The sequence below is a fragment of the Dipodomys merriami genome, unplaced genomic scaffold (genome assembly GCF_024711535.1).
Source record: "Dipodomys merriami isolate MVZ:Mamm:240054 unplaced genomic scaffold, mDipMer1.0.p SCAF_7, whole genome shotgun sequence".
NCBI classification, from domain to species: domain Eukaryota; kingdom Metazoa; phylum Chordata; class Mammalia; order Rodentia; family Heteromyidae; genus Dipodomys; species Dipodomys merriami.
This window is the reverse complement of record NW_027206290.1, coordinates 38,390,310-38,443,357: the sequence shown is the minus strand read 5'-3', so window position 1 is coordinate 38,443,357 and position 53,048 is coordinate 38,390,310. Positions and strand designations below refer to the sequence as shown.

Here is a 53,048-nt window from a genome sequence, read left to right as displayed (position 1 = left end):
GTTGGAAGTCAGTGAACTCTTTCCACCAGTTAGTCATAAAAATAGCCAGAAGATGATGGAGGGTGAGAGGAGGACACAATCAGAGAAAAAAGGGTGAAAAATTGCAGCGGTGGGGCTGGGAAGGTAGCTCAGTGGTAGAGTGCTTGCCTAGCATGCATGAAGCCCAGGGTTCAATTCCTTGGTACCACATACACAAAAGGCCAGAAGTGGCGCTGTGGTTCAAGTGGTAAAGTGCTATCCTTGAACAAAAGCAGCTCAGGGACAGAGTCTAGGCCCTGAGTTCAAGCCCCTGGACTGGCAAAAACACAAAACTGCAGCACTGGCCGTATGGGACATGGATGAATGTGAACTGTGCAACTCGTGGGTGGAGGCAGGAGGGCAGGAGTGGGAGAGCCAGGGAACAGATGACACTGTCAAAGGAGATGTACGTGTCACCTGACTTGTGTAACGGTGCTCCACTGTGTACAGAGGTACAGTTCAGGTGGATCCCAGAGTACAAAGCTGGGGGAGAGTGCCTGGGTCATGAGGACCAGTGCACAGGAGAACCAAGTTCCTGCTAGAGGGGAAAGGACTTGTTTCCTTGGGCCCCTCCAGCTTTTCTGGGCCCCTCTGTGGCTCAGAGTCTTGGAGACCTCATTCCTTCCATAGCAGTGGTCCTGCCAGCTTCCCGGCATGGGGAAGGGGGGCGGGAGGATGTCTACTGAACACAGTGGCACTCTTCAAAGTCCAGAAGCAATGTGTGCCAGGCAAGGGACCTTAGAGTAATGGGTATAGTGAATAGTCAAGGCAATAGGTTTTACACCAGAACCTAACTATGTAATATGCCTGTTTTAGGTGCTGTGATGTTTTTTTGTTTGTATGTTTGTTTTGGGTTTTTTGTTTTGTTTTTTGTATGTAGCAGTACTAGGGCTTGAACTCAGGATCAAAGTACTTTCCCTTAGCTTTTTTGCCCAAGGGTGGTATTCGACCACTTGAGTAATACCTCACTTGTGTTTTTGCTAGTTAATTGGAAACAAGAGTCTTTGAACTGAGATCCTCCACTCTTAGCCTCCTGAGGAGCTAGGATTTACCGGCATAAGCCACTGGCACATGGTTCTTTTAGGTATGTTTAAGACCATTTCAAGCATTGGGGTTTATATAAATGTCATAGAAGACAGTATCATTGATAAACTTACTGCGAAGCTGACCCTGAGGTTATAAGTTCTTGTAGGGTGTGTATACACATGTTCTTGCACGCACGCACACACACACATGCAAAACAGTCTGCAGGGAGTATTTTGCATGTCTTTACAATAAATTCTAAGGAACAAGGAACATGTGAAGAAACTCAGCAAATGTCTGTAGCTGTATATAAATAATACTTCAAGGACCGAGGGTAATTGAAAATAAGAGTTAGATGGAGTTAGGGAGAGGTGCTGGCTTAGTGGCTTTATTTTTAGCTTGATCAAAGGTAAGAAAATAGAAGAGGTGCTAGAATGAACAAAGTCTACACCACGTGGGTAGATGGTTGGGTGAGGATGGGTTTAGTAAGCTGAGGAATCTGAATTGTTCCTGTAGCCCACCAGGATGGGTTTGGTTCCTTTACATGGAAGGAAAGTTATAAGGAATTCCATCCAGCTTCCATAGCCAGGAAATTCTAGAATGGAAGAGGTCTTGGCAGGAATATCACCTGAGAGTTCACTGCTGCAGGAAAGTAGACACACAAATGGGAAAGATGCTTAACAGGAATGGTAAAGACGTGTTAAATCTAAATGGTACTGAGAAAGGACAAGAGAATGAGTATGAAGGACTGTTTCACAGATAACTTGTAACCCACATTAGCTCAAAGGTCCTCAGATGAAGGGAAGGTGAGAATAATGAATTAAAGTTAAGATTTTTTTTTTTGGTCCATCGTGGGGCTTGAACTCTGGGCTTGGGCACTGTCCCTCAGCTCTTCAGTTCAAAGCTAGAACTCTACCACTTGAGCCACAGCACCCACTTCCAGCTTTTATTGTTTATGTGGTGCTGAGGAATCGAAACCAGGGCCTCATGCATGGGAGACAAGCACTCGCACTCTACCATTGAGCCACCTTCCCAGCCCCTAAAGTTAAGATTCTCCCAGGTAAACGCCCTGGCACAGAGAAGGTGCTCTGAGAAGCTGGAGCGGGTGTCCTCTCTCAGCTGCCTTGATCATCACCATGGAGATCTCCTTGAAGTTGTTTGTTGTCTCCTTCTTAACTTCTGGGATCTCTCTCTCTCTCTTCTCTCTTTCCTTCAACTCAGGGAGCCTGGGTGCTGTCCCTGAGTCTCTTTGTTCAAGGCTAGTGCTCTAACACTTGAGCCACAGTGCCACTTCTGGTTTTTTCCTGTGTATGTGGGACTGAGGAATCGAACCCAGAGCCTCATGCATGCTAGGCAAGCTCTCTACCACTTAGGCCACCTTCCCAGCCCTGACATGCTGGCCTCTTAGTGACTTCCAGTGGCCTGTCAGCTGCCTTTTTTCTGAACCCTCGAGCCAGCAGTGAAATCACCTCTGCCTCACTTCCCAGGTGCTTATATACCAGCTCAGTCTTGCTAGTTTTGGCAGTGTTTGCAAATCTTATTTATTTATTTTCATTTTTTATTTTTTGTCAGTCGTGGGCCTGGAACTCCGGGCATGGGAGTGGTCCTACTCTTCAGCTCAAGGTGAGCACACTACCACTTGAGCCACAGCACCACTTCTGGTTTTCTGGTGGCTGATTGGAGATAAGAGTCTAAGGGATTTTACTGCCTGGGCTGACTTTGGACCACGATCCTCAGATCCTAGCCTCCTGAGTAGGATTATAGGTGTGAGCCACCAGCTCCCAGGTGCAAATCTTATTTATTTTGTGTGTTGGTACTGGGGCTTGAACTCAGGGCTTTCTGTTCTTGCTTACCTGTTTTGTTCATGGCTGGTACTTTACCACTTAAGCACAACTCCATTTCCAGTTCTTTGCCAGTTAGGAATATAAGTCTCTTGTCTAACCTGGCTGGCTGGCTTTGAACCACAATCCTAGATCTCAGCCTCCCGAGTAGCTGGGATGACAATGGGAGTCACCGGCACTTGGGTAATTTTTTTTTTTTTTTGTCGGTCCTGGGGCTTGAACTCTGGGCCTGGGCGCTGTCCCTCAGCTCTTCAGCTCAAGGCGAGCGCTCTACCACTTGAGCTACAGTGCCACTTCCGGTTTTCTGGTGGTTTATTGGAGATAGGAGTCTCACGGTCTCTCCTGCCCGGGCTGGCTTTGAACCGCGATCCTCAGATCTCAGCCTCCTGAGTAGCTAGGATTACAGGCGTGAGCCACCAGCGCCCGGCTACTTGGGTAATTTTTTTGTGTGGGGATGAGTACAGGGGCTTGAACTCAGGATCCCACGCTCTCACTGGGCTCTTTCTACCACTTGAGCCATGCCTCCATTTCCATTATTTCATCAAAAGTTCCTCATTTCTCCATGATACCTGCTGACCTTCACTGGTGACTTGTTTCCTTTCCTGACTCCTGAGCTTCCCACATGATACAAATGAGTCAACGTGCTGCCCTCGGAAAAGAATTACGTTCCCACTGCCATTCTCTATCTGTAAGAACAACTGTGAACAGGCTGGGAATGTGGCTTAGTGGTGGAGTGCTTGCCTTGCATCCATGAAGCCCTGGGTTCGATTCCTCAGTACTACATACACAGAAAAAGCCAGAAGTGGATCTGTGGCTCAAGTGGTAGAGCGCTAGCTTTGAGAAAAAGGAGCTCAAGGAACAGTGCCCAGGCCTGAGTTTAAGTCCCAGGTCTGGCCAAAAAAAAAAAAAATTGTGAACAATGAAGTAGTTTAAGTTTTTGTTTTCTCTTTCAGTGTGTTCTCTGCTGCTGGAGTGGTCTGTGCAGGAAATGGCCTTTCAGCTAGGTGATTGAGGTTGAGTTATTTCACAGTATTTTTTCACCTTTTGGGTTTCACAGGAAACTCAGTTTTTTTGTTTGTTTTGGTCCTGGGGCTCAAATTCAGAGCCTGGGCACTGTCTCTGAGGTTTTTTTGTCCAAGGCTGTAGCATTCTACCACTTTGAGCCATAGCACCACTTCTGGTTTTCTGATGGTTTATTGGAGATAACAATCTCACAGGTTTTCCTGCCCAGGCTGCCTTCAAACTGCAATCCTCAGATCTCAGCCTCCTGAGTAGGATTACAGGTGTGTCACCAGCATAGGATAATTTTGTTTTTTTCCTTTAGCCTTTTTTGCTCAAGACAGGCACTTTACCACTTGAGCCACACCTCCATTTCTGAGTTTTTGCTGGTTAACTGGAGAAAAAATTGTATAAGTTTTCTGCCTGGGAGACATCGAGGAGGTGGAGGAATGGGGTTAAGGAGCATCATGTCAGCGGAAGTCCTTAAGGCAGCCTCAGCTGAGGAGCAAAAGGAAATGGAAGATAAAGTGACTAGTCCAGAGAAAGCTGAAGAAGCACAAAATTAAAAGCAAGATATCCTCCCCTGGGACAGAAGCCTGGGGGTTCAGATTTTCTAAGGAAACGATTACAGAAAGGGCAAAAATATTTTGATTCTGGAGATTACAACATGGTTAAAGCAAAGATGAAGAAGAAGCAACTGCCCACTGCAGCTCCGGACAAGACAGAGGTCACTGGGGACCACATTCCCACTCCACAGTACCTTCCTCAGCGGAAATCATCCCTTGTCGCTAGCAAGCTGGCTGGCTGATTCAAAGAGCTGAACTGCATGAATCTTCTAATTCCCAGTATTCCTCCTTAATATGTTACTTATCCACTTCTGTTTCTTTTCATTCACTAAGTCTTTTGAGACTGACAGCTTTGCAGGTAGCGGTAGTGTGTGCTGCTATTGTAAGGGACTGTTCTTTTGTAGAGGTTTGCTTAGCTTAACAGTGCATTGATGAGAAGGACATGTTAGAACAACATAAGCAATCTACTTGAAAATAATTGTGTATATTATCTAACTTCTAATGTAGGACTGGTTTCAACAACTAACAAAGCAAGTTGTACCCTTTTAATGTTCTTTCTTTCTCCATCTTAATTATATCTTCATACGCTAACTCCTGTTTAATATGACCTCTCTTGATTTCTTTTGTATTTCCTTCTGGATTTTGTAAAATGGAAGTTTAAGACCACAAGTTGGAAGAAAAGTCACATACTCAAACACAAGTTGATGGGGCTCCAAAAGATTGGAATAACTATGTTTCATAGCCTTCAACCTGTCTCAGCGTTCACAGTAGAATCCATTCCAGTATCACATGTGGCTTCAGTGCTTAGCAGCTGTTGGTGAAGTTTGCCCCCCCCTTTTGTGGCATTACAACCTTTTCATGGTGGAAGATGTGAATGAAGCGTGCATGTACAGTGACTGTGTTGCATTCATTTTTGTGCTATTTTTGTAAATACAATAGTTTTGCACAACCTTTCAAAAAAAGTTTTCTGCCTGGGCTGACTTTGAACCTCTATCCTCAGAACTCAGCCTTCAGAGTAACTAGGATTGTAGGTGAGAGCTACTGGTGACCAGCCAGACTCATTTTGTTCATGTATTATTTATCTAATGTCTGCCCTCAAAGATCTAGTTATTTTGGAGTTAGGTCTTAGGTAGATTTGTACCATTGAGAAGAGAATTTATGTAAATACATGTGGGAGGCTTTTCTAGAACATTTGGCCTGTATGGCCAAAAGACCACAAACAGGGCCGGGCACTGGTGGCTCACACCTGTCATCCTAGCTACACAGGAGGCTGAGATCTGAGGATCACAGTTCAAAGCCAGTCCGGGCAGGAAGGTCCATGAGACTCTTATCTTCAATAAACCACTAGAAAACTGGAAGTGGTACTATGGCTTAAGTTGTAGAGCACTCGCCTTGAGCTGAAGAGCTGAGGGACAGTGCCCAGGCCCAGAGTTCAAGCCCCACGACTGACAAAAAAAAACAAAAAAACAAAAAACCCACACAGGACAGCTTCATTCACAAAACAGTGTCTCTGCTAACTTTCTGACCTGGAATCTCTACGTCTCAGCCAAGGGCCCCTTTTCCTTTCATCTGTCCCTTCCCTGTTGGCCAGCAGTGCCTGGGCGTCCAGTAGCCGCCTGGTTGCGCTCGCACTGTGAGGACCGCTGGCTTCGTGTGCATGCACACCAGCACATACAACCACAGGAAGCTCACACATGGCAGGGGACTGAAGTGCTGAGAACGCCACCACACCCCAGCCCCGGGAGAGGAGGCTGAGAAGCAGCCCATTTTATTTCATCCAAGAGCGAATTTGATGTCTGTGTGACAGATGGAAGAGTTCTGAATTAAACTGCACTACTTGGATGATGACGGACCATTGTGACAAGAACCTGCTCACAGTCCGGGTAGGAGCTGTGCAACTGCTTAGCAGTGTCCTCTGTTTTCCGCAGTTTGTTCAGTATGGGAGGGGCTTTGTGTTCTCTGGAGGTGGGGAGAGGCAGAACTCACCCCTCAGACCTGTAGTTCTGGCTCTCTTCTGAGAAGCAAAATGAGAGGTAAAGCTCACTTCAAGGTGATGGGGTGGAACATTCTCAGAGCTGAGACCACATTTGAAGTCCTGGTGAGCCTTGTGTCTGTTCCCACATGAGCTGTAGCCAGGCTCCTCGGCTAGGGGGAAGGCGCTAGGGCCCTGCCGGGGGTGATGGCTCTGTGTGTAGTGTGACCACAGGCTGCTTTCGCACTAATTTCCTCTAGGCTTTGATGATGTCACTAAACCACAACCTTCAGCATGCTAAGCTCCGGCAGCAGAGGTAGCTTCTTGGTGGTGTCTGGGCCCTGACACACATTTGTACACCCTCCAGCTCTCTCACAGACTGCTTCTGTTGTCCGGCAGCATGGACCAAAGAGAAATTCTGCAGAAGGTCCTGCATGCCATCCAAAGCAAGCAAGTGAACAGTGAGGAGATTGCTAGTGAATTTCTGGTGAGTCCTGTGGCGCACACTCTTATCCTATTTACTTGTTGTGGCAACTTCTCCAGACCAAATGGCCCTTGGAGAATAGGTGCCCAGCACCACAAAGGAGGACGTGGAGGAGTCAGACTGCTCTGCGGTGTTCATGGATATTTTAAGTAAGGCAGAAATCATGCTTGTGATGTTTTGTTTGCTGCTACTTTTGAATTCGACTAGGAATTCCCCAGAGGAATATAAAACTCCAGATATGTAGATACTAATACCAACTGATGTCTGGTGTTCCCTGGGAGGGATTATAATTTATGCTTCAAATTACTAAGTTTTTGTGCCAGTACTATGGCTTAAAACTCAGGACCTAGGCATTGTCCTTGAGCTTTTTGCTCAAAGCCAGTATTCTTACACTTGAGCCACTGCTCCACCTGCAGCTTTTTCTTTGATCCTTAACTGAAAATAAAAGTCTCATGGACTTTTCTGCCTGGACTGTAACCCTGATCATTAGGTCTCTACCTCCAGAGTAGCTAGGATTATAGTTGTGAGCCACTGGCATCTGGTACAAATTACTAACTTTAATTAGGAGGAAAAGGACCACAGTTAACTTTTCATGGATCTTATGTTTTTAGCCTCCTATGGGATTCCATTTGAAAGAGCATCAGAACTACTCATTGCCACTTTTTTCTCTGTTTTAGGACATGTGTGTGTGTTTGTAGTAACAGGATTTCCTTTAACGCTTCTTTTTTGTGCCGGTGCTAGCCTTAAACTCAGGACCTCTGTCACTTGGCTTTTCTGCTCAAGGCTGGCTCTCTACCACTTGATTATTTATTTATTTATTTTTGGGTCCGGTTGTGGGGCCTGAACTCTGGGCCTGGGCGCTGTCCCTCAGCTCTTCAGTTCAAGGCTAACGCTCTACAACTTGAGCCACAGCGCCACTTCCGGTTTTTTCTTTTTGCTTATGTGGTGCTGAGGAATGGAACCCAGGGTCTCATGCATGAAAGGCAAGCGCTCTACCACTGAGCCACCTTCCCAGCCTTCTACCACTTGAGTCTAGATGTGGATCCGCTTTTATTGCTTGGAGAGGTAAACTGGCTGGGGGGGGGGGAGAGGGAGGTGACAAGTGGACAACTGAGGGCATGTAGAGAGACGTGAGTGTTCGATGGTGCTGGCCAGGCCTCATTCACCCAGGAACCTGGCATGTCAGATGACACCCAGTGTTGGATAATAACTGATCATGTGTTTTGGAACACTTCCAACTGGTGATTCAAAACTATAAGAGCATTAAGCCTCAGCGTTTTAGATGTGAAGTGGGAAAAAAACAAGGGGATGGACTTGATCCCGACAACCAGATTACCAACTTGACATGTTCCTTAATGTCTCCAAATCTGTTTTCTAACTTACAAAATGAGGATCATAATTTATGTCCTACTCATCCTCACAAGGCTCTTGTGATGATTATCAATAGTTTTCCAGGCTCCAGTGGCTCACACCTGTCATCCTAGCTACCCAGGAAGCTGAGGTCTGAGGATTGCAGATCTAAGCCAGCTGGGCAGAGAAGTCCATGAAACTCTTTACTCTCTAATTAAGCACCAAAAACAGCCAGAAGTAGAGCTATGGTCAAGTGGTAGAGAGCTAGCCTTGACTTTTGAAAAAAGCTCTGGGACAGCCCAGGCCCTGAATTCAAGTTCCATGGCCTGGACCAAAACAACAACAACAACAACAAAAACAATAGTTATAATAACCAATTAAACGTGAGCCCAGCATGATAGCGCATGACTGTGCTCCCAGCTACCTGGGGATGAACAGGACTACCCTGGAGGCAGCTTGGCCAACTTAGGGCCAACCTGCCTCAAAAAAAAAAAAAAAGGCAGTCATTTGTAATATTTATTTATTTATTTATTTATTTGGGTCCAGTTGTGGGGCCTGAACTCTGGGCCTGGGCGCTATTCCTCAGCTTTTCAGTGCAAGGCTAGTGCTCTACCACTTGAGCCACAGTGCCACTTCTGGCTTTTTTCTTTTTGCTTATGTGGTGCTGAGGAATTGAACCCAGGGTCTCATGCATGCAAGGCAAGCGCTCTACCACTCAGCCACCTTCCCAGCCCCTTGTAATACTTATTGAACACCTACTATGTGCCGGATTTGGTTTTGGTTTTAGTGAATGGAATAAACAATTCTTTTACTGACTAGGGATATCACTCAGCTGGTAACAAGTGTAAGGCTCCGAGTTCAAACCCAATACCACCAAGTAAGTTAATAAATAACAACCATGAAAAATGCCTTTGCCCTCCAAGACTAGCACTCTGCTGCCAGGCTTCTGCTGTCAGCTCAGCTCAGCTCAGCTCAGCATCATGGCTGGCCAGGCTGAATGAATGCTTTTTTTTTTTTTGTCATGGGGCTTTAACTTGGGGCCTTGGCGCTGTCCCTGAGCTTCTTTTGCTCAAGGCTAGCACTCTACCACTTGAGCCACAGCCCCACTTCTGACTTTTTCTGTGATTAATTGGAGATAAGAGTCTCACAGACTTTCCTACCTAGGCTGGCTTTGAACGGTGATCCTCAGATCTCAGCCTCCCGAGTATCTAGGATTAAAGGCTTGAGCCACCGGTGCCCGGCCAGCACGAACTCCTGAGTTACTACAGAGTGGGTAGAGAGGAAGTATGTGCCGGCCTCTAGATTACCAATCCCGAGCCAAATTCGGTGGGAAAAAGAGCTGAGGGGTAATACCAGCATTTTATTCTGTTTATGTGTTTGTTTGTTTAAATAGTGCAGTCTAGGGGCTGGAAAGGTGGCTCAGTGGTGGATTGCTTGCCTGGCATGTATGAGGCCCTGGGTTCAATTCCTCAGTATCTCATAAGCAGAAAAGACTGGAAGTGGTGCTGTGGCCTTGAGCTGAAGCACCCAGACCCAGAGTTCAGGCCCCACAACCAACAACAACAAAAAATAAATAAATAAAATAAATAGTGCAATCTACATCTCTAATATTTCACCTCTCTTAAGCTCAGGCCACCAAATTATAGCAGTTACCTACCTTCCATCTAGTTTCTCTGCTTCAGGTTTTGTCCCACCTTTCATTTTCTTCCCCCTGTGTGTACTGGGGCTTCAACTCAGGGCCTCATCGGCTCACTTGGCTTTTCCACTCAAGCAGTTACTCTGCTACTTAAGTAACACCTCTACTTCCCCAAGTGATCTTTTCATAATACAGAATACGGTCATGTCTTCTCTGCTTAAGAACTTTCATAGGTTGTTTTTGTTTCTGTTTGTTTGTTTGGGTGCTGGTCCTGGGGCTTGAACTGGGGTCTGGGCACAGTCCCTGAGCTTTTTTTTTTTTTTTTTTTAATTTTATTTTATTTTATTTGAGAACATACTGTACAGAGGGGCTACAATTACATGGGCAGGATAATGCATACATTTCTTACCAAGCATTGCAGCCTCCTCCTTTGTTTACCCTTCACCTCCCTTCCCAGCCTCTCCCCTCCCCCCACCCAATTCCCTGAGCTTTTTTGCTCAAGTCTAGCATTCTCCCACTTGAGCCACATCTCCATTCCAGCTTTTCGGGGGTGGCTAACTGGAGGTAAGAGATTCATGGACTTTCCAGCCTGGGATGGCTTTGAACCACCATCTTTCAGATCTCGGCCTCTAAAATAGTTTGGAGGCTAGTACCTGGCTTAGGTTTTATGTTTTTAAGCTGGTTCCAATTGAGAACTACAGCATACACTTAGAAAAGTACATAAAAGATGTGCGTATAAACTTAAAGCAGCTATCTCAGGGGCCAGCCCGTGATCAGGTCTGACCTAGAAGACCTCCAGCCCGTGATCAGGTCTGACCTAGAAGACCTCCTTCCTCCCTGCGGCTGGCCTCCACCCCCACTGTACCCATGGTACTCATCACTTCCTTGCTTCCCTGGCTTCTAATTTGTGTTGGGTGGGGATTTAGTGGAACCTCACGACTCACTGACTCACGTCCTCCGGTGGAAAAACAGCCTTGCCCTCAGCCCAGACACAGGTGTTCTGTAGCTCTGGGGAGGGATGGCTAGCATGGACAGTGCAACTGGTGCTATTAAATCATAGGGCTTTCCATCTGTCTTAAGGCCTAAATGAATTCTCTCCGGACAGGATGCTTCTGGTTTCAGGGCTCGTTCTGTGACACCTGGCCACCAGTCGTCTAAGTGGTGATGGACATGGGAATTACCAAAAGATCTGGGTACTTCTGGGCCCATGCCCCATATTACCTCCCCCTTCTCACCCCCTTCCTCCCCCCTGCCCTGTAGGCCCTCTCTCCTGCTTGGCTGGACACCTCTGTGCCGAGCCTAGGATCTGTGATGGGACTGACAGCCCTGATGTGACTGGCAGCCAGGCAGTGCCAGGTACTCGGGCCTTGCCCTGAGACAGAGGAAGGTGGCTAACTTCCTTTCAGTATTCTGTGCCTTCATCATTCCTGCATTCCTCTCCCTCATTAGCATTCAGGAATTCTGCTGTCCATTCATGGTTACTTCCTCAGAGAAACCTACCCTCCCTTCCTCTTCTCTTTCTCCTCCTTCCTTCCTTCCCCCCCTCCTTCTTCCCTCCCTCCCCTCCCTCCCCTCCCTCCTTTCCTTTCCCTTCCTTTCCCTTCCTTTCCTTTCCTTTCTTCCTGTCTCCCTCCTTTCCCTTCCTTACCTCTTTCTTTTTCCTCCCTCTCTTCTTTTTCCCTTCCTCTCTCCCTCACTCCTTCCCTTCTCCCTCTCTTCTTGTTCTCTTTTGAAAATGACCTTAATTCAGTTTAGCGATAGAAAACCATGCACAAGCCAGGTGCTGATGGCAGGAAAGTCTGAGTGCCTTTGTTGTTGTTGGTCATGGGGCTTGAATCCAGGCCTGGGCACTGTCTCTGAGCAATTTTGCTCAAGGATAATGCTCTACCACTTTGAGCCACAGCTCCACTTCCCGTTTTCTGGTGGTTAATTGAAGATAAGAGTCTCCCAGGGCTGGGAAGGTGGTTCAGTGATAGAGTGCTTGCCTTGCATGGCTGAGGCCCTGGGTTCGATTCCTCAGCACCACATAAGCAAAAAAGAAAAAAGCTGGAAGTGGCGCTGTGGCTCAAGTGGTAGAGTGCTAGCCTTGAGCTGAAGAGCTGAGGGACAGCACCCAGGCCCAGAGTTCAGGCCCCATGACTGGACCCCCCCCCCCAAAAAAAAAAGAGTCTCCCAGACTTTCCTGCCTTGTCTGGCTTAAACCTCAGTCCTCAGATCTCAGCCTCCTGAATAGCTAGGTGTGAGCTACCAGTACCCAGATGTCTCTCCCTCTCGCTGGCACTCACCCTCTCCCTCCCTCTCCCTCTCCCCCTCCCTCCCTCTCTCTCTCTCTCCCTCTCTCCCCCATCTCTTTTTTTTTGGGGGGGGTCCGGTCATGGGGCCTGAACTCTGGGCTTGGGCACTGTCCCTCAACTCTTCGGCTCAAGGCTAGCACTCTACCACTTGAGCCACAGCACCACTTACGGCTTTTTTCTTTTTTGCTTATGTGGTGCTGAGGAATGGAACCCAGGGCCTCATGCATGCAAGGCAAGCACTCTACCACTGAGCCACCTTCCCAGCCCCCCACCCCAGTCTCTTTTTTGTCGGTTAGTGGGGTTTGAACTCTGGGCCTGGGCACTGTCTCTCAGCATTTCAGCTCAAGGCTAGCACTCTACCGCTTGAGCCACAGAGCCACTTGCAGTTTTCTCGTGGTTTATTGGAGATAAGAGTCTTACAGACTTTTCTTGCCCAGGCTGGCTTTGAACCTCAATCCTCAGATCTCAGCCTCCTTAGTAACTAGGATTACAGACAGGAGCCCCCAGTGCCCGCTCTCAATCTCTCTTGTGAGACTCTTATCTCCAATTAACCACCAGAAAACCAAAAATGGAGCTGTGGCTCAAAGTTGTAGTGCACTGTCCTTGAGCAGAAAAGCTCAAGGACAGCACCCAAACCCTGAGTTCAAGTCCCACAACCTACACAAAAAGCTTAGTCCTGACTTCGTGAGGCCAGGATCCCATCTGTGGTAGTTTCTTGAAGAGAGGGGCACAAATCTGCAAGCTGAGTGAATGAGTTAGCTTATGAGCACACACGGAATCTAGTTTTCCACCCATCCTACCCTATCTAGGATCTCGCCACTCCATTCTCTCAGCCACTCTTCCCTGGTGTTCCTAACAGTGCCTCCTCCTGGGGAGTTATTCCTCACTTTGTTGGCTGGCAGAGAAATCCTTTTACCCTTCGACCTCCCTTCTTTCCAAACTTCAACTATAAACTATGTGGGGTGGCCACATAGTCCAGCTTTCTCCTTGAGTGTGTGTGTGTGGCGGGGGGGAGGTTGCGTGGTGGCATGTGGCAGTACTGGGGTGTGAACTCAGAGGTTCAGACTTTTACATTTTTCTGCTCATGGCTGGTGCTCTATCACTTGAGCACACCTCTCCTTCCATTTTCTTGCTGGTTAGTGGGAAATAAAAGTCTGTTGGATTTGTCTGCCTGGGTTGGCTTCAAACTGCAATTCTCAGATCTCAGCCTCCTGAGTAGCTAGGCTACTTTTACTTTCTCTCTTCTACTCTTTTCTTCCTATTTTCAGGCTCCCCTGATTTCGGGGAGTGACACCTATTCCAAGTACATGCTATGGAATTAGCACAGTGACCTCTCCCCAGACTACTGATACACGCTAATAAAATTCCCTCATCTCTAGTGTGGTCTGTCAGCTCTGCCAACTCTGCACTGCTCCATTCTCTGTTGGGCACCGGAGCCTGGTGTCTGGCAGGGAGAGAAGAGGAATTAAAAAAAAAAAAGTGCTTTGCCGTGGTCTGACCCTGGGTTGATATCAGGGGAAAACTCAGAATTTCCACAGTAGGTTATCCGTTCTGTAGGTGTTTTCTGTATGATGTTACTGAACGTCTCCTTTGTCCCCAGCCTGAGGACTCCAGGAAAGAGAAAACAATAGGAAAAGAGAAAGCCATTTTGTTCCTTGTGGAAGGTTCCAGTGGAGGCTAAACAAGAATATACGACACCCATTCAGAACCTGTATCTGTGGTATTTTATCAAAATCATTGGAAAGACTTTGTCTGTAGCATTCTTGGAAAGCATTCTACAGCAAAGCAAAAACAACAACTAAAACCCAACAAGAACACAGTATGACAAGGAGCATGTTCTGGGATATGTTCTGGAGATTTCCAGAAAGTTCTCTTCAAGAAATCTAAATCTTTGCATGGCAGAGTGAAAATGACCATTCAGAGGGTGCATAAGGTCAATGAGTGTAGAAATACTGTATAGTTTCCTATGTGCCTGGTGTTAGTTAAATGTTCTGAAATTTCTAAATTAGGTCACTAGTATTTCTATCTTGATATACGAATATGATGTACAGATAGCAGTCCAGCATCCCTTCCTGCTCCAACTACGGAAACCCAGAAGGATTCAACCCATGATGCAAATAAGACTAAAGAACTATGTAAGCTGGGCATCAGTGGCTCACACCTGTAATCCTACCTACTCAGGAGCCTGAGATCTGAGGATTGCAGTTCAAAACCGCTTCCAGTTTTTTGAGTGGTTAATTGGAAATATGAGTGTCATGGACTTTTCTTCCAGGGCAGGCTTCTAACCACAATCCTCAGATCTCAGCCACAGCTAGGATTACAGGTGTGAGCCACCTGCACCTAGCTCTGAAATTGTTTTGAGTTTAGGAAAAATGTGCAAAGCACAGATGACATAATTATGCCTAATGAATGAGCAGAGAAAGAAATGAGTGAAGATCAGCATCAGTCCTCGTAGCTGGCTATAAGGGAAAGACCCTACAGTTAAGTATTGGTCATACTTGTGGACGGCATGTCTATTAGTTGCTGCTGTATCACAGCCATGCAGAATGCTTGAGAGAGGAAAGACTTGCCTCAGCTGTCCACGGTTTCTGTCCACGGCTGCTTGGCTGCGGGGCTGCGGTGATACTGAGCCATCTCTGCCGAGTGAGCACAGGGGAGCAGTTACTTTCTTCATGGTCCCAGAAAATAGAAAGACATCAACAGACAGGAACTGGACAGAGTACACCCTCTGAACACACCTCTAATGTCCTCCTTCCACCAGGCTGCTCTGCCTTGTCCTGTCACTGTGTTCCATAACACAGTGTTATGGAACGTTATGGGCGTTAATCAATCCATTGAATAGGTCAGAGTTCCCAGGATCCAAGCACGCCCCTAAAGTCTGTCCATTTGTATCAGCCCAGTCTCCAGGACCTGAATCCGTGGGGAAACTTTATACCCAACCCAGAACATTCTGTCCCTTACCCCTAAAGAGTCGTGGCCATCTTAAAAAGCAAAATGCATTTAATCCAACACTAAGAGTCCTCAAAGATTCAAAATTCTGGCATTCTCCAGAGTTCGAGTCTATATTTGAACTGTGGTGCAGCATCTGCAGCTCAAAAGCTGAAGTCTAAAGCTGCCTCTAAGACTCAAGGCAAACACTTAGCTATGAGACTTAATAAAATTAAAGATAAATTACATATTTCCAAGATGCAGTGATGCAGTCCCATTCTACTAGAAAGGAGAGTGAGGCCAAAGGGAGACAAAAGCACAAGGCAAACAATTAGGGTTGAAATGTAAGTAAGTCTGAATCAGTTACATAAATCAACAAGCACCTATATGCCTTCCATGAGTACACTTTGTCTCCATGCAAATGTGTGTGTGTGTGTGTGTGTGTGTGTGTGTGTGTGTGTGTGTGTGTGTGTGTATGTGTGTGTACTCTATACAGGTACTGGGACTTGAACTCAAGGCCTTGGGTTGCTCCTTAGCTTTTTTTCTATTCAAGGCTGGTGCTCTATTACTTAGGCTACACCTCCACCTCTGGCTCGTTGGTGGAGGTAAGACTTGTCTCTTGAGTTGTCTGACCAGGCTGGCTTTGATCCCAAGATCACAGCCTCCTGAAAAGCTAACCACTGGAGCTAAGATTTGAGGATACCATGCTAAAACCGAGTAATTCTCAATCAGAAGACAGAAAAGAAGAGAGGACTAAAAGGATATAATGGGAAGTGGCAAAGACGAGTCAAACAAGGAAGAGAAGCAAGATGTAATTTAGACTAATAAGGGCCAAGGAATGAGGAAATTTCAAAACAGAAGCTAAAGATTGAGAAGATGGGGGCTGGGAAGGTGGCTCAGTGGTAGAGTGCTTGCTCGCATGCATGAGGCCTTTGGGTTTGATTTCTCAGTATCACATAAACAGAAAAAAAATGGAAGTGGCATTGTGGCTCAAGTGGTAGAGTGCTCACCTTGAGCTGAAGAGCTGAGGGACAGCACCCAGGCCCAGAGTTCAGACCCTATGATGGACAAAAAAAAAAAAAAAAAGACTGAGATGGCCCAGGGTTGTAGCCCATGGGAGAAACTCATGTTTCTCATATAACCAACCCTACACTGAATAGTGGGGAAAATGATGAAAATTATTTTTTTTAGCATAAGCAGATATTTTTATTGATAGTCCTAGATGCTTTTCTCCCTTTGCTTTTGGAAACTGACCAGGTCTCACATAGACTTAGTTGATGAAATTTAGAACAAGAATAATTTCTAACATAGAGCCAAAGAGGAATTGCTTCCTCTAACCTGTTTTTCTTTCTTTCTTTCTTTCTTTTTTTTTTTGTCAGTTGTGGGGCTTGAACTCAGGGCCCGGGCACTGTCCCTCAGCTCTTCAGCTCAAGGCGAGCGCTCTACTACTTGAATCACAACACCACTTCCAGATTTCTGAGTGGTTTATTAGAGATAAGAGTCTCATGGACTTTCCTGCCCAGGCTGGCTTTGAACCATGATCCTCAGATCTCAGCCTCCTGTGTAGCTAGGATTACAGGCGTGAGCCACTAGTGCCCAGCTAACCTAAGTTTTGTTCCATAGTATAGTACTAGAAAATGGGAATCATTTTAAGGAAATTATTATCATGACGACTCCTGTTCAGTACTGTTGAGTTATTTCCTGCCTGTCCCAGATGCTATTAAGAGTATTATTTGAGGCTGGGCTGAAGTGGTAGAGTACCAGCTGTGAGCCCGGAGGACCTGGATTCAAGTCTGAATACTGGCACCAAAACCAAAAACGCTGTGGAATGGAAACATTTGCATTTCAATAGATGTAGACAGAGTTTGCTTTAGCTTCATTTCCATTTAGGAAAAAAAAAGTCATCAGTAAAAAGACTGATGGAACTTACTGACTTTCCTGTTGACCAGTGTAGTGCAGAGCAATTGTAAGGAAAATAAATCAAGTTTTAGTGTCTGCTGGTTGGGTGGAACATTTAGCTTGCTTTCAGAAGGTATTTGCTTCCTTAAATACTCACCAGTTTCACCTTTAAGTTTTTGTTATCTGTGGCACAGCTGCAAAAATCGTGATCTTTTACTTCTCCTTTTACTTGCTGTTCCGATGCCCTGCTCTGAAAGCAGTCCACCCCAGAGGATGCTAAAAGACTTGAGCTGCAGTGTTTGGAAAGTGGAGAAAGAGGGCTGGGAAGGTGGCTCAGTGGTAGAGCGCTTGCCTTGCATGCATGAGGCCCTGGGTTCGATTCTTCAACACTACATAAGCATCAGAACAAAAAAGTGGGAAGTGGCCCTGTGGCTCAAGGGGTAGAGTGCTAGCCTTGAGCTGAAGAGCTGAGGAACAGCGCCCAGGCCCAGATTCAGGCCCCACGACCAGGCCACCCCCCCCCAAAAAAAAAAAAAAGTGGAGAAAGAAAGCTCTCTAGCATTAGCCTTTTACCTCCTTTATTTAGTAAAACTAACTGTTCTTGGAATTTTATTACAGAAGCTGAAAACGCAGTCCACCAAGTACAAGGCAGACAAAACCTACCCCACTACTGTGGCTCAGAGACCCAAGAATTTCAAGAAAAATAGATATAAGGATATTTTGCCCTGTAAGTTCCATTTTTCCCTCTAAACTTGTACTTTCTCTGAATTTCAATCATCTATCTTTTCTTTCTTTTTCCTTTTTTTTTTTTTTTTTAAGCTGGGGTCTTGAACTCGGGGTCTGGGTGCTGAGGGCCTGAGCTCTTTTACTCAAGACTAGCACTCTATCACTTTTAGCCACAGTGCCACATCCAATTTTCGAGTAGTTAATTGGAGATAAAGAGTCTCACCAGGACTTTTCTGCCCTGGCTGGCTTTGAACTGTGATCCTCAGATCTCAGCCTCCTGAGTAGGTAGGATTACAGGCGTGAGCCACTGATGCCCTGTTTCAACCACATATATTTAACCAGCAGATCAGAATGCACTATTTGTGATTGTAAAGATAGTACTATTGGTTGGGAATGTGGCTTAGTGGTAGAGTGCTTGCCTAGCATGCATGAAGCCCTGGGTTCAAATTCCTCAGTACCACATAAACAGAAAAAGATGGCAGTGGCGCTGTGGCTCAAGTGGTAGAATGCTAGCCTTGAGCAAAAGAAGCTCAGGGACAGTGGACAGGACTTGAGTTTAAGCCTCAGGACTGGTAGAAAAAAAAAAGATTGTACTATTGATAATTCGTTCATTCATTCATTCATTTGCTGTCACCAAACACTCATAGAGTTAGGCCCTGACTGAACCCTCTATGTCAGCCTTCTTTTTTGGGGGGGGTCCGGTCGTGGGGCCTGAACTCTGGGCCTGGGCGCTGTCCCTCAGCTCTTCAGCTCAAGGCTAGTGCTCTACCACTTGAGCCACAGCGCCACTTCCGGCTTTTTTCTTTTTGCTTATATGGTGCTGAGGAATCGAACCCAGGGCCTCAGGCTTGCAAGGCAAGCGCTCTACCACTGAGCCACCTTCCCAGCAATGTCAGCCTTCTTACTTACACTGTTGTTCTTTCGTATTTCAGATGATCATAGCCGGGTAGAGCTATCCCTGCTAACTTCTGATGAGGATTCCAGCTACATCAATGCCAACTTCATAAAGGTACTGTGAAATCAAATCATTTCATAGTTCTCTACAAACCTGAAGAAGGGGGTTGGGAAGAGAACTGAGAGGAAGGTATTTTCAGTACTCACTTCATGCAATTTCTGTTCCCCTTTAGGGAGTTTATGAACCAAAGGCTTACATTGCCACGCAGGGCCCTCTGTGCACAACCCTTCTGGACTTCTGGAGGATGGTATGGGAATATGGCGTCCTGGTAAGACAGCGTTGCTGCTCACGCTTCATCTCCTGATTCTTAAGGACAAAGAGATGACATCTTAGGGATATCAGGATGTGCTTGAGCTTTCTCATCCATTAAAACTAGTGCTTTTCTTATTGGTGGGCAGAATTTCAGGACCAGGCATGTTTTATTCAAATGTCATTCTAGTTCAAGGAAACGAAAGTTTATACCTTGACAAGCTCTTTTGCTAACAAGAATTTGCTGACTTGAATAGAGAAAATAAAAGGAAGTGAGGACAGAAAAAGGAAGAATAAGAGAAACATTTTATCAGTCACCAGGATTTCTCTTTTGCTATAGAAACAAAACAAAACAGAAAAACAGTGATGAAACCCTTCTGACTCAGGGCCCATGTGTCCTTTCTAGCTGTGCAGATATGCCAGTTTCTTTCTCTTTTACTCTTCCTCCCCAGGTCATTGTTATGGCTTGCATGGAGTTTGAAATGGGAAAGGTGAGTGGCTGCCTAGCACCTAGAGACCTAAAGGTAAAGGAAGAAGGAAAAATTGGAAGCTGGACTTTCTGTAAGTGTACCTGGGTAAAAATCATATCATCTTCTTAGTTCAAGTGAGGAATGAGTCCTAAAAGCTTTTCAACAAGAAGGACCTCTTTTATATACTTTTCCAGTATACTTAAAAAAAAAAAGTGAAGCCAGGCGTCGGTGGCTCACGCCTGTAATCCTAGCTACTCAGAAGGCTGAGATCTGAGGATTGTGGTTCAAAGCCAGCCTGGGCAGGAAAGTCTGTGAGACTCATATCTCTAATAAACCACCAGAAAACCAGAAGTGCTCTAGACTATGTTGAGAGAAATCACTGTTTGGTTTTGTGTTACAGAAAAAGTGTGAGCGCTATTGGGCGGAGCCAGGTGAGATACAGCTGGAATTTGGTCCTTTCTCCATATCCTGTGTAAGTATGATTGATGTCTGTTCTAGGATCTTCTGAGAAAGCTTATCTTTGAACTTACTAATATTTCAATCTTCTTCTTCTTCTTAGGAGGCTGAAAAAAGGAAGTCTGATTATATGATCAGAACACTAAAAGCCAAGTTCAATAGCGTAAGTGTAGATTAGAAATGGTAAGCTGGGGGGGGGGTGGATGAGGGGGAGGAGTTGGGGGAAGAAAGGGATGGTAGAGGAAAAACAAAGGAGGGGTAACAATGCTCAATAGGAAATGGACTCATTACCTTTTCATGTAACTGTAATACCTCTGTACAGTATCTTTATATATATATATATATATAAATGTAAGCTCAAAAGCCTACAGCAGGGGCTGGGAAGGTGGCTCAGTGGTAGAGCGCTTGCCTTGCATGCATGAGACCCTGGGTTCAATTCCTCAGCACCACATAAGCAAAAAGAAAAAAGCTGGAAGTGGTGCTGTGGCTCAAGTGGTCGAGCGCTAGCCTTGAGCTGAAGAGCTGAGGGATAGCGCCCAGACCCAGAGTTCAGGCCCCACGACTGGACCCAAAAAAAAAAAAAAAGCAAAAACAGAAGCCTACAGCAATCATGCAGATAAATATGTATGTGTGTGACTGGGATAGGCATGAGAGTTGGAGTCTTTGATGTCCCAAATAAGCCTTCATAGTCAAAGGTAGTAATCTGTATTCTCTGGTCTGTCCCACATCATGCATACATAAAAATGATAATATTCATAGGATGAACCTCGAATAGACCAGGGACCAACTTAGGGGCTCAGGCTGATTTAGATCCAATCTTGCCCTTTCTAAGGAGAGGGATTTAATGTCAGCCTGTCTATGACTATATGAGATAAACGATTAGGGAAAATTTGCTTTGGACTATTTCCATATTTACCTTTCTTGTAAATAGGGATATTGGGGATAAGAAAGCAGTGAGTGAGTTGGGTTCATGCCTGTAATCTTAGCTATTCATTGGAGGCTGAGATCTGAGGATCATGGTTCAAAGCCTGTCCAGGCAAAAAAGTCTTCGAGACTTTTATCTCCATTTAAACAGAAGCCAGGAGTGGATGACTCATGCCTATAATCCTAGCTACTTGCAGTTCAAAGCGAGCCCAGGAGGAAAGTCTGTGAGACTCTTATTCACAAAACAAAACAATAGCAACAAAAACCCATACTAAAAAAGCAGCTGTGTTCAAGGGTGCTAGCTTTGAACAGTGACAGAGCACAGGCCCAGAGTTCAACACAAATAAAAAGCTACAGGACAGCACCCAGACCCTGAGTTCAAACCCTAGTACTGGCAAAATAAAAGAGGGGAGGAGAATAAGTGACTTCCTGTCCTTTTGATTGTTCTCGTAAGCACTCTTGTTGCCAGAGATCTATAGAACAGAAAGCAGAATAGATGGCAGAAAATGCTATGAAGAATTAAATCAGACTCATCACTTCTTCTGCCTGCATTTTTATAGGAAACTCGAACCATCCACCAGTTTCATTATAAGAATTGGCCAGATCATGATGTTCCATCATCTGTAGACCCTCTCCTGGAGCTTATCTGGGATGTGCGTTGTTATCAAGAGAATGACCACGTTCCCATCTGCATTCACTGCAGGTAGGGTGCTGCATGTGAACTTTCCACTGAGAACTGACCGAATGTCAGTCTGGCTCAGGAAAAGGTCAATAGCAGAAACAGTCTATGAGAAATGTAACCAGAGCATCAAATTCATGTTTTTCTGTTGTTACTTTTGAGCAATATAGCTCTAGTGACTTGTAGGAGAAGTTGCTTGAGTCCTGGGCCTGATGTTTACTGTTGTGGTTTGCTCAGGAAAATGGAAACATTTGAAGTTTCATTGCCTCCAGGTTTCTTTTTCCCTCAACTCTGTTGATGAGTGGAGCTTGTGGCTCAGGTGGTGGAGCACCAGCCTTGAGTGAAAAATGCTAAGCAAGAGTGTAAGACCTAGAGTTCAAGCTCCACTACTGGGCACACACACTTTACACAAAGCCGGGTGGCTCACACTTGTAATCCTAGCTACTCAGGAGGCTGCGATCTGAGGGTTGTGATTCAAAGCCAGCCTGGGAAGGCAGACTCTTAACTCCAACCAACTAGCAAAAAGCCAGAAGTGAGAGGTTGGCTCAAATGGTAGAACACTAGCCTTGAACGGAACAAATAGTGAGAATGAGAATGTGAGACCCCAAGTTCAAGCCCCAGTACCAACACACACACACACACACACACACACACACATACACACACACACACACACACACACACACACACACACACACACACACACACACACACATCTGTGGGTGGAATTGCCTAGCTAGTCTTTACAAGTGCTCATGGTACTGTGATCTGTTTCAGTGCTGGCTGTGGAAGGACTGGCGTCATTTGTGCTGTTGATTATACATGGATGTTGCTAAAGGATGGAGTGAGTTTCTCTCAGCAAGGACTTCCTATTTGCTTACTGTGTTGCTTTCAATCTTAGGAATAGTCCCCTCCCCCATGGTTCATCTTTTTTAGAAAATTCACTTGTAGGCCCATTCTATCAGATGGTTCAGCTCATTCCCAAGATGATGGATCTAAGGGTGGAGTATGCAGCCCAGTGTTAGCAGGCTTGTCACACTTGCATTAGGCCCTAGAATGGTAAAGTAGGATCCACAGACAAAAAGCATCATCAGAACCTGAGAATTTCCTAAAAATACATATTTTGGGCCTTACCTGTGAATTAATCCAGTAGTTCTGGAGGTCCAGCAGGCTCTCTGGGTGAGTTGGGTACTTCCTAAAGTTTGAGAGCACTGCCCTAAATTACATTGCTATCTGCACGGTCTTTATCCATACTGCTTTAGCAGATGGATTCAACATATGACAAACAAACTTTGAGATTTAATTAATAAATCTTTTTTTGTTGTTGTTGTTGTTAGTTGTGGGGTTTGCACTCTGGGCCTGGGCGCTGTTCCTCAGCTCTTCAGCTCAAGGCGAGTGCTCTACCACTTGAGCAACAACGCCACTTCTGGTTTTCTGGTGGTTTATTGACGATAAGAGTCTCTTAGGGGGCTGGGAAGGTGGGTCAGTGGCAGAGTGCTTGCTTTGCATGCATGAGGCCCTGGGTTTGATTCCTCAGCACCACATAAACAGAAAAACCCGGAAGTGGTGCTGAGGCTCAAGTGGTAGAGTGCTGGCCTTGAGCTGAAGAGCTGAGGGACAGCGTGCAGGCTGAGTTCAGGCCCACAACCGATCAAAAAGAAAAAAAGTCTCTCAGACTTTCCTGCCTGGGCTGGCTTTGAACCACAACCCAGATTTCAGCCTCTTTAGTAGTTGGGATTACAGGTGTGAGCCACCAGCACCCGGCTATTGTGGGTTAGGAAATGGGAAGTTGTAACAAGTGGGCTTTAGACTTTATCTACTCATTTATTTAAAGTCTCATATTTGCTTATCTACTGAACATTTGTTCATTTTTAGTTTTGGACATCAGACCTGCCCTCCCTTCCATGTGAAATCACTGTGCAGAGTTTCTTCAATCTATTCTAAGGAAAATACCAGTCTCTAAATCATGAAACAAGTGATTATAAACCACTGGTGGCTCACACCTATAATACCAGTGACTCATGGCTCTAAGCCGGCTGGGGAAGGAAAGTCTGTGAGACTCTTTTTTTTTTTTTTTTTGTCGGTCGTGGGGCTTGAACTCTGGGCCTGGGCGCTGTCCCTCAGCTCTTCAGCTCAAGGTTAGCGCTCTACCACTTGAGCTACAGCGCCACTTCCGGTTTTCTGGTGGTTTATTGGAGATAGGAGTCTCACGGTCTCTCCTGCCCGGGCTGGCTTTGAACCGCGATCCTCAGATCTCAGCCTCCTGAGTAGCTAGGATTACAGGCGTGAGCCACCAGCCCGGCTTGTGAGACTCTTATCTCCAATTAACTGACAAAAAGCTGGAAGTGGAGCTGTGGCTCAAGTGGTAGAGTGCTAGCCTTGAGCACAAAAGCACAGGGACAGTACCCAGGCCCTGAGCTCAAACCCCAGGACTGACACACACACAAAAAAAACAAAAACAAAATACATGTTCTTTCTCTGACATTATTCCAGTTAGGAGAGGAAGATGTCACAGTGGCAATGATTTAGTCACCAAGGAGAAAGAGGATATTTCCTTGGGCTGGGAAAGTAGCTCAGTGGTAGAGCGCTTGCCTTGCGTGCATGAGGCCCTGGGTTTGATTCCTCAGCACCCCATAAGCAAAAAGAAAAAACCCGGAAGTGGCACTGTGGCTCAAGTGGTAGAGCACTAGCCTTGAGCCGAAGGACCGAGGGATAGTGCCCAGGCCCAGAGTTTAGGCCCCACGACCCGACCCCCCCAAAAAAGGAGTATTTTCTCTTCTTATTTGATAGATAATTCCAGAGAACTTCAGTATCTTTAATTTGATCCAAGAAATGAGAACACAGAGGCCTTCATTAGTTCAAACTCAGGTAAGGATTATGGCAAACAGATTTGAGCATGTGAATATAAACCCCAGGAATGGCACAAAAATGAACAGTCATATAGATAAGTGTTTCAAGAGCTTTCTTTCCCCCTCTTGTTTTTCTCCTTTTGGAGTACTGAGGACAGAGCACAGGACCTGGCATGTGCTAGGCAAGCAATCTACCACTAATCCTCTCCCCAGACTGCAAGCTCTTGTAAATAAACTTGTACCTAGGTTTACAGAGTGAGCACCTGATAATGGCAACTTAAATATTTTAATCTAGAAATTGTGAATCAAAGGGAAAACGAACACTTAATAATGCAAAAGTTATCTCTTTGCCCCACATAGCTTTGGGAAAAAATACTTTACAGTGGAAAAAAAATACTTTTTTCCCCCATGTGCTCACAGTCTTGCAGGCAGTTTATGTATTCAGCATGTAGGAGGAAGTTTATGTGAGGTGAAAGCATTAGCTGCTTTAGTGCTGTAAGACTGAAAAGATGATCATTGTAAATATGTAAAGACTCCAGGAAGTATGTGGCCCAGGTATGCAAACTGTAATATTAAACTAAGAAAACCACACCATTTTGGGGAAAAAAAATTCCATTGCTGCCTTCCTTTTAGGATTTGAAGACAGCTGAACAAGACCTCAGATTTTGGCATTATCAGTGACTAGATGAACCGATATCTCAATAGTTGTAGCTTCTTTTTCTGATACCACTGTAACCACAAAATGGCAGTCTAGCCAGGAGTGCTTCCTGTCTGAATATTCAAAAAAAAGTTTAAAGCATGACAGTTTTGGTTGATATAGATGTTATATTGTTCTGCTAAGAACACCTTTAGAAAATTTATTAGATTGTTGTGTTTGTATATTGTACAGTACTGGGATTTGAACTCAGGACCTTGCACTCAGTCTTGGCGTTTTTGCATAAGGCTGGCACTCTACTACTTGAGCCACCGCTTCACATCTGGCTCTTTACTAGGTGGTTGGACTTTCTTGCCTGGGGTGTCTGGTTCCACAGATCTCAGCCTGCTGAGTAGCTAAGATTACAGGTGTGAGCCATGAGAGTGCCCAGATATTCTTTTATTTTTATTTTTGGGTCCGGTCGTGGGGCTTGAACTCTGGGCCTTCGTGCTGTCCCTCAGCTCTTCAGCTCAAGGCTAGCGCTCTACCACTTGAGCCATAGTACCACTTCTGGCTTTTTTTTTGCTTATGTGGTGCTGAGGAATGGAACCCAGGGCCTCATGCATGCAAGGCAAGTGCTCTACCACTGAGCCAACTTCCCAGCACCCAGCTATTCTTTATTTGTATGGGGTGGTATAAAACATGAGAGGAGGAAGTTCCTGAGCAGACGGAAAGGCAAAAACAGAATAGTAAGGGCCCTTAAGTCTTGTGGTAAGTTGAGTCTCATTTTGGTGCCAAAGGTAATCACAAACTTCCACACTTGATTTAGTGGTTTACTTTTCTTTGGTATCTTTACTGGAACAAACTTTCAGCAACTTGTTTTTTTTTTTTTTTTTTTTGTCGGTCCTGGGGCTTGAACTCTGGGCCTGGGCGCTGTCCCTCAGCTCTTCAGCTCAAGGTGAGCGCTCTACCACTTGAGCTACAGTGCCACTTCCGGTTTTCTGGTGGTATATTGGAGATAGGAGTCTCATGGTCTCTCCTGCCTGGGCTGGCTTTGAACCGCGATCCTCAGATCTCAGCCTCCTGAGTAGCTAGGATTACAGGGCGTGAGCCACCAGCGCCCGGCCAGCAACTTGGTTTTTGGGGTTCTTTTTTGTTTGTTTCTTTTTGCCAGTCCTGGGGCTTGAACTCAGGGCCTGGGCGCAGTCCTTGAGCTTCTTTTGCTCAAGGCTAGCACTTTACCACTTGAGCCACAGTGCTCCTTCTGGCTTTTTCTGTGTATGTGTTACTGAGGAATCCAACCCAGGGCTTCAAGCATATGAGGCAAGCACTCTACCACTAAGCCACCTTCCCAGCCCTGTAACTTGCTCTTAAATGGACTAAACAAAAAGACAAGATTTGTTTTCTAGCCCAAGTCCTTCAAATTGCTTCAGAATATAGACAAACTGTAAACAGATGTAGTTGCCCACTTGTTTCATAGAGCAATCTCAAGAATCAAGGTAGATAATACATGCTAAGGCTGTTTTATCTATAGGACAACTGTGACCTGCCTTTCTCCAGGGAAGATGAAAGTAGTTAAAAAACACATATCTAGAAAAAAATAAGCCTTTAAAAACATGAGCAAAAGCTGGCTCATACCTGTAGCTACTCAGGAGGCTAAGATCATGATTTGAAGCCAGAATGGACAGACAGATCTAAGACTTTTATCTCCAGTTAACCAGCAAAAAGCCAGAAGTGGAGATGTGGCCAAAGTGGTAGAGCATCAACCTTGAGCAAAAAGCGAGGAGAGACTATGAGGCCCTGAGTTCATGCTCCTGTACAGGCATTTAAAAAAAAGTAAGCAGAGGAATAGTAAGTAGTAGAAGATAATAAAAGCATGCCATTAGATTTTTTTTTGGGTGGGGTCTGGTCATGGGGCCTGAACTCTGGGCCTGGGCGCTGTCCAGCTCAAGGCTAGCACTCTACCACTTGAGCCACAGTGCTACTTCCGGCTTTTTTCTTTTTTTGCTTATGTGGTGCTGAGGAATCAAACCCAGGGCCTCAGGCATGCAAGGCAAGCGCTCTACCACTGAGCCACCTTCCCAGCCCATCCATTAGATTTTTACATTAGCTAGCTACAGTGAAATAAAATACTTAGCTGTTTAGCTGTCTAAAGGCATACTGTCATGTAGAATGGGCTACATAGAACATTGCTATACAAGTGGCGCTGTGGCTCAAATGGCAGAGCACTAGCCTTGAGCTGAAGAGCTGAGGGACAGCGCTCAGGCCCAGAGTTCAATGACTTATGCTGACCACGTCCCTTGTCTGCTCTTAGTATCTGATGGATGCTTTCCCAGAGTTTAAAAGAGATTTTCTAGCTGGGTACCAGTGGCTCACACCTGTAATCTGAGCTACTGAGGAGGCTGAGATCTGAGGATCGTGGTTCAAAGCCAGCCCGGGCAAGGAAAGTCCGTGAGACTATTATCTCTAATAAACCACCAGAAAACTGGAAGTGGCACTGTGGCTCAAGTGGTAGAGTGCTTGCCTTGAGCTGAAGAACACAGGGACAGTGCCCAAGCCCAGAGTTCAAGCCCATGACCGACCAAAAAAAAAAAAATTCTCCACTTTTCTGGTTGTGATGCTTTTCAGGAACAGTATGAACTGGTCTACAGTGCTGTATTAGAACTATTTAAGAGACATTTGGATGTTATTGGAGGTGGATGCTCTGGAGAAGAGGTAAGCTTTAAGCTAGTATTTTTATTTATTTATTTTTTGTCATGGGGCTTGAACTCTGGGCCTGGGCACTGTCCTTCAGCTCTTCAGCTCAAGGTGAGCTCTCTCCCACTGAGCCACAATGCCACTTCCTTAAGCTAAATATTATGTCATGTTTTTCATAATTGTTTTTCAAGAGATCTCAGAACTGTGGACTTTTCTATTGTCATAACTAAATTGGAGTGTCAGGCATGCATAGGGCTATACTAAAAATCTCCTATGGAAAAGGATAATTTGAGGAAGTTTAAATTAAAAATTAATTTCTAACAATTTTCAGCTAAATTTAGGAGCAATATACTTAGGGCAAGCATTTATCCTGATCCTATGTTTTAGATGATTGTTGGTAAGTTAGAAGAGTGATAAAGTCATGCCTGAATGATTTTTCAGGTTAGACCTGCCTTACTGTGATCTCAAATGTTTCATCAGATATTTGATTATAAAGACTGCTAAGTAAAATTAAAAAAAAAACTGTTAAATAAAAACTCTGTATGTTATTACTGGTCCATGCCTGTAGTCCTCGCTATTTGGAAGACTATGTAAGGATTAGTGTTTTGTTTTATGTTTCCTTTTTTGCCAGTCTCAGGGTGGACACTATCCCTGAGCTTCTTTTGCTCAAGACTAGTGCTCTACCACTTGACCCACAGCACTACTTCTGGCTTTTTCTGTGTATGTGGTACTAAGGAATTGAACCCAGGACTTCATGCATGCTGGGCAAGTACTCTATCACTGAGCCACATTCTCAGCCCTTAGAATTTCTTTTTTTTAAGGCTGAATTTTTTTATTTTCTGAAAAAGTACTTCATGGTCAGCTGAATATTTAAAGTATTTCAAGTCCTTCCCGGTGCTGGTGGTTTACACCTGTAATCCTAGCTACTCAGGAGGCTGAGATCTGAGGATTGAGGTTAAAAACCAGCCTGGGCAAGGAAAGTTTGTGAGACTCTTATCTCAATAAACCACCAGAAAACCTGAAGTGGTGCTGTAGCTCAAGTGGTAGAGCACTAGCCTTGAGCTGAAGAGCTGAGGGACAGCACCCAGGCCCAGAGTTCAAGCCCCACAACTGAGGAAAAAAAAATTTCAAGTCTGGCACTGATGGCTCAAAACTATAATCCTAGTTACTCAGAAGGCTGAGATGTGAGGATCACAGTTCAAAGCTAACCATGAGTGCCAGCCTTGAGCAAAAAGGATTAGAGATAGCGCCCCGGCCTTGAGTTCAAGTCCCAGGACTGGCACATACATGATATTGCATTGACATTACTTCACTAAAAATCAATCTTGTTTCTCCTGAAGGTTCATGCAAAATGCTTAATTCCTGAGCACAATCCCACTCTGCAAATAGACTCTTATTCTCCTAAGTTACCAAAAGTGTGAGTACAGGTTATATCTTTGAAACCACATGTTCTTTCCTGTGACACTGGGGAGACCTGGTAGAGTTACCATTACTCTTTCTATTTCAGTGTCACAGAACCAACCAACATGAGCCAACTGAGCAAACCAAGGACAACAACAGAAACAGTGTCAGCTTCTTCCCTTGAAGAAATCTGTGCAAGGGCAGAGGTAGTTCTTCACCCTGACAAGTCAAGCCTTTCTTTTGACTCTCTGGAGCTAAATTATGATTCTGATAAAAATGCCAACTCAGCCTTAAACTGGCAGACAAAGGCATTACCAACAGTTGGGAAGCCTCTTCAGAAGCATCAAAGTTTGGTGTTGAGCTCTTCTTTGTTTGGGGTATGTCCTAATTCTGAATCTGTTGCTAAAGCAGGAAGATGTCTGAATTCAAAGGGGCCAGTGATACGAACCAAATCAACGCCCTTTGAATGGATAGAGCAAAGAAAAACAATGGAGGTGGACATGGAAGACAACTTTTCCTACTTGGAATCTCAGCCACAGGACTCTGGTCTTGCGGAGTTGCAGGCTCAAAAGATGGAGTGTGCTTCTTCAGAAGAACTGAGCTACTCACTGCCTCATAACTCTGAGCTCCGAGGGCCTGACACTTCCACTGGGAAGTGGTGTGACTCTGGTGCTTTCGGTGTACATTTTTACCCTTCTTATTTTTCATCACTGCTTCCAAGTTCTGCTACTTCTAAGATGTCTCTCGACATGTCTGAGAAGCAAAATGGAACTGCGATTCCTGGTTCCTCACCACCAAGGTCCTCCACAGCCCTCCTGTCCCAGTGCCAGTCACCTGATTCTTTAGTATGGGACCCTCACATGAGTTTTTCCACACCATCCAGTCAAGAGACAACCATAGTAGGTGGGTTGATTGTGACAGTCTGCATGCTTTTGTGTGTGTGTGTGTGTGTGTGTGAGTGTGTGTGTGCGCGCCAGTCCTAAGGGCTGTCCCTGAGCTTTTTTTTTTTTTTTTTTAACTGCTCTACCATTTGAGCCACGGATCCATTTCCAGCTTTTTTGGAGATAAGAGTCTCACAGTTTCCTGCCCAGGCTTGCTTCCAACACTGAACATATAATAACCCATGAAACAGGCAGCACTGGAAGCAGTCAGATCTGGTACAGGGCCAACAGGAGGGCTCCTAAGAAGGCAATCTTCATTCTAAAAATGTCTGTCAAAAGCCCACGATTTTCCTATAACATATAGAAGCAACTTCCAAAGCACAGTAGAAAGAAAACACCTGATTAACAGCACTACATGGTCACCTAAAATTTTTGTTGAATAATCATGGCTATCATGAGGTGAACATATTGCTAAGCACTGAATTCTTTTTCTGCAGAAAGAAGGGTAGGGCCTGACTTCTTGTCCTTTTGTAGTAACTTGGTAGGTGAGAGAATCTGTTCAGTATTTTGTGTGGATTTTTACTTATTTATTATTATTTTTTGCCAGTTATGGGGCTTGAACTCTGGGCCTGGGTGCTGTTCCTGAGCTCTTCAGCTCAATGCTAGTGCTCTACTAGTTTGAGCCACAGTGCCACTTCCAGTTTTCTGGTGGTTAACTAGAGATAAGAGTCTCCTAGGGCTGGGAAGATGACTCAATGGTAGAGTGCTTGCCTTGCATGCATGAAGCTCTGGGTTCGATTCCTCAGTACCACATAAGCAGAAAAAAGCCGGAAGTGGTGCTATGGCTCAAGTGGTAGGGTGCTAGCCTTGAGGTGAAGAGCTGAGGGACAGCGCCCAGGCCCAGAGTTCAGGCCCCATGACCGACAAAAAAAAAAAAAAAAAAAAAAAAGTGTCTCCCAGACTTTCCTGCTCAGGCTGGCTTTGAACTATGATCCTCAGATCTCAGCTTCCTGAGTAACTAGAATTACAGGCATGAGCCACTGGCTCCCTGCTTACAATTCTTATTTTCACTAGTGTTAGTAACTCTGACCTATGTGCCTTCTGGTGGCCTTTTTTTTTGGGGGGGGGGGGTGGTCCGGTTGTGGGGCCTGAACTCTGGGCCTGGGCGCTGTCCCTCAGCTCTTCAACTCAAGGCTAGCACTCTACCACTTGAGCCACAGTGCCACTTCCTGCTTTTTTCTTTCTGCTTATGTGATGCTGAGGAATCGAACACAGGGCCTCATGCATGCAAGCAAGCACTCTACCACTGAGCCACCTTCCCAGCCCCTGGTGGCCATTTCTTATAATAGCATCTTGGATTTCCTGTGCAATTTCTGAATATTTTTTATATTTAGAAAATCATGTTAGCTGGGAGCCAGTAGCTCACGCCTGTAATCCTAACTACTCAGAGGCTGAGATCTGAGGATTGCAGTTCAAAGCCAGCCCAGCAGGAAAGTCTGTGAGACTAGTATCTCCAATAAACCACTCAGAAAACTGGAACTGGCACACTGGCTCAAGTGGTAGAGCGCTAGCCTTGAGCTGAAGAGCTGAGGGACAGTGTTTAGGTCCAGAGTTCAAGCCCCATGACCAACAAAAAAAAAAAAAGAAAAAAAAAAGAAAAAGAAAACCATGTCATACTATTACTGTGTGTGTGTTCTCTATAAAAGGAAAGAGTGATGTAGAAAATGATCCAAAGAAAGCATTGTAAGGGGCTGGGAAGTTGACTCTGGTAGAGCGCCTGCCTTGCATGCATGAGGCATCACAAAAAGCAGAAAAAAGCTGAGAGTTCAGTACCCACAACTGACCAAAAAAAAAAAAGTATTGAGCTTGTAAAGCAAGTGATACATTTTGAAAAATAGTTAAAACCTCCTGGGTTTGTACCAAGCGCCAACTTTATCTTTCCCTTGAGTGAACAAATCCCAGCTAAAGTTTTGTTAATGATGAATGGAATTTAATTATAAGTTCTCTGAAACTTATATTTAGGGTTAGATTAGCATATAAGGCTTTCCTTTGTGTTGCTCTGATTAAAAATTTTGATTCTGTTTCTGGCAACTGGATAGCACCTTCTCCCAGGGCAGATGATGAGACACCCCCACCACTTCCCGCACGGACGCCAGAGTCTTTTATTGTGGTTGAAGAAGCTGGTGAGTATAGCTGAGCAAGTACAAAGTGGAGTGTGTGCTAAGGATGAGCACATACGACTGGCACCACTTCTAAGAGCGGGACCACATTTACTCTCTTCCAGAATCCCCATCAAGTGTTCCCACATCCCTCGCTCCCTCCATGAAGGTCAAGTTTGGCACATCACTGGAATGGAACGGAACCTCTGAATCAAAGTGTTTTGGTGACTCTGTGAGACTTAGGCCAAGCAAGGTCAATAACTTTTTTCTGAGTTGACTATTTTGGATTTAATGGATTGTAGTCCTTTCTGGGCTGTGTCATGTTAACTGGGACAATGTAGTGTGGTTACATATATACATATCATTTAAGATAAACCTTTTGGAATGATATTTCCTGTGTCTAGAAGAAAAATATGCAAAAAAATCTGATACACATTTCTGTGCATTCTTTAGACAAACTTTTAAAATTTCAGAGATAATTAAATGGATTAAATAAGTTCTTAGAGTTGCAATGCTTATAGGAAATATCCACCACCTTTTAATTAACTATTTTTTTGTCGGTCATGGGGCTTCAACTCTAGGCCTGGGTGCTGTCCCTCAGCTCTTTAGCTCAAGGCCAGCCCTCTACCACTTGAGCCATAGTGCCACTTCTGGCTTTTTCTGCTTATGTGGTGCTGAGGAATCGAACCCAGGGTCTCATGCATGCAAGACAAGCACTCTACTTTTCCAGCCCTAACACCTCTTATTTTTTATTTATTTTTTGTTGGTCCTAGGACTCTGGGCCTGGGGGCTGTCCCTGAGCTCTTCAGCTCAAGGTGAGCCCTATATCACTTAAGCCACAGTGCCACATCTGGTTTTCTGGTGGTTAACTGGAGATAAGAGACTCAGGGATTTTTCTTGCCCAAGATGGCTTTGAACCATGATCCTCAGATCTCAGCCTCCTGAGTATCTATGATTACAGGTGTGAGCCACCAGCGCCCAGCTTCTGCCACCTTTTAAATCATAATTTTAATGTAGTGTTATTATTTATTTATTTTTGGTCAGTTGTGGGGCTTGAACTCTGGGTTTGGGTGCTGTCCCTGCGCTCTTCAGCTCAAGGTGAGCGCTCTACTGCTTGAGCCACAGCGCCACTTCTGGCTTTCTAGTGATTTATTGGAGATAAGAGTCTCACAGACTTTCCTGCCCGGGTTGGCTTTGAACTGTGATCCTCAGATCTAAGCCTCCTGAGTAGCTAGGATTATAGGCGTGAGCCACTGGCGCCCGGCTGTAGTGTTATTTTTAATAAATGCACACATGTAAAACAATCATTCTTTTTCTAATGTCATGAAGTAACTAAAATTTCAAATGAACTTTTAGAGGCATAATTGAAGAAGGAAAAGAAATACCAGCAGGGGTCAATTAAGAAATAATTGCCATGTGATATAAAAATCACTAAGAGGACTGGGAATGTACCTTAGTGGTAGAGAGCTTGCCTTGCATGCATGAGGTCCTGGGTTTGATTCCTTAGCACCACATAAATAGAAAAGCCCAGAAGTGGTGCTTTGGCTCAATTGGTAGAGTGCTAGCCTTGAGCAAAAGCAGCTCAGGGACAGTGCCCATGCCCTGAGATCAAGCCCCAGGACTGGCAACAACAACAAAGAATATCACTAAGAATGGTTTTTTATGATTCAGTATGCTTTGAGTTAACTATATGAAATATAATGGCTTAAAATGCAATTTAATGCTTTGATTTTATATAATGTATATATGTATTCTTTTCCCTTTCCTTTCTTTTTCAGAGTATGAAACTCCGGAGTCCTAGATCAGGTAAATGTTGTCTTGCCTTTAGGTGACATTTAACTATAAGAGCCTGTGCTACAAGAACAGCCCATTAGGTTTAAAGTAACCTTCTCGGGAGGCTCCAGGGTCTCACCCTGGCTCCTACCATGCATGAAGTGATTTCTGGTTTCCCAGGTTTTGTTATAAGAAAATAAAGGCAGGGTTTTAGAATGCTGCTCCTTGATATATCATCCTTTATAAACTATACTAGGTAGGATCTTTTAAAATTGAACTATGCGAGCAATCTTGAGGTGTCTGTGTATTGGTGATGGGGAGGGGAGTAGCACACTACACACACACACACACACACACACACACACACACACACACACACAGGAGATCCACACACCCCCAGCCAACTGAGGTTTTTGTTTTTTTTTTTAAATTTTTAAAAAATTTTGTTTATTGTGAGAATACCATACAGAGGAGTTACAATTACATGGGCAAGATATCAAGTACATTTCTTTTTTTTTTCTTTATGTGGTGCTGAGGAATCGAACCCAGGGCCTCAGGCATGCAAGGCAAGCGCTCTACCACTGAGCCACCTTCCCAGCCCCCTTTTTTTTTGGGGGGGGGGTCTGGTCGTGGGGCCTGAACTCCGGGCCTGAGCGCTGTCCCTCAGCTCTTCAGCTCAAGGTTAGTGCTCTACCACTTGAGCCACAGTGCCACTTCCGGCTTTTTTCTTTTTGCTTATGTGGTGCTGAGGAATGGAACCCAGGGCCTCATGCATGCAAGGCAAGCGCTCTACCACTGAGCCACCTTCCCAGCCCCCCAACTGAGTTTTGACAAAGGTGCCATGAACACCTTGGAGACAACAATGATATTTCCAACAAAAAATGCTGTAAAAGTAGACCCTATCTCTTATTAGTTATGAAAATCAACTCAAAAGGAGCTGAGCACAGTGGCTCACATCTGTAATCGTAGCTACTTGGAGAATGAGATTGGGGGGAACTGCACTTTGAAGCCAACCTGGGTAAAAATGTTCACAAGATCCCATTTCAGCAGAAAAAGCTGGATGTAGTGGCACACACTTGTCAACCAAGCTATGGTAGAAAGTATAAGAGGATTGCAGTTTAGGCTAATCTATGCAAACAAAACAAAACAAGAACATGAAATCTTATTTGAAAAATAAAGCAAAAAGGCCTGGGAACATATTGCAAGTGGTAGAGCACCTGCCTAACAAGCCTTAGTACCTGAGTTCAAACCACAGTGCTTTAAAAGACAAAACAAAAAACCTCAGAAGGGATGAAAAGCTTAAATGTCTATGGAATGTCTGTGTCTATGAAACTTCTGGAAAACAGGGGAAGTGGGCTGGGAAGATGGCTCAGTGGTAGAACGCTTGCCTTGCATGCATGAGGCCCTGGGTTCAATTCCTCAGCACCACATAAGCAGAAAAAAAAAGCCGGAAGTGGCGCTGTGGCTCAAGTGGTAGAACGCTAGCCTTGAGCTGAAGAGCTGAGGGACAGTGCCCCGGCCCAGAGTTCAGGCCCCATGACCGGACCCACGAAAAAAAAAAACAAAAAACAAAAAAAAAAAAAGTAGAAAAAAAAAAAAAAAAAAGAAAACAGGGGAAGTGTGTCAGTCAGGACACTGGAATACTTAAAGATTTTTTTTTTGACAAAATTCCCCAAGCATAAGAAACAAAAGCAAAAATGGACAAGTGGATCCCATCAAATAAAAAGGGTCTGAACAGCAAAGAAACAATCATAACAATGAAGAGATGATCCCAGCCTGGTAGAAAAGATCCACAATGTATACTTCTGACAAACTACTAATGCTCAAAATTGCTTTAGCTATTCAATTTTAAATTTAAAAAATTAAAAACAAATTAAAACTTTGGGGCTGGGAAGGTGACTCAGTGGTAGAGTGCTTGCCTTGCATGCATGAGGCCCTGGGTTCAATTTCTCAGCACCACATAAGCAGAAAAAGCCAGAAGCTGCACTGTGGCTCAAGTGGTAGAACGCTAGCCTTAAGCTGAAGAGCTCAGAGTTCAAGCCCCATGACCAGCAAAACAAAAACAAAAAAACTTCATGTGAAAAAGATATTCTGGCTATTAAGGCAGAATTCAAATAATTCAGAACTCAAAAAGTCAACAGCAAAAACCCAATAAATTGACTTTAAAATGGCAATAGATCTAAATACACATTTCTCAAAAAAAGAATGACCAACAGGTATAGAGATATCTAATATTACTAGTCATCAGGGAAATACAAATAAAAACCACAAAGGCTGAGATCTGAGGATCGTGGTTCAAAGCCAGCTTAGGCAGGAAAGTTCATGAGATTCGTATCTCCAATTAACCAGCAGAAAACTGGAAGTGGCACTGTGTGGATCAAGTGCTAGAGTGCCACCTTGAGTTGAAGAGCTGAGGGACAGCATCCAGGCCCAGAGTTCAAGCCCTATGACCAAAAAACCCCCAAAACAAAAAAACAAAACAAATAACCACAAAGAAATACCCCCTAACTCTATTAAGAATGGCCATTATCAGGAAGACCAGTAGCAAGTACCAGCCAGGATATAGACAAATGGGAATACTTTACACTGTTGGTGGGAATGTACGTTAGTATAGCAATTACTGAAAACAGCATGGAAGCCAGGCATGCTGGACCCACACCTGTAATCTCAGTCCTCAGGAGGCTGAGGCAGGAAGATCCAGAGTTTAAGGCTAGTCTGAGCTACATATGGAGACCCTGTCTCAAAATATCTGGGTGCCAGTGGCCCATGCCTATAATTCCAGCTACTCAGGGGGCTGAGACCTGAGGCTTACAGTGTTAGGTTTTTAAAAAGAGGTAGCCGAGTAAGAACAGCATCACGCACGTGGTATTCAGGTAAGGGGTATGTTTATTTAGTAGACCTGCTGGGACCAGGCCAGGTTGGCCCTCCACGCAGTGGGGAAAGGCCTGGGAAAGAGAGCTGGGAGATCTGGGAAAGAGAGAGAGAAAAGAGCTAGAAAAGAGAGCATCTGGGAAAGAGGTGGGAAAGAGCAAGCTAGGAAAGAGAAGAGAAGGAAAGAGCTGAGAAAGAGCTAGAAAAGAGCAGAGAGAGTGTCTGGGAAAGGTGGGAAAGAAGAGCTAGGAAAGAGAAGAGAGCTGGAAAAGAAAGGATGAGAAAAGAGTTGAGAAAGAGCTAGAAAAGAGCACAGAGAGTGTCTGGGCCTGGGCTAGGCCTTATCTAGGGTAAGGATAGAGAAAGGTGTGGCCACATCAAATTCAGATGTGACCTCAGCGGATGAAGATGTGACCTTTTCCAGGTGTCCCAGTTGCCTAGGTAACGCAGGTAACTGGGCGGAGACTTTGCTGGGAGGAGGGTAGAGTCTTCTTGACATCCAGGAGCGGACCTTACATAGTTTGAAGCCAGCCTGGGCCGAAAGTCTGTGAGACACTTATCTCTGATTAATCACAAAATAAAGCTGAAGTGGGATAAGTACTAGCCTTGAGCAAAAAGCAGCTCAGGGATCGGCAACACACAAAAAAATTAAAAACAGAACTACCATATGATCTAGTGATGCAACTCCTGGGTATCTATCCAAAAGAAATGATAACTGAAAAGAGACATCACATGTTCATTGCAGCACTATCTACAATAGCAAGAAATGGAAACAACCTGTTACAATGAGATCCCTTGTATTATTACTATTATTATGCTAATAAAAATGTTGCACTTCATATAGGGCACTGGTGGCTCACCCTGCTAGCTAGTTGGTAGATTGAGGTTGTTGGGATTGTGGTTTGAGGCTAGCCTGGGCAGAAATGTTCCTGAGAGCCCTTCTCAACAAAGCTGGGTGCCATGGTGTGCTCCTGTTACTCTAGCTTCCTGGAAGCCTGACAATGTATGTGGATGATACCTAGGCCAGTGCTTGGGCTGGATACAAGACCCAGTCTCAAAAATAACCACAAAAATCTGGGCTGGAGATGTGGCTCAGTCAAAAGAATACCTGTTTATCTAACTGCAAAGCCCTGAGTTTAAACCCCAGTGCCTCAGAGATAGAGAGAGAGACAGACAGACAAAAAGAACAAACCAAGTGTTCATCAAATGATGCCTGATGGAGAAAATGTGGACACCTTGGATGGAGCTTATTGGTAAAGTGCTTGTCTGGGCTCAATCCTCAGTACCAAGAATGAAAAGGAAAAATGTACAGTTTTGCATTGTTCCTGTTCAGCAGGAAAAAAGAACGAAACCCTTACATTTGCAGCAACCATGGATGGAACTGGAGATCATGTTAAGTGGAATAAACCAGGCACAGAAGGACAAGTAGCACACATACTTAGTCTAAAACAGCTGATCTCACACAAGTTGAGAGTACCTTTCAAACACGGCACAAGCTGGGTGCCCGTAGCTCACGCCTGTAATCCTAGCTACTCAGGAGGCTGAGATCTAAGGATCTCGGTTCAAAGCCAACCCAGACAGGAAAGTCCGGGAGACTCTTATCTCCAATAAACCACCAGAAAACTGGAAGTGGTGCTGTGGCTCAAGTGGTAGAGTGCTCACCTTGAGCTAAAGAGCACAGGGACAGTGTCCAAGCCCAGAGTTTTCAAGCCCCACGACCGACAAAAAAAAAAAAAAAAGGGGCTGGGAAAGTGGCTTAGTGGTAGAGCACTTGCCTTGCATGCTTGAGGCCCTGGGTTCGATTCCTCAGTACCACATAAACAAAAAGAAAAAAGCCGGAAGTGGCGCTGTGGCTCAAGTGGTAGAGCACTAGCCTTGAGCTGAAGAGCTGAGGGACAGCGCCCAGGCCCAGAGTTCAGGCCCCACGACCGGACCCCCCCCCAAAAAAAAGAAAGCAAAAAAATGAAACACCTGGAGTAGGTAGACCTGTGAATTCTAAGTTACAATAAGATAAAGAGTAAAGTGCCCAGTATTGTAACTAATTATATAAGAGAAAGGGTTTTCAGTATGAAGAAATAGTAGCCACGTCTAGGACCTTATTATTATTATTATTATTTTGTCGGTCGTGGGTCTTGAACTGTAGGCCTGGGCGCTATCCCTCAGCTCTTCAGCTCAAGGCTAATGCTCTACTACTTGAGCTACAGTGCCACTTTCAGTTTTCTGGTGGTTTATTGGAGATAAGAGTCTCACAGACTTTCCTGCCTGGGCTGGCTTTGAATCTTGATCCTCAGATCTCAGCCTCCTGAATAGCTAGGATTACAGGCGTGAGCCGCCGGCACCCGGCGATCTTATTATTATTAATTTATTTATTCTTTTGTTGGTCGTGGTGCTTGAACTCAAGGCCTGGGTGCTGTCTCTGACCGTTTCCACTCAAGGCTAATTAGTGTTGTACAGCTCTGAGCCACAGGACCACTTCCGGTTTTCTAATGGTTCACTGGAGATAAAAGTTTCACAGGGAGATTCCCTCACAGGGTGGCTTTGAACTTCGATCTTAGAGTAATGATGATGACAGGCATGAGCCGCCAGTGCCTCGCTTATTATTTTGTAAACTGGTGGTACTGAAGACTGAATTTAGGGCCTGGCATTTGCTAGGCAGGCACTTTCCCACTTAAGTCATGACCCCAGCCCCTTTTTGCATTTGTTAGTTTTTTCAGGTAGGATCTCACCCTTATTTTTCCTCCCAGAACTAGCCGTGGATCATGATCCTTCTACTGATGATGTGTACCATATTGCTGAGACTGCAGGTATGAATTACAACACCAACTTTTTTGTTGAAATAGTCTTGTTAACCTTTTTCCTGGGATTGCCTTAATACATAATTCTCCTGATCAATACCTCTGAGTGGCTAGGATTACAGGTATACATTAATAAGCCTGACCTATTTAAATTTCCATATTATGGAAAATTTCAGACTCAACCATAGTTGCATTATCATATCAATATAATAATTCCTTAATATTATCTAGTATCTAGAGTGTGAATAATTTTCACCAGTAGACTAAAAATGTCTTTTTATGATTTAAATTTAGATTCAAACCAGTTCTATATTTTGTATTTTGTTTATATGTTTCCTACATATTTTAAGTTCTTTTTGTATTTATGCTTTTTGTTTACAAGTCCTAAACATGGCTTACTATTCTAGATCTGACCAATTATATTCTCATAACTTTATTAAATATAAGATTGCTGTAAAATAGTATTTAGATTTACAAGCTTGATAATCTGTGAACTCTGAAGTTTTTTTGTTTTGTTTTGCCAGTCCTGGGCCTGGGTGCTATGCCTAAGCTCCTTTTGCTCAAGGATAGCATTCTACCACTTGAGCTACAGCACCACTTCTGGCTTTTTTGGTGACTAATTGGAGATAAGAGTCTCTCAGACTTTCCTATCTAGGCTGGCTTTGAACTGTGGATCCTCAGATCTTAGCCTCCTGAATTAGGATTACAGGTATGAGCCACCAGTGCCTGATAAACCACAGACTCATTTGCTAAAGAAGAAGAAGCACAAAGTTCTTGAGGTTCTGGTCATTTTGATAATTTTTATTTTGTGGTTTCAGTTAATATTGGCTAATTGAAAAATTATACAAAAGGGGCTTGACTTACGACTTTTAACTGCTGGAATGTTTTGCTTTCTGTGTACTTCTCTTACGACAGATCTGTGTCACGATGGTTCTCCATCTCCACCTCCCCTTCCAGAAAGAACACCGGAATCCTTCTTCCTTGCTGATGAAGACTGTAAGTGGCAGTAGTTTCTCTCCAAAAAACTTATAAAATTAGAATATGTGAGATCAACAGTAAAGTAAGACACAGAAAAGGTACAAAGGATAAAAATGATAAAAGAATACATTAAAAACCCACAATATATAATAGAAATATTATATCAAACCTAAAAGTTTAAGAAACTTTTTTTTTCAGGTATGGAGGCCCACTCTACAGAAACTATTAGCTGTCCTGAGAATATAGGGCACTCAACATGTCCAAAACAAACACTGAAGACTCCTGGAAAGAGTTTCACGAGGAGTAAGGTAAGACAGACTGGAGATTTAGAAAGTTTGCCTCAAGTTTTCCTTATTGAAGGTTTGCTGCTCTCAGAATTAACATTGAAAATTGAATCCCTTACCTAAAACTTAGTTCTGATCTCACAACAGTCAAAATTATTAGAAAACAAACAATGAAAAAATTACTACATTATGATTTTATTTCTCCTTAAATTTTATTTACCAATTTATAAAATGCCCAATAAGCTGGGGGCTGGTGACTCATGCTTGTAATTCTAGCTACTCAGGAGGCTAAGATCTGAGGATCAAAGTTTGAAGCCAGTCCAACAGAAAAATCTGTGAGACTCTCAGCTCCAATTAATCAGCAAAAAGCCAGAAGTGGAGGAGTTGCCCAAGTGGTAGAGTGCCAACCAGCCTTGAATGAAAAAGCCAGGCAAGAGTTGAGTTTAAACCACAGTACAGCACACATGCAGGCACACACCCATCCTCACATCACCTGCACACTCAGGAAACTGGTTATCTATGGGACAGGATTAGAAACAGTGTAAAGACAAAGATTGAAACATTTTATTGGGATTTTTTTAAGATTGTGAATAATTCTGTGAAAGTATAAACATTTTACAAAAAAAAAACACGCTATCTATTACATGGAATGTCCTATTTCTGTTAGGTGTTAGGAGTATGGATAGCTTATAAAAGATACCTTACCGGCCTTGAAGACAGTCTAGTTAACCTATGGGAATAGAAGACCTACATGAAACCTCTGTGAAAATTAGAAATAAAAAAATAACCAGGGGTGGGCTGAGTGGGCTGGGAAGGTGGCTCAGTGATAGAGTGCTTGCCTTGAATGCATGAGGCCCTGGGTTCGATTCCTCACCACCACATAAGCAGAAAAAGCCGGAAGTGGTGCTGTGGCTCAAGTGGTAGAGCACTAGCCTTGAGCTGAAGAGCTGAGGGTCTGCGCCCAGGCCCAGAGTTCAGCCCCACGAATGACAAGTAATTAAGTAAGTAAGTAAATAAATAAATAAAAAGAAAGAAAGAAAGCTGAGCAAAGAAGAAATCTGGGTAGGTTTCTTGAAGATATAAGCTAAACAGACAGCCATACGTAGGCCAAGACTTGGGTTTATGGAGAAACAGAAGGAAATTGAGGGGCTAAAGATATGAAACACAATGGGCAGAATTTCTTGGCTTGAATGCTAACTGGCTGTGTATCACAGTGTATTCAGAGCCAAGCCCTTAGAGTACTCCTAATAAAAGAGCAAAGGAGGACCTTTATTTTTAACCTGATATTATTCTGACAGCATTATTTGTAAATATGTACTGTGGTATTTATACTGGTAGTAAAAGTAGAATCACATGGAGGTCTGAACAGAATTAACAATGGTAAGATGGGAAGGTAGGAGGTGGTTTAACCATCAGGAAAGTGCTTGCCTAGGAAGTATAAAGCCTTATATTCAAACCCCAGAAACACAGGCATGCATGCACACACACACACATATACACACGCATGCACATAGAAGATAGAAATATTTTCATGGCTGATTTTAAGAATACTAATCCTTCTGTCTTAAGTCTTTATTTCTATTTCATTAAAGTATTTTGAAGTTTATAGGAAAAAAATCTCAATTCTTTTCCTTTTCTTCACTTTGTAGAGTTTGAAAATTTTGCGAAACATGAAAAAAAGTAAGTTTTTTTGTACTTATTTCTAAGGAGTTTATGTGTATATACAGATGTCACTTTTACAGTTATGCAGTTTTTCTTTCTATAACCACTCTTGGAAAAAATTGGTAATTTGATGCCTAAACAAAGTCACCATAGAGTCCTGGGACGAGAAGAGCCTCAGGCTAATGCTCTGCAGGCTCCACAGTGCCGACCTAGGCAGGGTGCAATGCATACATAATCATTATTTCAATGCCTGTGCTTGCTGCCATAAAGTGCACTACTTAACACTGCTATCAGTCTGATCTCAGATTATTTTCTTTGAACATAATCACAGCAGAAGCATACTGTAAAACAAATGTGTTGATTTAAGAAATAAGCAAATTGTTAACACATTTCCATTTAGCAGTAAAATTCTGTCCTTTATTATTATTTTGCTATATTGTAATGAAAATAAAACCCACAGGTGGCTCACACCTGTAATCCTAGCTACTCCGGAGGCTGAGATCTGAGGATTATGGTTCAAAGCCAGCCTGGGCAGAAAAGTCCGTGAGACTCTTTTTTTGTGTGTGTGTGTGTGTGCCAGACCTGGGGCTTGAACTCAGAGCCTGGGCACTGTCCCTGAGCTTCTTTTGCTCAAGGCTAGCACTCTACCACTTGAGCCACAGCACCACTTCTGTCTTTTTCTGTTTATGTGGTTCTGAGGAATTGAACCCAGGGCTTTATGCATGCTAGGCAAGCACTAAGCCACCCTCCCAGTCCCCTGTGAGACTGTTATCTCCAATTAACCTCCAGAAAACTGGACATGTAGACATGACTTAAAGTTGTAGAGAGCTAGCCTTGGGTGAAAAAGCTCAGGGAGAGTGCCCAGGCCCTGAGTTAAAGCCCCATGACTGACAAAAAACAAATCAACAAAGAAAACTCCCCCAAAACTCCACAGTTGCTTGAAACTTTGGAAATTGTCATAGATATCCTTGTTTATAAAAGCAAGTGTAGCTGGGTGCCGGTGGCCGCCTGTAATCCTAGCTACTCAGGAGGCTGAGATTTGAGGATTGTTGTTCAAAGTCAGCCCGGGCAGCAAAATCCATGAGACTCTTACCTCCAATAAACCACTAGAAAACTGGAAGTTGCTCTGCGGCTCAAGTGGTAGAGTGCTAGCCATGAGCTGAAGAGCTGAGGGACAGTGCCCAGGCCCAGAGTTCAAGTTCTACAACTGACCAAAAAAAAAAAAAAAAAAAAAGCAAGTGTATAAAATATGGTAATAATTTGATTTAATAATCACAAAGGCCTAAACAGCTGTTGATATTATACTTGCAGTATAGGTAGAGACAAAGAGCCTTGAGAAAACTTTAAGAACATTTCTTGGATCTAGGTGGGTTTTACCTTCATTTTTTAATAACTACTTTGATTCTATGATTTTTTGCACATAAGAACAAACCTAGCCATTCAAATTGATCCTGAAGCTTTAAATCTAAACACCCATACTTGCTCATGTGTTCTCTGTCTCTCACTATACAACTGGAGAAGTGCATGTTTACTGGATTACAGTTAAAAATTTTTTTAAACAAAATTAATATTTTTATGTCATTTAAGCCTCATTGTAATCTGCATTATTCATTCATTAAGTGCTTGTTGAGTGCCTACTATGTGCCAGACATTGTGTAAGGCACTTACACAAATAAAATGTTGGCTTTTAGGGATATGTGGAACTTAAGTTTAGTGAGAGATTCAATAAGTTCACAAATACATAATAACATTGCAATAACTGCAAGAAATAACATTAAGGAAAATGAGAGTACAAAACAAGAGAACAAAAGGGGTCTGTGAAGCACTTTCAAAGAACATGACCACTGAACCTGACATGAACAGCCAGGTAGGCAAACCATGGGAAGATCATTCCAGGAAGAAACTGCATATACAGAACCTCCGTCTCCATATTGTAGGAGGCCATCACAGTGCACGGTAGTGAGTAAAGGGCAGAGAGAAGTAGACAGGGCTGGAAAGATAGGGGAAGAGTGTGGATTGATGTAGGTCATGTTAGAGTTTATTCCAAGTGCAGTAAGAGGCCATACTGGGTTTTAGACCAAGATGTTATATACTGCACTCATACTATTTCATAAAAAGGTCATCCTGGCTGCAGTATGGAGAATGAATTATAACTCAAAAGAGTAGAGGTTGTTAACCATGGTGCCTGATGCCAACTTTTGATGGGAAATTTTAATTGATCAAAAATCATTCAATTGCCTACAACTCATAGGTGGGGATGGGAGGGAAAACTGGGAGAGAGCAAGAGAAGGTATGACATTTTCCAAAAGAAATATACTAACTACCTGTACTGTAACCTCTTTGTACATCAACTTCATAATAACAATAAAAATAACTTAAAAAAAGAAATAAATGGAAGTGGCCCTGTGGCTCAAGTGGTAGAGCGCCAGCCTTGAACTGCAGAGCTGAGGGACAGCACCCAGGACCAGAGTTCAAGCCCCACGACCAAAAATAAATAAATAAATAAAATAAAATCCAGTTACAAGTGATAGAAAACCTAACTTGGGTGCTGATTAAGATGGGGGGGTGTTTACTGGCTATAATCAATTGCTATAATAGCACCTAATCACTCATTCCATATTTCTCGCTGTTTCATTTTACTACTTTACTCATAGGCAGGTTGTTTTCAAGTGGTTCCAGGTATGTGAAAGGAAAAAAAAGCTAGCTCTTTTTTGGTTGCTTCAGTAGGAGGACTAGTCTTACTTGGGTCTGATTTTATTGGTGGGGTTCATTTGCCCATCCTTGAACCAGTTCTCAATAGGACAGTGTAGGCATAGTATTTAACCATTGTTACATAAGCATATGGACTGACTAGGAATGAGGCCAGACCTTTACCATGTACCAAGAGCTATTGGTCATTTAATTCATCAGCTCCACTAGAAGTATAGAGACTGAAAACTGGGGCAGATTGATTGAAAATTAGAGTACTATTATGAGAAGGAATGTGGGGCTGGGAATGTCGCTTAGTAGTAGTAGAGTGCTTGCCTAGCATGCATGAAGCCCTGGGTTTGACTCCTCAGTATCACATACACAGAAAAAGCTAGAAGTGGCACTGTGGCTCAAGTGGTAGAGCACTAGCCTTGAGCAAAAGCAGCTCAGAGACAGTTCCAGGCCCTGAGTTCAAGTCCCAGGACTGGCAAAAAAAGAAAAGAAAAGAAGTAAAAGTAAAATAAATGCACAATATGAAGAAAGGCAATTCAGGCTAATACACACCTTTGCCTCCTTTAAGAAAAACAGCAGTATGCTCCTTTGGGAGGTGTGTGTGTGTGTGTGTGTGTGTGTGTGTGTGTGTTTGGGAGGTGTGTGTGTGTGTGTGTGTGTGTATAAAACTCCCAATTGACATGTAGTTGACTGCAATTTCTTGAACTTCCTCATTTTAATCCACTTGTATTCCTGTTCTCCTCAATGCCTAGCCCAATACATGGCATATAGTAGGTATTCAACAATACTCATTTAATACATATAACTAGAACTACTATGTGTTCTAATGATGTATACTCAAGTACTTCCTAGAAGGGAAAGATGTTTCTAGAGTCCTAATATTAAGTGCGTACATATACAGCCACACTGAGTTCTGATGTTAAGAACAAAAAAAGAAGGGCTGGGAAAGTGGCTCAGTGGTAGAGTACTTGCCTTGTATCCATGAGGCCCTAGGTTCGATTCCTCAGCACCACATAAGCAGAAGAAGCTGGAAGTGGTGCTGCGGCTCAAGTGGTAGAGCGCTAACCTTGAGCTGAAGAGCTGAGGGATAGTGCCCAGGCCCCGAGTTGAGGCCCCACAACTGACAAAAAAAAAAAAAAAAGTGGCTGGGATATGAAGAGATCCCAGGAGCATAAGATATGTAAGAAAGATTTTTTTTCTTTTTGTCTGACACAAGAACTGGAACTTCTATCAGACCCTTACGATGACTGGCTGGCACTCTACCACCTGAGCCATGCCTTCAACCTCTGCAAAGAAATCTTTTGAACACATATATAACACATACAAATGAGATTATAGTGTCAACCCATTTGTAAGCACTTATATTTTCTTATTTGATACTGATGTATTTATTTGAGAGTACTAATTTCTAGGGAGAAAAATGTTTATTGTCAATAATTATGTAATCTGATAAAGTCATCTGAATCTGTATTCATTCTTTCCCTTACATTTTTTCCTTTGATTACAGGCATCTGTAATTCTAACCCACCAAACAAGCCAGCAGAATCTGTTCAGTCAAAAAACTCCAGTTCCTTTCTGAATTTTGGTATGGGCTTTATTTTATAGCAGTTTTTAGAATTGGATAACTTATAGCACCAGAAATACAGCTTTAGCATTATTTATGGCTGCAGGTATAGTCATTATATTTAGTTCTTTTCAAGCAATTTATCTTTTTATTATTTTATGTCAGTTGTAGGATTTGAACTCAGGGCCTTGGTGCTGTCCCTGAGCCTTTTCTGTTCAAGGCTAGGGCTCTACCACTTTGAGCTACAACACTACTTCTGGTTTTCTTGTGGTTAACTGGAGATAACAGCCTCACAGACTTTCCTGCTGGGGCTGGTTTCAAACCACATCCTCAGATATCAGTTTCCTGGGTAGCTAGGATTACAGGTGTGAGCCACTGGTGCCTGGCATCTTTTTATTTTTAAATTCAGCTACTTAGCATCTCAAATAGGATTGAATTGTCTAGCACATGTGGAAAATAAAGCTGAGAGACAAAATTATTATGCTGGCATGTAGAGTAATAAAAATGACTAACCAGATGAAGAAATTTGGATGTAGTGGTACTTGTTCCCGTCTACAACAAACTTACAGTGTTGCTGTGGCTCAAGTGGTAGAGCACTAGCCTTGAACTGAAGAGCTGAGGGACAGCTCCCAGGCCCAGAGTTCAAGACCCATGATGGACAAAAAACAAACAAACCAAACAAACAAACAAACAAAAAAAAGCCAACCCATAAAAAACAAAAACTATAGCAAACATAAACAAAGTGATAATTTTAAATTTTGTATAACTTCAAGATTCCATTATTCTGACAGCTATCATATAAAGTAATATACTATAATTTTTTAACTTTAATGGTTATTTTCCCCTTTCTTTTATTAATTTTATTTATTGTGTATATGGTACCAAGGAATCAAACCCAGGTCCTCATGTATGGTAGGCAAGCATTCTACCACTAAGCCACATTCCCTGTCCACTATAAATTTTTTGTAAGAATTCTACAATTGGGCTGGGAAGGTGGCTCAGTGGTAGAGCGCTTGCCTTGCAGGCATGAGGCCCTGAGTTTGATTCCTCAGTACCATGTAAGCATAAAAAAAAAAAAGCCGGAAGTGGCGCTGTGGCTCAAGAGTGGTAGCCTTGAGCTGAAGAGCTGAGGGACAGCGCCCAAGTCCAGAGTTCAGGCCCCACGACTGGACCCCCCCCCCCCCAAAAAAAAAAAAAAGAATTCTACAATTAACATAGGATCCTGCTAGTAGAAATTGTTGTTAGTACAAAAACAGATATGTGAAAAGATCTAGGAGATCCCAGGAATCTCTGGTACTTTTGGGAGTGGTGCTTAAGGGTGTTACCCTTCTCTCTTTTTCTTTTCTGAAAGCAGGACACACACTTGGTACCCAGTGCATTTGCACACTGACTGATGGTCTGCTGAGCCGCACTTCCAACCCTGGTATTACCCTTATTTGCATGGTCAAAATTAGACTGCCACATGTCCAGATTGCAGGTGGCAGGGGACATGAGGAGCGTGGCTTCCATCTTCTCCTCTTTTGGTTTACTCATTGGCCTGGAAGTGGCAGTATCAGTCAGCTCTTCTTCCCCTGAAGAAAATTTAGACATAACTAAGTTGTCAGAGAGATTGGGGGGACATATATTATAACTCCAGTATAATTTTATTTCTGAGGAAGCAGAGGCGGCAACCTCTTATCTCACTTGGAGAAAATGTTTAACTAGAATATATGTCTCTTTAGTCATAAAAGTTTGTTTGGATTAACACTAAGATTTCAAGTGTTATAATTAAAAAAGTGTTATAATTAAATAAAGTGTTATAATTAAATTTTATGAAATTAACATTTAGTTGAAAGCATTGATGTAGGATATTGCAGAAACTATGAAAAAAAGCTCCAAACTTTGCCTGGACCACCAATAGTTCCTTTCATAGCTTTAAATGAATGATGCCACTCAAATAACTCATGGTCTGTGACCTGACATAAGGATAAATATCATGTTCCTCTCAAATATACCAGTATTTGAATAATTTATCCGCATTTATTTTCATTGCTCCTTTTGAAATTAAAAAAATTTAGGTATCTTTTTATTTTCTAAACTTCAAAAGGTTGTACAGGGTTACAATTTAACCTGTCCATCTAAGTGTTCAATGCTTCTCCACCAGTCACGCCTCCCATCTGCTCCTTCCCCGAAGACTCGCCTCATGTTTCCACTTCTTCTTTCACATCTGTACATTGAGTGTTCTGGCATGTCTGCGTCCCATTTTCTTTTTCCTTCATCTCCTGTGCCCACTGCCCACATCCAGTCCTATCCTGATTCTGTGAGTCATCTCTTGAGAACTGACCAGTCAAAGTCAGGTGTCCTCATTTCTGTGCCCAGGCCATGAGGATCATGGATCAGCTGTCCACACTGAGATTTTTTTTTTTGGGGGGGGGGGGAGAATGGATCAGTCATGGAGCTTGAACTCAGGGCTTGGGTGCTGTCCCTGAGGTTTTTTGTTGTTGTTCAAGGTTAGTGCTCTACCACTTTAAGCCACAGCGACACTTGGAGTTTTCTGGTGGTTAATTAGAGATAAGAGTCTTTAAGACTTTCCTGCTGGGTTGGTTTTGAACTGAGATTATCAGACCTCAGCTTCCTGAGTAGCTAGGATTACAGGTGTGAGCCACCAACACCTGGCTGAGATTTTTGACTCTGGCATGCCATTATGTATCCTGAAATGTTTTTCCTTCCTTCTCCTTCTTTATTAGGGTGTTTTTTTTTTTTTTTGGGAGGGGGGTCTGGTTGTGAGGCCTGAACTCTGGGCCTGGGCGCTGTCCCTCAGCTCTTCAGCTCAAGGCTAACGCTCTACCACTTGAGCCACAGAGCCACTTCCGACTTTTTTCCTTTTACTTCTGTGGTGCTGAGGAATCGAACTCAGGGCCTCATGCATGCAAGGCAAGCGTTCTACCACTGAGCCACCTTCCCAGCCCTTAGGGTGGTTTTGATTCATCAGGGTTTTTTTTTTTTTTTGCCAGTCATGGGGCCTGAACTTTAGGCCTGGGCACTGTCCCTCAACTCCTCAGCTCAAGGCTAGCGCTCTACCACTTGAGCCACAGTGCCACTTCTGGCTTTTTCTGTTTTTAATTTTTTGGTCTGGTCGTGGAGCCTGAACTCTGGGCCTGGGCGCTGTCGCTCAGCTCTTCAGCTCAAGGCTAGCGCTCTACTACTTGAGCCACAGTGCCACTTCTGGCTTTTTTCTTTTTGCTTATGTGGTGCTGAGGAATCGAACCCAGGGCCTCATGCATGCAAGGCAAGCGCTCTACCACTGAGCCACCTTCCCAGCCCACTTCTGGCTTTTTCTGCTTGTGTGGTGCTGAGGAATTGAACTCAGGGCCTCATGCATGCGAGGCAAGCACTCTACCACTGAGCCACCTTCCCAGCCCCTCATCAGGTTTTTGTGCTTGCTAGATAAGTGCACTACCATGGAGCTACATCCCCAGCCCTCTTAATTTTTTTTTTCTCTTTTCCTACTAGACTACACTTCCATTTCTGGTATAGTTTCTGAAGGTTGAGATTTAAGCAATACAGGAGTAGCTACTAGGTTATGAAGAAACTGTTCTCTGTTCACATCTTTTATTTCTCAGTTAATAAGGCCCTAGTTGCCACTAGGAATTAAAAAAAAATTCAGTGTCCTCAACTGGAAAGTCTTTTTTTTTTTTTTTTTTTTTTTTTTTTGCCGGTCCTAGGGCTTGAACTTAGAGACTGGGCACTGTTCCTGAGCTTCCTCTGCTCAAGGATAGTGCTCTACCACTTGAGCCACAGCGCTACTTCTGGCTTTTTCGTTTATGTGGCACTAAGGAATCGAACCCAGGACTTCATGCATGCTAAAGCACTCTACCACTGAGCCACATTCCCAGCCAATCTGAAAATCTTTTAAAGTATCCTGAAATAGACTTCATTATTGTGAAAATTTTCCTCATTTTGCTTCTGTGTGGGAGTTGAGGGAAATGAGTTTGAGGATGAAAGATAAGTAAAAAGTTATTTTACTGCTTAGGTTTTTTTGGGGGAGTGGGGTGGGGTCTTGAACTCTGGGCCTGGGTGCTGCCCCTCAGCTCTACTACTTGAGCTACCAAGCCACTTAGGTTTTCTGGTGGTTAATTGGAGATAAAGAGTTTCACAGACTTTACTGTTCCCTTAGGTTTCAGCTTCCTAAGTAGCTAGTATTACAGGCGTGAGCCACAGGCACCTGGTTACTACTTAATTTTTTAGAATTGTTTATTTTTCTAAGCTTTTTCAAAGATAATCTCCATAAATCCTGGGATTTCTTACAATAATGTGCAAGTAACAGTGCTTACTTTTGTGAAGTTGAAAATTTTCAAAGTTGTGATTAGATGGTGAGTGTATAGAAAGGTGTATAAGTGATATGACTAAGTTATAACTGGGGCTTTTCACTCAGTTATTACCATGATAAAATTTGGGCTGTGCCCAGCAGTAGAGCACTTTTACTCAGCATGTATGAGGCTGAACTCAATCCCCAACACTGCCTCTACACTCAAATATATAATTGCTATCACTACACTTTAATTATTATAATGTCTTTATAATCTGTTACTAAATTGATCAAAGATGCTGCCTAAACTTCAAAAAATAATCCATATATTTACATATATTATTATATTCTAAAATCCAACTATCCATTTATATACAAAAAAAAGCTCTCTTTTTATTGAAGTTTATTTTTGTTCCCAGGTTTTGGAAATCGTTTCTCAAAACCCAAAGGACCAAGGAACCCACCACCAACCTGGAATGTTTAATACAACTATGGACTTATAAGAACACAGACTGCAAGTGCATCTGTAAATAAAGTTACCAGAATACTGATTCTAAATTTTCTATATTCATACCAATATATGCTAATACATTAATATCTTTACCATAAAAATAATATGTGATAAGATGCAACTTTTTTCATATTATTTTCAGTGGGTTAGAAACTACTACCAAAAGTTTGCCACTTGAATTTATGCAGAGAATGATCTATGAGAAACACTTTTTTGGTGCCAGTTCTGGGGCTTAAGCTTAGGACCTGGGTGCTGTCCTTGAGCCTTTTTCCTCAAGGCTGGTGCTCTACTACTTGAGTCACTTTGGCTTTTTGGTGGTTAATTAGAGAAGACAGTCTCATGGACTTGCCTGACCTGACTGGCTTTGAACCTGAGTAGCTAGGATTACAGGTGTGAGCCCCACGCACCTGGTAGTAACACTTTTAAAACGGCCTTATTTTATTTTGTCGGTCATGGGGCTTGAACTCAGGGACTGGTGCTGTCCCTGAGCTTTTATGCTATGGCACTTTGAGCCACAGTACCACTTCGTTTTTTTCTGAGTAGTTTATTGGAGATGAGAGTCTCATGGACTTTCCTGCCTGGACTGGCTTCTAACTGTAACCCTCAGATCTCAGCCCTGAGTAGCTAGGATTACAGGTGTAAACCACCAACACCCAGCATTATTTTAAAATTTGAAAGTCACTCTATTTTATTTTCTATTTCTTTTCTTTCTTGCTTTTATTTTTATTTTTTAGGTGGAGCTTTGCTATGCTGGTCTTGAATCCCTGGGCTCAAGTGATCTTCCTGCTGCATCGTCCTGAGGCCAGACTACACTTGCCCCTACCATGGCCAGCATGAGTGTAAAATTTAAAAGTGTGCAAAGTGTTACATCTCAGTAAAATATCTACATTGCCCTAATATGGTATAAAGCTTCTTTAAAATCTTACCTTGTAGTTGTGGAATAAAATAACTGCCTAACAATAAGTATCCCCCCCCTTTTTTTTTGTTGGTCATGGGGCTTGAACTCTGGGCCTGGGCACTGTCCCTGAGCTCTTTTGCTCAAGGCTAGCACTCTACCATTTGAGCCACAGCACCACTTTCAGTTTTTTGTTTTTGGGTCCGGTTGTGGGGCCTGAACTCAGGGCATGGGCACTGTCCCTCAGCTCTTCAGCTCAAGGCTAGCGCTCTACCACTTAAGCCACAGTGCCACTTCCGGCTTTTTGCTTATGTGGTACTGAGGAATCGAACCCAGGGCCTCATGCATGCAAGGCAAGTGCTCTACCACTGAGCTACCTTCCCAGCCCTACTTTCAGTTTTCTGGTGGTTAATTGGAGATCTCTTGGTCTTTCCTGCTCTGGCTGGCTTTGAACCGCGATCCCCAGATCTTGGCCTCCTGAGTGAGTGTAGCTAGGATTATAGGCGTGAGCCAACTTTCCCTATTTTTGCCTAACTATAGTAAATCCCAATGTCATCTCAAATGTTGTGGAAACTAAGATAAGAAAAGAAATGCTGGGGCTGGGAAGGTGGCTCAGTGGTAGAGCGCTTGCTTTGCA

At 43.6% G+C, this 53,048-nt stretch overlaps 1 protein-coding gene and 1 pseudogene across 3 annotated transcripts; both read left to right on the top strand.

Annotated features, from left to right (window-relative positions):
* Nucleotides 1–3,909: 3,909 nt before the first annotated feature.
* Nucleotides 3,910–5,264, top strand: LOC138816560 (cAMP-regulated phosphoprotein 19 pseudogene; annotated as a pseudogene).
* A 968-nt stretch (nucleotides 5,265–6,232) lies between these two features.
* Nucleotides 6,233–52,441, top strand: Ptpn22 (protein tyrosine phosphatase non-receptor type 22). Of its 3 annotated transcripts, none has more exons than XM_070006376.1 (24): nucleotides 6,236–6,330; nucleotides 6,787–6,906; nucleotides 17,629–17,737; nucleotides 18,669–18,745; nucleotides 18,864–18,959; nucleotides 19,393–19,431; nucleotides 19,811–19,882; nucleotides 19,970–20,029; nucleotides 21,351–21,493; nucleotides 22,247–22,313; nucleotides 24,260–24,337; nucleotides 27,581–27,667; nucleotides 28,990–29,066; nucleotides 29,157–29,953; nucleotides 32,031–32,114; nucleotides 32,189–32,343; nucleotides 33,869–33,896; nucleotides 39,479–39,538; nucleotides 40,445–40,525; nucleotides 40,706–40,815; nucleotides 42,441–42,471; nucleotides 46,661–46,738; nucleotides 51,425–51,531; nucleotides 52,251–52,441. In XM_070006376.1, exons 1-23 carry the CDS (start codon nucleotides 6,289–6,291, stop codon nucleotides 51,487–51,489), a joined length of 2,556 nt encoding a protein of 851 aa, XP_069862477.1. In that variant the 5' UTR covers nucleotides 6,236–6,288; the 3' UTR covers nucleotides 51,490–51,531; nucleotides 52,251–52,441. The 3 variants fall into 3 exon arrangements, with proteins under 3 accessions (XP_069862480.1, XP_069862477.1, XP_069862478.1); XM_070006377.1 differs by having other exon boundaries at nucleotides 6,237–6,330; nucleotides 32,216–32,343; XM_070006379.1 differs by lacking the exon at nucleotides 46,661–46,738 and having other exon boundaries at nucleotides 6,233–6,330.
* Nucleotides 52,442–53,048: the final 607 nt, after the last annotated feature.

What these genes read in the sequence shown, in the direction of transcription:
- Ptpn22 (XM_070006376.1), top strand. Translation starts at nt 6,289, where the DNA reads ATGATGACGGACCATTGTGACAAGAACCTGCTCACAGTCCGG. An exon ending in AGAACCTGCTCACAGTCCGG is followed by an intron (nt 6,331 to 6,786) that starts GTAGGAGCTGTG and finishes TACACCCTCCAG; the next exon opens with CTCTCTCACAGACTGCTTCT. An exon ending in TCAATGCCAACTTCATAAAG is followed by an intron (nt 18,746 to 18,863) that starts GTACTGTGAAAT and finishes GTTCCCCTTTAG; the next exon opens with GGAGTTTATGAACCAAAGGC.